The following is a 72,089-nucleotide window of genomic DNA, read 5'->3' as shown; positions in this document are numbered from 1 at the left end:
AATGTCTAGAAGTTAAATGTCCAATGTTTTACAGAAAGAAGACAATTCCTAGCCCAACACAAAGCCCTTGGCAAATTTAGGAGTTTGCTTAGGATCCCTGGCTCCACTTTTGTAGGAAGCATTTGCACAGACCAAAATTATTATGAAAATACTGCTTTAGGCAAGGCAAGAATCTGGTTGACCTTTTGGCCAGTTCTTGAACTGAATGTCTTTTGATGTTAGAAGCAGTATGGCTCATTTAAATGCCAGACACTCCACGCAACTTTTAATCTCCTGATGTGTTCCTTGGGTTGAAAATCTCACTGAGACTAGAAGCTGTTCCTGCAGCACCCCAGGCCCAGCAGTGAGTGTGATACAGATGGAACCTTTCCCCAAATCTTTCCTTCTGCCACTTGCAGCTCATCATCACAGAATAAAGGCAAGCACATCATTTCAGTGGAAAATTGTCTAAACTTTGCTTCATCAGTTTGAACAAAACTTCAAGAGAGATTGAGAGAACCCAGAGATTTATTTTTTATTATTGCAGGAAGCTTGGTCACCATAATTTGTTATACTGATAGCCGTGTTAATTGTTGTGTTTGCTGCACTTTCTTGATCTGGCTGTACTAGAATGGGCAACACTTTAATACAGTTTCTCTTTTTCAGCATTTGTGACAAGGCAAAATGAGGGAGCATTAAAAACACTGCAAATAAATTTACTGTTATAAAATGGAAGACTTCCAAGATTTATTCAGACTTATCATCATCAAGATTTAATAATCAAAAAAGATTTATTTAACATTCATATAATAACACAAGACAAAACCAAAGCAGGAGAATTTGGAATGTCTTCAGTCAATATTCATATATTTAAAAAGTCTTAATATCTATTATCAGGTCTCTATAACTTCACTGTCTGCCATTAAGCTCAAGAGGGGCAGAAGTCTTTTCAGTAATATATCAAAAAAGGCTTTGATAGAATCGTTTAGGATCTCAAGCCTTAAAACAGATGGTGGCTGCAAAGAGAATACACAAGGGTTGAGCACTGAGCTATGGCTGTTTGGAGTCCGGGACTGTTCCCACACCTTTCATTAATAAAAATCTCACCTACCTCACTGCAGATAAGACTGGATAACCAGTCAGGTTCACAGTGCATTTAAATTATCCTACACTTACTGAATTCAGCTTGCACCCACTACATTTGATTCATTGGAAATTTTTACCATAGGAGGAGGTTTACATTTACATGCCAGCTGCTTAGAAAACCCGCAAACACATAGGCATTTTGAGAGCAGGAGGTTTTTCACATGATTTTGGATGCCAATTATCTTGCATGACCAGCAGTGACTTCAAAACTCCATGTGAGGAAGCAGAGCTATTCAAAGCTTTCTTAGAAAAGCTCTACCTTGGAATTCCTGCCAATCCTCAGGTTCTGGGCTATAAAACCTCATACAGACAGTATAGCCACATTAAAAGTTCAGTTATAGCCTTAGCTGGTGCAAAAGTTCCAGCACAATATGCTTTTGACAGGCCAAAGACAAATGATGCTCTTCAAGATTGTTGAAGGCAAATGGTTCTTCTCTTTTCCTTTACACCAGTGGCCAGGACGCATCCCTGTTGGAACAGCACTGCAGGACAAGAAAGGTTGGTGATGGTATTTGTACTAATACATAGATATATATAATATATATACATACATATGTATACATGCACAAATGCTGCCATCTCTGTAATATGTGGCAATTTTAAGTGCTTGCTTTGCTGGGGGGAGAGGGGTTACCCCCAGTGCAAAAGTACTCCTAATCTTTAGAGAATATATAACGGCTGATTAACTTTATGGACTGCATTGGTTAATGGATGATTTTGCTGCCAAATATTTTAAATCTCAGATTGCTGGCTCAGAAGCCTGTGTTGAAACACAGCTCGCTTGTGCCGATTGTTTACTGGGTTTTGTTTGTTTGCTTGTTATAACTTTTGGCATAACTTTTAGCTATTCAGTTTCATCAAGAGAAAAAAAAAGTACAGCAAAGCACAAACTTTGCACTTCAATTGTAACTGTGTTTTTCAGAGACAAGGAAAAGTTAGGCCAGCCAACCACTAACAGCAAACACTTGCTTTAAATTAATAAAGAATAAATAACATGTAGAAGTGGAGATGGTGAATAGAATCATTGCTACAAGAAAGTGTCAGTAACAGTACTCTCCAAGAGCCAGGGCATCGCTGTGCCTTTGGCACACCCCTCTTCTGATAAGCACAGTGCTGAGAACCTGCAGTCACCTTGAGATGCCCTTCTCCAGGAAGTTAATACTAGTTAATGCCATATCTTAAGTGATCTAGAAGCTTTGATAGCGGAAGGGTGAACACAAGAAATTACTTGCACAGCATCATGAGTATGACCAGCCATGAGAAAAAGGGATTATATTGGGAGTGGTGTTTTTTATGCTCACGTACCTGTGTAGGCTTTGAGAACTGCACTGAGAGTTGCTCACCACCAATGACTGTCAGTGTCCAAAGACTTCACCAGGAGCCCAGCCCAGAGACTAGGGGCAGCTTCACAGGGGCAAAATTGTGCGCTGGCACTTATGAGTACTGGGATCCAATCAGAACAGGAATCTCACACACTCTCAACCTGCTGGTGCTGTCTTCTCTGCTGTTCCAGAAAGCTGTCCAACATCTTCACATCTCCTTTTTTCACCATTTCCTTTTGCATCATTACACCATCACTTCTGATTCTCTCTAGTTTTCTCCTTGGTGCGTACGCTCAGCAGCCTGAGTGGGTTGGCTGGCCTTTACATTTCTCAAACAATCATTTTTAATAAGGGAAAAAATTATCTCCCCTATGCATATCTTATTTTTCCATTACAAGGGTGGTGTTTGCATTTTGTAATCATTTTTAGCACGTTTTTATCATTTAGCACATATAGGTTAGCCAGAAGTTATGAGGGTAAAACCTGTGGCCAAATTCTGCAGTTGCATGAGAGTAAACTCAGAATGAAGCCAAACTGATAGGTACAGAAGACAGAGCAAACGCTGATGAACCTGCAAAGTAAGTTCAGAGGAAATTATTTTTCTGAATTTTGTATATTTAAGATACATGCCAGAAAGTATTGTGATAATTATTTGCATCTTATTGACATACATGTTTGAAATGAAGCTTGCAGGAACAATATCCAGCTCTAATGGGATAGTGAAAGAAAACTCAACAATTTTTTATTTATGTGGCTGTTGCTTTATTCCCATAGGCAAACACCATTTAGATAGCTGCTGCTGGCTGATGGGTCCTGTACCATTAGATATCCCATCCTCCTGATGGGATGCTAGAGGCGTTCTAGCCTGGCAGTTCCCAGCCCTACTGCTTTTCATAGCTACAAAAATTCTCTACAAGCTGTTCTCCAAGATACTGCCCACGCACACAGTGAAAGAAAACTATCCTTCAGCATTTATAGAAGCGTATTGTTTGACAGGACTACATTTACATTTCTACAAAGGTTGTCAATCCAGTGCTTATGGCTCAGAATGGAAAATTTCTCCCAGAGAGACTTTATTTAACAACTGACTTCTAGATGCAGAGAGTGAGCAGCACACTGTAGGGAGAGGTTATAAACTTTGTTTTAAACCAACTAGCAATCAGTTCTAGCTTCAGCAGTTTTATTACTTTTTATTAAATGCAGTAGAGATTGTCTGTTATTGGAAAGTGCTAAACAGAATGAAAAAGCTTTTCGACAAGACCTGTTACACATATTTTATCATGTATCTTCTATTCAGAGCAATTTCACCACTGCAGACTAAACAGAGACTTATGTTAAGATTTGACAGATTTGTTTAGGAGTTTCTGTTCTCTAACAGACTCCAAATAATTTATTAGTTTTGCACAACTTAAGACAGAAGATTCTGAATTCCTTCCATAGCAGTGACTTTGTATTATTACTTTTTAGATGGTAAGATACCTAAAAGACAAATATGAACAGAAAAACCAAAGGTATTTTCTGAATTAGAGTCCTGTCCTTTGGTGTTAAAAGTAACACTTTATAGAATCACTTTAATAAATGTCTTGAGATCCAGCTTAAAAGCAGCTAAATTTTTTGCCCCTACTTAATCCTGCTGGAGACACATTACAGACTATCCTCACAATTAGGAATCTGTAAATTTATGTCTAATTGTATCCATTATTAACTACTTAACATTTTTCTTGAAGCAACGTTGCCCTTCCCTTTAAAAAAAGGTATTTTTCTCTGATGTGTTCCTCATGAAGTCCCTTATCACTTGATAAATAAGGATGCAGTCATTGTGGATTGTTCAGAAATTACATGTATCCATAGAAATTATAGCCATTCAACAGAAATTCTATCTGTTCAATGATTAAGTAAGTACACTACATTTAAACAGTTTTATCTTTTCTCAGGTCTTCTGTCATTTTGTTTTGCCATGATACCTCGTCTCCTCTTTCCTACTTTCCCAGACATGCTATTTTTCCTCTGAACCTGTTCCAATCTAAATTCATCTTCTAGAAAGTGGGCAGAGAGGATCATACACATTATTTCTGGTAAGGTGCATTACGGCCTTGTACAACCGCACAAATAGCTCCCTGGCGTGAGCAGGAGTCTCTCCCTCGACCCTCCCGGGACATGCATTCACCTTTCCCAGGCCACATGGCCAGGGCAGCTCCCAGCCAGTCTCAGGCCTCCCCCTCGGTCATTCCCAACCAGCACACTTCAGTACAGTGCCTTTTGCTACTGAATTTCATCTCATTCCTATGGCTCATCCTCAAAGCTACTGCACTCAGGCCTAATATTCTGATCCTCCTCGTATTCAAAGACAGTAAAAAATGGATAAAGACAGCTCATATTGTAAAATCAAGCAGGCTGCAGGTTATGGATTGCATCATATTTGGAATAAACCACACATGGTTATAAAGACTTTGGCAAACATTCTGTATATTCAAGAACAGTATTAAAAATTGAGTGGGTTATTTCATCAAAAACTTTTTTTCAGTGTAAATATGAATTGATTTTTGTCTTCTCCTTTGAAAGTTTAGAGTTCATGCATTTATTCCAGTCCATCGGCTTTATACGATTCCTTAGGCAACCAGCTAACACCAGATTATTTCAGTGTCTCCACATGACACAGGCCTTTCAGCCTTGACCTTGCACATAGAGATGGCCAGAGAAAGAAGAGGTATAGGTACAGTGCAGTAGTTCAACAACCTGTTTTGGAGACTGGGACTATGATTCAGTTATACTTGGTTAGAGATTTTGGCTTACAGAGCCCCATAAAACTTTCAAGACTGCCCGTATTCCCACAGAGTTACACTACAGTTATAAACATGAGCAACCTAGAAAAGAAAGTGAATTTATTTCTTATGATACACTCTGGCAATCTAGATGACATTCACAAGCAGGAGAGCACAATAACTAAAGGCTGTCTTTTCTGCCACTAAGAACATTTCTCATGTTTTCTGGTTCTGAATTGTTCACTGCAGCTAGTAGAAATCAAAACACCTATCCAAAATAATTGTCATAACGTATCATTATGGGAATAATCCTATATTGCCTATATATACTGAAATATCATACCTCAAGCCTACTGCAATGTGTAGGTAGCATAAAAATAGTATAAAAATAATACCAAGCCTCATTCCATCTCATTTGAACAAATTACTTTCTATCACAGTTAAAAATGGCTTAGCTTTTTATGAAGTTTAGTGAAAAATTAACACACATAGACCCCCACCCCCTCAAGCAAACACTCTGCAGGCTATGCTTATGGAAAATCATTCTCACGGTAATCAGCTGTACATGCTGACAAACTTGTTCTTTTCTGGTTGCCTAGCTGTCTACCAACCTCCTCTGGCTCCCTGCCATGACCTCTGTGAAAGGGCTGCTATAACAGTAGCAAGTATTTTCCCAGAAAGCCTTATTAACTGTTCTGTAGGTTTCTAGATTTTAAACAGCAACTCGTTGTACTGTAATTATTGTAAGAATGTTTTAAACGAAGATGTTTGGTTTCATCTCTTAAGCAGAGATGACAAAATTCAAGGCCAAGAAACCTAACTGGACAAAGCAGGTCAGCATTGCATGTTATGCCATTGTAGCAAACCCTGTAAAACCAAGTCAAGAGTTCAAATAAATCGGTTCTGGCCTTCTTAAAATCCACAGAAATATCCTATCAGCTGAAAAGTGGTAGATCTGAAGATTATATATATATATATATATATATATATATATATATAAAAACATGTGATGGTAGGCTTCCATGACATCTACAAAAAAAAGTTATACATCTTCTAAAATTTATCTGTGATAGAGAAGTATAGAAAGAAAATTGATTAAAGGAACTTAATTTCTCTACTTCAAGTTACAGCACACAGAATCAGTATTTATTCAAAGATGGTTTGTTTTATGAGGCAGGCTGCCGTGGATGTTCTCCAAGTTTAATGTCGCCTCCCTCCGGATCAGCTGCTGGGTTCTCGTATGTGTTTACAAGGTATCTGGGCACCAAATCGGTATGGGGCTTTAGGCACTGCTGTGCTACGCATACAACAATACTTTTGTTAGAAAAAGAAACAAGAAAAAAATTAGATTAGTTCTCATAGGACAACTTCTTCTCTTTCAAGTTTAGTTGATGAACATGAGCAAAGCAGATAGCCACAGAAAGCACTGATGTCATTTGTATGTGCTATCTTACATACCATGGGAACAGTCCTTAATTGCAAGTAATAATAGGGTAGCCAGGAAAGTGCCAATTAAAATAACTTGGCTGTTTGTGCTAAATTCTAGATATTCCTGAGGTCTTAAGAAAATTTGGTTATCTTTACTTACCAGAATGCAATCAAACCCAAAGATTTACTTTTAGACTTACTTACCTCTGAGATAAAACAACTGGTCAGAGTGCAGATTTTCTTGTTGATGCATAAGCAACAGTCAATGGAATGCACACAGAGTTTTGAAAAACAAAAAAAGAGATGGTTTTCAACACCTTTTCAAGCCAGTCTGCAGCATGTTCAATTTAATTTTGTTTATGGTTGTTAAAGCTCCTACAGCATACATTTGTCAAGCTTCTAGATTTGATAAGCATATTCTCTTTTTCCTGTGAAAACAATATAGTTCACCATACCAGTGGCTATAGTTGATGTGGAGCTGATACAAGTAAACTCCCTGAACACAAAAATCAGGCTGATCAAGACATGCACGTTCTCAGTCTTGCTTTATGAGGTGGAGCCATATGCCTTCAAGAACACTGATGCATAAAGACTGCTCTTTCCCCACCCACCCACCTACCCCTAGGTATTTGCATCAGCTAGCAAAACCACGCAGAAGCAAGACAAAGAAGTACTAAGGCACCAGAGACGGTCTGATGCAACTGAGAAGCCCCAGGTCTGGACCCATCTGCCAGATGAAGGATGACCTTTGATGGGATCTCACTCTGGCCTCCTGGAAGGCAGCAGCAGTAGAACAGGACTGGTGGGACACGGCCAGCCCTGACACACCACAGGGCTGCAGCAGTAAGGATCTGGTAGTGTGAGCGCCAGCACAACCCCAACAAGAACCAAGGTGTGGTTTATGCCTGTTCCCTAGGATTGTAAAATGCCAGATACAGAAGTAAAAGGAAAAAAACCAAACCAACAATGCCCAAAAAACCCCAAACCCAACCCAAACAAACAAAAAAACCCTGTACATGAATGTTACCAAGTTTTCCATCAGGATCCAAACTGCAATTGTTGCCGAGTTGCACTATGTATTTGCAAGCTGTTCATTGAGTTATTGGGAGTAAACTATTGACCTCAAGCCAGCTCTTAGCGGGCAAGTATGCACATCATACTTAGTGCTTACAGTAAAAAGGGTGGATTTTGAAAGCATCTGCCTGTGCTCCCCTCCGCTCAGTAAGGACAAGGCTTCCTGGTCAGAACCATGCTGATCAGGGTGCAAGGTCAGTCACGCTCCAAACAAGAACTGACGTTTCAAAGCCAGAGCAAGAATTCTGTTGTTAAGGAAATGTGCTCTAACAACGGATTTGTGGATTGCAGTAAGGAAAGAACATGTTTTTCTTTTTTCTTTTTTTAACTGGTGAAGGTCTTGAGCTTTACGGTGGCTGATTAACTGCTGAAGGGAGATTTCATTGCATTGAATTTAAAAACTGTCAGGAAACAAAGTAAGGAATAAATATTCCTTTTAATACCCATGGAAAAATCAAAAAAACCTTATTTACTCCACTCATAGTTATTGCTGGGTGTAAAACTCAGAAGTCGCACCTCTGCTGAGGTATAAACCAAGACAATAAAAAGAGTGTTTCATCAAATGCTGCGCTATACAATTTTGAAGACAAGCTTTGATGCATGGCTAGATGCTAGCTGGGCTGGGGAAAGAAAAATGTTTTCCTCTTATTTGCAGAGCAGCTACAGTACAGTTCCACAGTTACTGCAGGTAATGATGAACAAGTAAGTATTAAGAGGAGAGAGAGGATGCGCCAAGTTCCAGTATGTTGTTTGGTCCATCTACTCCACAGTCCTGAAAAGGAGAGTGATACAGGCCAATGCTTCAGGCCACAAAGGAATTGTAGAGGAGCTCTTGACAAGAGCAAGATCTCTCCATAACTGATTTTAAAGTTAAAATAAAATTGCTTGTATCTTACCCTCACATATTGAAAGTATGATTCATCCAAAGAAAAATCAGTTTTACCCTTTGCTGAGCAAAATGGAAGGGCACAAATTACTTTCCTTCAAGTAAACAGTCTGAGGTCAAAAATGAGGCCTAGAAAAGACATGGCAAAACAGCAAGACATGCTTAACAGCCACTACAAGGAGAGAAGAAGTTCTAGCTGGCACCCAAGGAGCATTTGTGCAAGAAATGAAAGAACTTATTGTCCCCACGGCATTGGTTCTCAGGCTCTAGCCTGCCCACCCTCGTGGCAAGGATGCTCTGCCGCATGGCCAGCCACAAAAGGAGAGGATTCTTCCTACTGACACTCCACTTCCACATCCATACAGAATCAGCAGAGGCTTTCCTGACTAATTAAAATAAAACATAATCGTCAATGTTTGCAACTTCTGTTGCTAATTCATGTCCTTCTGTAATTGAAAGAATATAAATTCAATATAGAAAAAAAACCAACCCACCACAGCCTTCAGATCCTCTTTTTTTCCAGACTGTTACCTGCCTGAAACAGATAATGCAAAATCTCTGTGAGAAAGGAAATGCAGTGACTGAACCTGAAATGAGCTGCAACTTAACAGATGATTCAGTTACCTCCAGACCGGGCTGGGATTCCTAAATGTTTAAAGGTTCAGTACACAGAGAGTAAAAGTGAGTGAACCTTTTACCAGTAAAATAACAAATACATTATTTGCATCAATTCAGTAACGATGCAAACCCAGTCCTCTTCAATGAGGTCTCTGTTCAGAAAAACAACGAGGTTTACTTAAAAAAAAAAAAGAACTTGTGCCTTCACAGCTCAAACCCCATGCCCAACCACAAAGACAGTTCCTCTTTCTGGTTACCACAAGTGGTTTTGCAGTAAGTGGACTGGTGTTTTCTACAGGCCCAACCAAAAACGGTGGGCAACGAGCCTTTCCCCCTTTTTGTTCATTCTTGGCCTTCCCCGTTGACATACCCCTCCCATGCGGCGACAGTAATCATGCACTTTCACTCCTTATCTCCCCCAGCCATGCTTATGTGGTCGCTGCAGCGAGGTTTGCACTTGTCCCAGGCTGCTCCACTTGTCACTAAGAATAACATGAGATGGAAGAGAGAGAGTACGGAATTTTTTTCTATGGAGAGCTGTGTTCCCCTTAAAGCCTGCCTGTTCTTTGGTGGAATCAACTGTCTCTTCACCTTACGGAAAATAAGAAAACCAAACTGTGACCTAAATTCAGCATTGGGACAAAAATCAAGATTTAAGAAATGTTGTGACAGTAGAAAAAAAAAAAAAATCCTTGCAGAACTAACTTCTTGCATTTAGATATTTCAGACTTTGATAAAACCTTTAAAATATAATTTGTAGCACTAGAAAAAATCACTTTTAAGTTTAAAGTTTTCTTCATCTTTTTACTCCATTTTTAATTACTGAATGCTATTTCTGAAATTGTAAGATTATTTAAATTCTGAAACTCAAAAGTATGAAAGTACAAAAAACTACGTCACAGGTCCACATTTAAAGACAAAATTCAGGCATACATTTTTCCTGTCAAAGATAAGTCTGACAAGGATAATAAAACCTGTTTATTAAATAAGTATTTATAATATAAACCTTTAAAATCATTACACTTGCTTATATTGATACACATTATGTCACTTCCAATGTATTTCATTACTTTGGCGCTATGAGCTGATATCCTGAAATGGAAAAATACCAACGAGGAGGAGCTTCCCCTAAAGCTTACAGACACCAGCAGTGGGCTAAGACAGCTTGAACGCCAAGGACTACAGTCAGAAATCCAGAGGAAAGCCTCAGATAAACAATGACAGCAATTTCACGAAAAGGTCAGAAAGAACACTTCAATTTCTTCAAAGTGTAGACAGGTAATTCTAGCTGGTAGCTTTCCTTAAGAGAACTTTGCTTGAAATTGAATGTTTTATGCAGGAATGCAGGTCTTTGCTGATATTACTGCAAACATAAATGTCAAAGGCAAAAACCCTATTTTTCAGTGTGTTCCTCAGACTTATCACAATGCTGATATCTCCATTTCCCCTCAGGACTCGCTGCTTTGGCGTCATACAAAAACAAAACCAGCTTTTGCATAATTAATGAAACACAGGCTCTGAAAAAAGTTGCTTTTTATTCCCTTTCCTGCCTACCCCTATTAAAGAAAGCAAAAAAATTCCTAATAGACCCTGAAGGTTAAAGGGCCCTTATGAATAGCTACCAGCCAGCTCATGTGAGAACAGTAAGAAGCAAAACTTACCACCTGTAGCACCCAGAACTCTCTTTGAATGGCAACATCTACACAGCGAATTACAAACCATGAAAGTTAACAGCAACGAGAAAAAAAAATATCAAGGAATGTAAGTGTTCAGCAAGGTGAGGAGAGTACCAGCATGTACTGTATTCTTAGCTATTTACATTGTGACCACCAACAGGGGTATGTAAATTTCCTTGAAATGCCTTTGGCTATAAAATAATTGCTTTATGAAATAAATTAAAAAACAAAATACCAAGGGTGTTGTAAAATCCTTCCATGTGTTTTATCTTTTTACATGCATTTTCAATGAGCAACATACTACCAATACTCTTTAGCTAAAGTATTTCCCCTTCCACTAAAATATATACATACTTACACAAGAAAGGAATGAAAATCAAAGAATCTAGGATTGCTGAAAAGTACTCTGGAAGCATTGGTTCATACCTTTACAGCAAAGGCCCAAGACACTTCTGTGAGATCTGCAGATTGAGGAGTCCTATATATGCATGTATTTTAAATTCAGTTTATGCTGTAAACTCGGGATTCTCAACCATATTGTCCCTTCCTAACACTTTTGGACAACTACAGGCTCTTAAGTACAGTGAAAACGGCCTATAAGCAGAGCAGAAGGGCTTGCCATCTGTTCCTGCCTGATCTTTTGGAAGACACGAAGCCAGTACAGCTTCGTACAAAGACTTGTGTTCACAGGTTTTCCTCCTGTGCTTCTTCAGTTCTTTCCTACAATACAAAGTAAATCACCATGGGGGGACTGCTTTAGCATCTTCCAGATGGACAATGAATTTATCAGAAGATGCGATGCTAACACATTCTTCACCTCAAAACGCCGAGAAAACTAGCAAGGTGCTCACTTGACATCTGATTTTCACCTTTGCACGCAGGAAGCATGAACATTTATTTTGTGCAACGGAAAGCCAGGCTGGGCATAAGGCTGCTGCGCTCTGCATCTTCAGGCTTCGGAAGGTCTTCAACTCCACCCCCGCTAGCGGCTGTCACGCGGGGCGAAGCAGGGGGAAGCGAGATCTGGCCGACAACGGCTGTTGACGGTACCCACTTCTCCTCAGGGGCTGGCCGCGGGGAGCCCGAAGCGCCCCCCGCTATCTGCAGGTGTCACCCCGCCCGGGGCAGCCCGCGGCGTGCAGCGCCATGGCGGACAGCCCCGCGCCCGCCCCCCGCACCGCGCCGGGCGTGACGCAGCCGGGCGGCGACCCCCCGCAGCGTCCCGCCTGCCCTTACAAAAGGCGAACACGCGTTTGCGTTACAAATCACGCCAGGTTTCACTGGAAGCCAAAGGGCTTCCGACACGCCGCGGCTGCCCCGGCCCCGCGGGAGGCCCGGCCCGGCCGCCCTGCGCGCTCGCTCGATGACGGGCTTCGGCTCAGGCCGCGGGGCGTTTAACGGGTGTCGCGACCTCCCGCGCGGCCGGTGACCCCCCGCACTGCCCCGGCCCCCCCTCGCCGCGGCCCTACCACCCCTCTGCCCCGCGGCACCACTGGCCGCATCCTCCTCACGCCCGGCCCCAGCGGCTCCCACGGCCTCCGGGGCAGCGCCGCGCCAGTCCCCGCCGTGCGGCCGCGTGCCGCCGGGCCCCATCCGGGGAAGGCGGGGGCGGCGGCGACCGCGCTTTCCTCTTCTTCCTCCTCCTCCTGCCCTGCTCCTCGCTTCCGCCCAGCAACGGCCAGGTCGGCCTGGCAGGTATTGCGGGGGAGGCGCCGGCGCTCACCAACGGACCGCCCAGGCGCGGCGGGGCCGGAGCGGAAGGCGGCGCCCCCCCCCCCCCGCACGGCGCATGGTCGCGGCGGCCGCGCGCTCGCCGGCCTCCCCTCTGGTTGCCGCGCGCTGTGGTCTCGCCCGCCCCCGCTGCCATGTTGGATCGTGCGGCCGCCGAAGCCGGGCCGGAGTTGGAAGTTTAGCGCCTCTCGGAGGGGCGGGCGCGATCGGCCGCCGGCGCGGAGCGGCACCGGCGCGGCTGCTCCCGTCCCCGGGCCGCCGGCAGCTGGCCGAGGTCCCGCCGTCCCTCACCGCTTCCCTCCTTCCCCGGCCCCGAGAGGGAGGCTCCGCGATGCGGCTGCTGTGAGGCCGCGGCGGCAGCGGAGGAGGAGGGGGCCGCGGGCGCCAACGGTCGCAGGGCAGCGAGGGCAGCGCCGGGCCGGCCCCGGCCATGAGCGGCAACCCGCAGCAGCAGCCCCCGCAGCCGCGGCGGGTCACCAATGTGGGCTCCCTGCTGCTCACCCCGCAGGAGAACGAGAGCCTCTTCAGCTTCCTCGGCAAGAAATGCGTGGTGAGTCCCGGCCCGCGGCGGCGGGGAGGGCAGGGGGCGGCTCGCGGCGCTCCCGGGCCGGAGACCCCCGGGCCCGTCCCCACCCCGGGCGCGGAGGGCCGGGGCAGGCGGGGGGCGTGTGAGGACAGGCCGGCCGGGGCGCCGGGAAGTTGAGGGCTGCGGAAGTTTCAGCCGGCCCGGCCCGCTCCGCTGCCCCGTCCCGACGCCCGGGAGGGGGGCGGCGTCCGCAGGCCTCGCTCCCTGCCCGCCTCGGCCGCAGCGCTCGGGGCGGTGGGAGCGGAGCGGAGGTGCCGGGGCAATGAATGGCGGCGGCCGCGGCCCGCAGCGGTGGTGGCGGGGTCCCTGGGCCGGCGCGGCCCGACCCGGCGGGGCTGCCAGCCCCGAGCGCTGGGCCCGGCCTCGCCCCTCCGCCGCGCCGGCTGCGGCTGGAGCCGCGCTGGCCGTGCCGGCTCCGAGACCGCCTCGGGCTCCGGTGCGGGCTCCGTCCTTCCGCGCTCCCCTGTCCGTCGGCACCGAGCTCCCGGGGGGCGGCTGGTGGGGCTCAGCCCTGCCGTGCAACTGGGGGGCTCTGCAGGGGGAACTGCCCAGCAAGGGAGCAGCCGCGGAGCTCGGTGGCAAAAGTTCTGGTTGCTCGACGAGGCTGGGATAAGGCTCAGGTGCACCTGCGGCACAACAAAGCGATATTGACGGAAGTTGTAGGAAGGCTTCTATCAGTGTTAGGCCTGCCTTGGATTTAGTCTGTACTTTTTCTTGCCTAAACAACAGCTTAATGTACTCAAATGCAACCTAAATATTGCATCTTTTCCTGTTTATATGTGCCTGTGTGTATAAATGTATATAAAAGGGAAACGTAGTGGTTAAACCAAAAAGCCTCATAGTACATATGTTACCAAGTATAACAGCAAGTTCTTAATTTTCAGAATACCTTCTGTTATGTTAATATAAAACTGTACTAAAACTGTGCTTGTCTGTATTAAGAACTACTTGAAGGCTTCAAAAGTTAACCACTTCCTTTAGAAAAGAAACAGCTTTTAGAAAAATAGGATTTTTTTGATGAAAATAAGAGACGAAAAGTGCATATTTTCTTTTTTTAAAATTACTGTTTGGAAGCCATTGAAAATCATGTTACCAGGCTGTCTTCTGATGTTTTGCATCCAGTGCCTAGCATACTAGTGTTAGGCACTGTCCATCTTGCTGTAACACTGTGAAGAGTATTTAATGAACTTTAATTTGTGGTTTAAAGCAGGATATCCATGCAGTCATAATAGTTCCACATACCTCTTTGGACTTTGAAATGGTATTGTTGATCAAACTGACTGTTGCAAGGAAAGCGTAAGGCGCAGTAACTTAACAGGAAGTAGGTGATACTTACATTGAGGTAGGTTAAGAAAGATGCTGTCGGAGTAACCAAGTTGAATGATTCAGAAGGTGTGACCATAAAGGATGTTTTCTGAAAAGTAATAGATGTGTGTAAAATGGCTTCAATTAATTGAACTATTTTCAGGCACACATTTCACATGTTTAGCTCCTTTGGAAAAAAAAAAACCCAAACCCAAAACACTTCTCTAAATTTAAAAAATAGTGTATGAATTTGTGTAAGTTGATTTCCAGTTTGTTTTTCTACAATGTGGGTTTTCTTGTCAAGTGAACACACTTTTTGGTTTTGTTACGCTCAGCTGTAACACTCACCTACTCAAGTTCTCAACTTTTCTGCATAAATAGCATGTTTAAAGCAGACTTTGGAGGTAAATGTCTATGTAGTGTCTGGGTGTCGTGCGATTTGTGGCAGTCTGACAGCTTCATAGATGTAACTTGCTTTGTATTTTTCTTGAAACTACGCAGCCTTGTGGTTTACACTGAATCTTGGATGACTTTCCAATTGTAGCCTATTCTCTTCCCCTTTTCCCTCAGCCCTATATGCTCTCTAGCTTAAGCACAGTCTCATCTTACTGTAGTTGAGGGTCTCTCCTCAATTGTGAGGACTTGAGCATTGAAGCTCTGGAGATATTTTTTGGCTTACTGTGCCATGAGCCAAAAATGGTGACAATTCAGAAAGTAATGATTGAACATCTCTGTCCCTTGGTGGGGCAATGTCTATCAGAAGTGGAGTGGGTATCTGGAGATGGAAACCACTTCGGCTGTCTAACTTGAATCCACGATGCCTGTCAGAGCCCAGCAGTACTCTTGATACTGCTGACCTTCTAGCCTGACTCAGTGTTGGCATGCTATGCTGATAAATGCCTTTTTGCTGTAATGTACGTGATATTTGATCTCTTAACATCCGTGTCTGAATTATTCATTAGTGAAACTTCAGACTGTAAATGCTACTTTTTAAGAAAGGAAAATCTTGTGAGTTTCATAGGATGCTAGAAGTTTGCTTTCCCATCAGCTGAATTGTCTGTGCTACTTGGCTGCTGCAGGTGGTGTTTCTGTCAGTGTGGGGCATGGATCTGCTACTGGATGTGATTTGCATCTGCCATGTCGACATAATTTAAGGTTATATTTTACTTGACCTTGTGTTTAGATCACTAGTGAAATGAATACCAGAGGAGCAGTTAAGACATTAAACTATGATCCTAGATACTCTTTTGTAGTAATAAATCATAGTGCTCTTATGGAGGGCATAATGCTGGTATCAGTCCTGAGGGGCTTGGTTAAGCAAGCACGTGGTGCTCTGGACCTGATTTATTTCGACAGTCTTTCCTTTGACTCTGTTTTTGACTGATAACAAGGCAGCTACTTTGAAATAACATTGAGGTTTCAACTGCTCAATTTTCATTCTGCTGAAAAGCAAATGAATTAATAAAGTAGCTTAATTTTGATTGATACTCATAACCTATGAACTCTGATACTGACATAATTTCAGTGGCATCTTAAGTAACGATGACTGGTAAACACAAAAATGACCTGGGCGTGGGGGAAGTGGTGAAGAGCCATTGCTGTGCACGTGTTGCTGAGACTGATACCATTTTCTGGACTATGCTGATACTTTGGGAATCTCACTGACTAGTAGGCAAATGTACATACAGAAGTTTACTGCCTTTGGGGGTTTTATTTCTTCCTTTTATTTTTTCCCCTAACTTGCTGAGCTGTAAAATACTTATCTGAATCTACAAGCAGTTAAAATACCTTTGGCTGTGACAGATCAGGCTTTCAAAACCAAGCTAATGGCTAACAGTTAAGGCTGCAACTATAGTTAATTTGGTTGAAATATAAATCCAAATGTAGAACCACTTGCAGTAGGCATCCAGCATAAGGTAGCATAAGGTGTAAAATTTACTGTCTGTAGAAATTTTTCAATAACTAGTTTTTATCATAATGTAGAAATAAAAGCTTATGTAAACTTATGATGAAATGAGCTATGAGATTATTTTTGTGCGTATTAATGAAATATATTTCTGGTTATGCCAAACTTGGATGGTTTTGCTTAAGTCTGCTTCATTATAAACCAGTCACTTTAATTATGTCCAAAGTTATAAAAATGAGTTTTGTAAGTGAAAGCAAATGCCAGGTGTCTCATTAATAATTTTTAACAAAGAAGATACTTTAATAATTTGCATTGTTAATATTGGTCAGTAATGGTACTGATGGAAAAACTAGCTTATTCTGTAGAAATAATTTTGTGTGAGGGGCCTTAGGAAAGAAAACATGAGAAGTATGTGCTTGATAACATTAGAAGCAGGCAGTGGAGTATGGATATTTTACACTGCTTAGAAGTAGGACTCAACACTTGGATAAGGTGTAACAAGTATGGCTAGGAACAGGTTGTTATTGTTAAGATCTTGCCGTGGTTGATATGGTAAACAGGAACTAGTAAAGAATGCAGAAAGAGAAGTGACATAGTAATAAAACAAGAAAACTGTTTTGGCTGCTTTTAAAGTGCATGTGACCAGTGTAAGATTGTATGTCAGAGCCAAAAGACAAACTACAGCAATAGTTGAGATGAAACAAAATAAAAATCTGAATGGCAGTTATCGCTCCTAACTTATAAAAAATTAAGGTTTTATCAAGAAAGGACTTCATGCCGTTTTTGTAAACACAAGTAATAAGACTTGAAGATGGACTACAGGTCTGAGTAATGGGCAACTTCATGTGGCTGAGAAGTGTTGGGACTCTTCAGTTTGAATTTATGCTGCAGGCTCTATATCCCAAAAAGGTTGAGATTGTAGTTTGGAAAGGAGTTCCCACTTGAACAGATACAAAGAATTGAATCATCAGTTCAGTGGTCATCTCATCTTTGCATGTGTTTTTAAATGAGATGCAGGAGGAGAAGAGAAAGTGTATAAAGGATAGGGTCTTGTGGAATATTGAGTTATGCCTGTATTTCTTTTGAGGTCTGTCCTGTTCTATGTGAAAAGACATGCAACATCTTCAAATGTCTCACTAGTTTCCACAGGAGTCACTTCCCTAAACAACTTGTCAGTAATAATCTTCTCTTCTTGAGACAGTTACATTGGTTTTTGACAGTTCCTCTGAACCAAGCCTGTGCCTAAAATGCTGTTTTTCACAGAAACGGATCCGATCAGATTCTTCAGAGCCAGTGGCTTAGCCATCATACTCGGTTAGGGGTCCTCAAACTTTTTAACCAGGGGGCCGGCGCGTGGATGAAGCGGCAGGCAGCCATCTGTGGCTGCTTGGTTTCCCCCCCAACCACCGGCGGGGGGGTCTGTAAATACCGGGGGCCGGATTGAGGACCCTGGGGGGCCGTATCTGGCCCGCGGGCCGTAGTTTGAGGACCCCTGCTCAAAGTGCCTCCGTGTATTTACAGTAGGGTTACTTATCATGAAGTGTTTCTCATGCTTGTTTTCCTCACAGCTTGCTACTAAGCTAAGGTGGTGAGCTGTGCTGTAAACATTCTGTACCCGTGGCTGAGAAATGTTTTGAGATCACATGTGAATGCTCTGTGAGGCATTGCATCTTGTAGCTGTATGTATTTGAGACAAGGCTCAATTCACCAAGTTGTGGGGTTTGGTTCAAGAGTGAGAGACAGAATTTTAGATGTTAAAATACCATTACTGTCAGTAGACATCACTGGTTGTTACCTAAATCTCCTATTCAACTTACTTTAAAAGCTCCCAATTATCAGCTGAGTTTCTGTCTTTGCTTCAGTGACTGTAGTGGTTACATCTCTCCTGACCATGCTTGTAGCTCGTACGTTATACAGGTCAATTTGTGTCTTGACATGCAAGGTGAGTTCTACTACAAATTTCAGTTACTGTGTATCTCCCTCATGAAGTGTTATGTTATTGCTAAACAGAAGGTGTTCTAGTAATACAGGCCTGGAAAAAGTACCTCTAATCTATTAACGCTTCAGTGCTCTTATATTCTCTTCTGAGCTACTTCATAGATTTTTCTTCTTTGCTTTGGAGGTGGTCAAGTGCTGAAAGTCTCTTAGCATCTCCATGGTTAATCGGCTGGTCAAGTATACCACACATGCTCCTGATAACATGCTGTGGAATCTTACAGCATACAGATGCAACAGAATGAAAAAAATTTGTACACCCAAGCTGTTGTGTTGTAACTTACCAGCTCTTCACAGCTAAGAACCAAGAGGAGAAATTTAGAAGAGTGCAAAGTTTTAATGTGGGATTCAGATGAACAGTCATGTTTTGACTACGAGATTTCCACCAGGATGTCCAGATACCACTTGTTAGGAGAATATTTAAGGAAGGGGTAGTTTCTTGTTAGAAGATAAAGACTGAGTTTACTGTTTCATGCAAATATGCAAATGGAAAGACTCTACTTTATTCTTCTTTTAATGAATTGATGTGATTTCTGTGCAATATCTGATTATAAATACTGATTTGAATATGTTATCACTAGAATGTTTCCTCTGTGCATATTTCTTCTGGTGCTCTCAAGGGTTTAGTATAAGCCAGATTTGTAGCAAGTAGAATGTATAAGATCATGCTTATTCCATGAACTTTCAGGGTAAAAAAGTGATAATGGAGAATGTTCTAACTTCAGATCTTGCATCTCTTTCTTTTTTTTTTTTTTTTTTTTTTTTTCCCGGAGTAGTGCTAGTAGTTCTGCCTGAAAAAAAATCCCTGTCTTTTCTGTAGAGCTTCTTACGATCCTTATTACTCTAATGTTAGTGTCTCTGTAGTGCTGAAATTAGGAACCTGTTTACTGCTATCAGTGGTAAGTAGTGGCTGCAGGTGCCAGCAATGGCAGCAGTTGCCACTGGCAGCTCCTAGCTCAGTGCTGGAATAGGTAGAGTGAAGCATTCAAGTGGTTTGTACATGATGAGTGAGTGTCATGTAGGAACTTTGCAGTATTTTATTGACCAACATGACAGAAAGCTTAGGCTTGATTCTTTCATTGACCTTTTATAGGCAGAGCTGTCTGCAGTGGAGATGGGGTTTGGTGAGTTTTTAAGTGCTTAGTTTGTCAGAGAAAGTTTGCAGTTCACGTACAGCAGTGTGGTAAGATTTATGGTGTCCTCTCTTCCAGTGAGTGTGTTTCATAGGCTCGTCTCTTGAGGAATCTTTGTAGTACAGAAATAAAACTTAGCATAGTGCAGGAGACTTATGGTTTTATGACCTAATGCCTAGATAATAAAATATAGGAAGTAACAAAAATGTGTCATGGGCACTAGACAGAGTTGCTTATTGGTAAGTTAGGGTACATTTTCCTCAGAGAAGGTTGGCATTATGTGTTACTTGGGTGCAGAGGGATTTTTTTTTTATTATTATTAGCCAGTTTGTTTTCCTTGTAACAATAAATCATGCAAAGTGGATTTAGTGTTTTAAACAGCCCATTCTACCAGGACATGACTTGGATGCTGTGCAAGATAGTTTTGTTTCTCAGGGTATTTGCTTGGGTACGCTGGCACACTTAACTTCTGTGGCTTCTAGACATGTTGTTTATGCCTGGATAATCATTAAAGTAGGCACAGTAGGTGTGCAGTTACCTTCAGGGACAGTTGCAGTTAAATTTGAAGAGCCTAAAGTTTGCTGTGATCTTCATGACAGGAGCAGTGTACTAGAAGGGCCAAATGGAAGAAGATGAGATGTAATCCAAACAAATCATAGGGATGCTTTCTTAGAAAGCTGCTCGCTTGCTTAATTCTTAAAGATCAGTAGTGTATTTTCTGCTACCCATGAGTTAAAGCTAGCCAGTTTTCCTGACACCTCTTCGTGTTTATGCAGTGAATGACACATTAGGCATTTCAAATTAGAATGCCTGTGTTAAGAATATATGATTCTGGAAGAAGTTCATTAAATGAATTACTCAGTTCCTGTAGACTTAATGTTCTGTGGAGAAGATCATGTTGCAGAGCTCCACGACATATTGGCAGATTGCAGTTCACCTTAGGTGCTTGCTTTCATACTTGCATCTCACTTGGTGAGATTGTTTTCCCTGTACTGTTTGTTTGGCTATCCTTAAAATCATCGCTAAGGCAGCTTTTTTTTCTTTTTAAGTTTTCTGAGAAACAGTGTTAATGCATTTTCCAGTTCTCCAGTGTGTCTAGCTTAAAGCTGAAAGATCACATTAATGCTTGCTAATCAAGGTGTTTCCATTTCTGTAAGATGGTTTCACACACCATTTTCCCCTTCAGAACTTTGTGTAAAGCTGAATTCCCCTGCATTCATCTCATTTCCCTTCGAAGCGAATGTGTCATTTTGCCTTTATCTTCCCTTGTTAATTAGCCACTACACAGCATCACAGTGGTGTAGTTATATGGGAACATATTCTGTGCTCACTGAGTATATTTTGTTTGCAGGCGTACTGTGCCTGCAATTTGAGAAACACCAACCTAATGAAAGAAAACGTGGCTCTCTCCTCTTTGAAAAGCTAAGAAAATACTAGTTATTTGAACTCCTAATTATGGAAAGATAATTCTTGCCTCTAAGATTGCAAAGGCTTTAAAAAAAATGTATTTACTTCAAAGTGTTATCGATGATGGTTCTCCCAAAAGTTAGCAAGCATTTGTTGAGATTGTTTACAAGGAAGGTTGTGTTAAAATATGGATTCCTAAATAACATTCTCTGAGTATTAAATAACAAGGCCTAGTACTTGTCTTGCTGTCTAGGCTGAAGAACAAGAAGAATATTTGAATACAGGAATTTGGCACTAAATTGTAAATACTTTCTCCCCTCTCAAGATGACAGCAAAGAGATTTGTTTGTCTGTGACTTGCGGATAAGGAAAGAAATTAGTATTAATTTGTTGTATTAGTATCTTTCTGTGTTAGGGATAAAGAAAAGAGATCTTTTACAACCTTCTTAGTACATTTTTGTTACAGAAGCAGTAATTTATTGACTTAAAAAGAATTTTAGTTTCTGTGTTGAAAATAAAGCTTTAATATTTTTATACAGCAGATTATGGTGAAGTTGGTAATGATATTTTAGGAATTGATTTAACCACTCTTTCTTTTATAAGCCACATCCTGCTGATTTGCTTTAAAGTCCTGCACAGTGACCTCTGTCCTCAGAATTTTGTGTCTCAGCTTTCTTCAGGGACTTGTTGCACTCTTACTATTGCACACACACTTTTTTTTTAAACAAGTTTTCTGTCCCAGCAAAAGGGTTTCTTCCCCTTATTTCCTCTTCCAGCCTTGTACCTCTGGTGCTTCCAGGATCTTAATTTCTCCCTTCAGCCCCTGCATTCATGATCTGCACGAACATCTCCATGTAGAAGTGTCTCTCTTCCTCACTGTTCTTCCCTCCACTTCCTTCTTCTCAGTTCCAGAAGTGCTTTGTTCTTGCTGATGAGCTTTGTGTCTCAGCAGACATGATAGTCCTACCCATACTCAGTACTGGGGTAGACATGGCTGATATTCTTCTAACTCAGCAAAGCACTGCATGAGGAAAGAGATAAGGAGAGGAGACAGTCTCTGTGCCAGCCAGATGTTTGCTACTGCTTACACAGAGTGCACTTCAGCCTGAGATAAGGCCATTAGAGATTTCTCTTCCCATTTCATCTTCACTGACTCAAAATTACCATTAATGTTGCTATAGAAAAAGAGAACTTCAGGTAGATGAGAGGGGGAAGCAAAACCCAGAGTATGATATTCCTCAGGCTTCTTGCACTGCTCCACCCTCCACTGCTGCTCCTCCAGGGAGGACCAGACTCTCCAGTTTGTAAGCTGCTATATTAAGAAGCTGTGTACTGGAAGATACGGCTTCAGCAACTCTACAGGCTCAAATTTGAAACCACAGAATTGCTTAGTCCAGCTTTGAGTGAACTGTAAGTTATTTCCTGCTCCTTTAACCATGTGATGGCTCTCTCTCGGTACAGCTAAGATGTGGTCATTCTTTGTAAGTAGACGTTTTCTTCCTTTACTCTCCCTTAGTCAGCCAAAGCAAATAGAAACATCACTTGGCTTACGATACTAAATATACACAAAGTCATCCAAATAAGCTCGTCTCTGTAAAACTGCTTGATTTTTGTGGTTAACTCAAATGAGGAAGAAAATTATGAACATCCTGTAGTGGTATGTGTTCTGTGCAATACCACAGGCAAAAGCTTCCCCTTGCATTTGCAAAGAAGGAAGCAGTAGTTTCTAATACATAAAATGCAGGGCTTTATTTGCCTTTAGTCTGTAGTTAAGAGTATCTCAGGTATGAAATTCTTTTTATAACTAGGTACAAAGAATTATTAGCATTTGTATTTTCAGTAACCTGGCAATGAACAATTTAAAAAAAAAAACAAACAACCAGGTTTGGGACTTAATTTTGTGCAATTTTATATCAACCGTTACTTTCTAGCCATACAGTAGGTGTTGTCATTTTGACCTTTCATAAATAGTGTTGGTCTCTCTAAGTGTTATACTGCACTGTTAGCACTGTTCCCAGTTTGTGTAGCTGGAACTTTAAATTTCAAACTACGCAAGGTTTTAAAGTGTCATTGCAACAGAAAATGCTGGTTGCACTAGATCTCTAGAACTCAGTAAAGATTCAACCACTTATCTAATTAAAAAAAATAAATCAGTTTTGTCTTTGAAAATTTGTCCATATCATATTCGGATGCAAATATTTATATACTTGAGAGACTGTTACTATATCTGTATTTCTGCACAGGGCATGCCCTTCCTTGCCTTGGTCTACAAGATGCCACACACCTAGTGCATTATGCTTTTATTTGATAGGACAAATGGAGGTAAATTTGATGCTAAATGTTTCTCTAAGAGATGTAGATCTTTCTTACTCTGCAGTTTTCACTTTACCGTTGTCTGTCACTTAGGAGGTCTGTCTTTCAGTGCTTCAGTTCTTCAATGAAACTTTTCCTTAACAGTCTCTTTGAACATCTCTGGCCTTTGTTGCCTGTAAACAACAAATCCTGTCTGTTCCTCTGCCCTCTGTTCATATTCATAGAAGTTTGGGTTTGGGTTGGAGGTCTGTCTAGGTCCAACCCCCCTGCCATGAGCAGGGACACCTTCCGCTAGACCAGGTTGCTCAAAGCCCCATCCGGCCTGGCCTTGAACACTGCCAGGGATGGGGCAGCCACAGCTTCTCTGGGCAACGTGTTCCAGTGCCTCACCACCCTTGTAGTGAAGATTTTCTTCGTAATATCTGATCTAAATCTACTCTCCTTCAGTTTAAAGCCATTCCCCTTGTCCTGTCACCACATGCCCTTGCCAAAAGTCCCTCTCCAGCTTTCTTGTAGGCCCCCTTTAGGTACTGGAAGGCTGCTGTAAGGTCTACCTGCTGCCTTCCCTTCAGGCTGAACAATCTCAACTCTCTCAGCCTGTCTTCATAGGAGAGGTGCTCCAGCCCTCTGGTCATCTTCACGGCCCTCCTGTGGGCTCACTCCAACAGGTCCCTGTCCTTCTTCTGTTGGGGGCCCCACAGCTGAACGCAGTACTCCAGGTGGGGTCTCACAAGAGCTGAGTAGAGGGAGAGAATCGCCTTCTTTGACCTGCTGGCCATGCTCCTTTTGATGCAGCCCAGGATAAGGTTGGTTTTCTGGGCTGCAAAAGCACATGCTGGCTTACGTTTAGCTTTTTGTTCACCAGCACCCCACATCCTTCTTGTCAGGGCTGTTCTCAATCCATTTTCTGCCCAGCCTCTATTGATACTGGGGGCTGCCCTGATCCAGGTGCAGGACCTTTCACTTGGCCTTGAACTTCAGAAGGTTTGCATGGGCCTGTCTCTCAAGCCTTTCAAGGCCCTTCTGGATGGCATCCCTTCCCTCCAGCGTGACAATCACACCACTCAACTTGGTGTCCTCAGCAAACTTGCTGAGGGTATGTATACTCAATCCCAGTGTCCATGTCACTGACAAAGATGTTGAACAGCACTGGTCCTGGTATGGACCCCTGAGGAACACCCCTTGTCACCGGTCTCCACTGGGACGGACACTGAGCTGTTGACCACAACTCTCTGAGTGCAACCATCCAGCCAGTTCCTTACCCACCAAGTGGTCCATCTGTCTAATCAATGTCTCTTTACTTTGGAAACAAGGACTCTGTGCGGGATGGTGTCAGATGCTTTGCACTAGTCCAGGTAGATGACATCAGTCACTTCCCTGATCAGTCAGTGCTGTAACCCTGTCATAGAAGGCCACCAAATTTGTCAGGAATGACTTGCTCTTAGTTGAAGCCATGTTGGCTGCCACCAGTCACCACCTTATTTCCCATGTGCCGTAGCATAGTTCCCAGGAGGATCTGCTCCATGATCTTGCCAGGCACCGAGGTGAGACTGACTGGACTGTAGTTCCCTGGGTCTTCCTTATTTCCCTTTTTAGAAATGGTGATTACGTTTCCCCTTTTCTTGTCAGTGGAAACTTCACTGAACTGCCACAACTTGTCAGATGTGCTGGACGGTAGCTTAGCCATCTGCCTGTTCCCTTAGAACTTATGGGTGCATCTTATCAGGTCCCATGGACTTGTGCACCTTCAGGTTCCTTGGATAGTCTTGAACCTGATCTTCTCCTCCAGTGGGTGGCTCTTCATTCTCTAGGTGCTGCCTTTGCCTTCTGTGAATTGGGCAGTATGGCTGGAGCACTTGCCAGTGAAGACTGATGCAGAAAAGTCATTTGAGTCCCTCAGCTTTCTCCATATCCCAGGTAACCAGGTCTCCCATTTCCTTCCGGAGAGGGCCCACATTTTCCCTAGTCTTCCTTTTATTACCCACAGACCTGTAGAAGCTTTACTTGTTGCTGTTGATGTCCCTAACCATATTTAATTCTTTCAGGGCTTTAGCTTTCATAACTTGATCACCGGCTGCTCAGACAATTCCTCTATATTCCTCCCAGGCCACCGGTCCTTGATTCCACCTGCTGTAGGCTTCCTTTTTGCGTTTGAGTTTGTCCAGGAGCTCCTTGTCCACCCATGCAGGCCTCCTGGCGTTTTTGCCTGCCTTCCTCTTTGTTGGGATGCATCACTCCTGAGCTTGGAGGAGGTGATCCTTGAATATCAACCAGTTTTCTTGGACGTCTCTTTTCTCCAGGGCTTTATCTCATGGTACTCTACAGAGCAAGTCCCTGAAGAGGCCAAAGTCTGCACTCCTGAAGCCCATGGTAGTGATCTTGCTGTGCACCCTCCTTGCTGCCCTAAGGATCTTGGAACTCCATCATTTTGTGGTCACTGCAGCCAAGGCTACTCTTAAGCTTCACATTCCCCACCAGCCCCTCCATATTGGTGAGGACAAGGTCCAGCATGGCACCTCTCCTTGTTAGCTTCTCTGTCACTTGGAAGTTATCTTCAGCACATTCCAGGAACCTCCTGGATTGCCCATGGCCTGCTGTGTTGTCCCTCCAACCGATATCAAGGTGTCTGCAGTCCCCAATGAGGTGGTCTTGTGAATGTGAGGCTGCTCCTATCTGTCTATAAAGGGAATAATCTGCTCAGTCTTCCAGGTCAGACAGCCTGTAGCAGACCCCCACTGTAATGTCACCTGTCCCTGCCCTGCCTTTAATCCTGACCCATAAGCTCTTGGTCAGCTCCTCATCTGTCCCCAGGAAGAGTTCCATGCACTCCAGCTGGCTGCTGACATACAGGGCAACGCTCCTTTTTCACTGCCTGTTCTTCCTAAAGGGCTTGTGTCCTTCCATTCCAGCACCCCAGTCATTGGAGCTATCCCACAATGTCTCTGTGATTCCAGTCAAATCGTAGCCTGCCAGGCGTGTGCGCATCTCTAACTCCTGTTTATTTCCCCATACTGTGTGCATTTGCACGTATTGTTTAGATGTGTGTTGCTTATTGAACAAGTGTTCCTGCTGCTGCTTCAGGCTTCACACTGTGTAACCAAGGGGTCCATCCCTCACACCGACCATACCTGTTTGGACCATACCTTTCTGAACCTGTTAGTTCTGGTTATCAGGGACAATATGTGAAATGCCCACCCAGGGTACATTGTAGCTCAGTGGCAGAAGGATGCATCTTGTCCTTCCTTTCACCCCTGGTCTGTCAGCCAGCTGTGCTAACGTATTGATGCTAACAGACTGAAGTAGGACAGTAGAATGAACTCAGGCATTTTTCTGTGACTGCCCATGGTGTTTAGTTTGTTGCATACATACTGGTACAGATACAGGTAGTGCTAGCTTAGTGCTCACTCAAGTCAATGAGCATCGTTTTGGGAACAGAATGGTGTAAACACAGTTCCTAACAGATGGTATGGGTAGGGCCATCCTTACCCTGTTTGTGTTGTGTTGGAACGAGAGTTCCTTGGTGCAGATGTGCATTCTGCTGTAACGCTTCCCATCAGATCCAGAAGGTACCCCTGGTCCTAGTTACTAATATTTGCACAACTAATGAAAGCCACCAGGAGACAAAGGCAACTGTAATGCTGGGGATGGGGAGATGGGAGTGAGTTACCTGTTCAAGCATTGTCAGTAGCATGTGCATCACAGAGTTAACAGTCAGCTCTGCTGCTGTTCTCATAACTGTCCTCTTTAACTTCTAGACAGAGCCAAAACTGGTTTTCCTGCCAGCAACAAAATTCAATCTTGTTTCTCTGCTCCTACAAATTGTTTTTGGAAACCTGAGAAAATGCAGGTGACTAGAAGTTTCCAGCAGAAGAAAGTGTACCTGTGCACATAACCTACTGCAGTGGACAAATTATCAAGTGCATCTGATACTGATATTGTGAACACAGGATCAGGAACCTTATGAGTTTATTCTCTGATTTCAGGAGAAAAAAAAAATGCTATTTTGCCTTATGGTAAGGAGATCTGGCTAACTAGTAGCTGTGCTTCTGTAGACTGCATTAGGTACAGCAGGAGTGACCTTAAGGGCAGCTGCATTTTACTTACTGTACTTCTTGATTATAGAGCACTGACCTACCAAGCAAATGAAGTCCTGTCTAGAGCTTTCTTTTCTGACTAATATGTAAATAGTAAAGGTTCTGTGCATCTTCAGAGACTTCAGGGATGTGCTGAGGTATCTTGGAATTTTCCTTGCAGCTGCATTTTGGAGCATTTTAGCAGTTTTCTGTCAGTTCAGACACAACAATTTGTTTCCCACTTGAGCTCCAGAGACAGTTCTAGGACATGAAGTAGCATAATTAATAGTAGTTTAATCATCACATATTCTATCTGTTCTGGTGTCTCACCTTAATCATTGTTTCTGTCTGGGAGTAAAGGTATGAGCTCAGGAGCTTTTTCAGTTCGGTCTTCTACATCTACTAGATCTACTTAATAGTGTTTAGATGCCTGGGTTCTGTAGACACTTAACTGAAGTTTTTATTTTTTTTTTTTTCCTCTAGTGGCCTGTGACGATCTCTTACCCCTCAAACCATATGTTTTATTTTTCCAATGAGTGCTTTTATAAGTCAGCACTGGCAGGATCTGGGCCCCTGGTGAGGACTTGATGCTGTACAAGCAGTTCTCCCACAACAGAGAGCTTTTGCTTCAGAGCAGAAAGGAGGTGTAACAATCTATCATGGATTTAGAAGCTGAGTGCTTTTAGTCTTAATTTCAGGGTGGTGACTTGCATGTCAATTCTGGCTGCGATAATTGCTCCAGCAATGGAATGACTCACTGTCAATATCCGTATCACTGGAAATAACTCCTCCAAGGTCACTGTGTACAGACAATATTGCTGTGATGCTAGTCTGAATTAGCAAAGGGTATTACATAATTGGCTTATTCCAAATAAACAAACCAGATGTAAATAGGGATGTCTCCCATGCATAGTTGAGGCTGTTCTTTCACTTCACCTGCTTTGGGCGCTTCAAGTGCAGCATGGTGCCTTGCTTTCTCAGTAACCTGGTCCTCAAGTGAGGTGACTGACATGTCACTGCCTCTGGGATTTCTCAGAGGGCTGTAGTGTTTGTCGCAGAACTGAATCTTTTACATGGGGATTGGCAGATTTAGAGATCTTTGTTCCATACCAGCTGATACAAAACTCTCAAGTTTTTTTTTGTATTTTATTGCATACCACATAATGGATGGCAGGAGCCTTCTTCTGAAAGTGCACTTTTGAGGAACAGATGTTCTACAGGACACTTTCGTCGGTGAAGTTGGCTAGCCTTTCAATTTATTTGGGAAGTCTGCTTCACTTCTGTAAATAGTCCATGTGTCCAGGAATGGATTCTGGACCACCGAAAAATCAAGATTCCACCCCCCACCCCCCCCACCCCCCGCATTCCTGAAGGTCTGGCTGTGTTACTGCCACACCCTTATTGGCATCTTCCTGTAGGAAGATCATCAGTGTTTGTACCAGTGTTGAAGTTCCTGGCAAGCGATTTAATTCCCAGATCTTTTGAGGGCCCAGTTATACAGACTTTATTCTCATGTTCATAAAATCTACCATACTGAACCTCTAATACATTGCTATTATGTAGGTCCCACTCCTGTGATTATTTCTTCTAGGAGACTGGAAGAGATACCCTATTTCTGTACTCATATAAAGTCTTTTGAGTAGGATGTAGGTTTTTTTGGACTCTATCTTAACTGGGTAACGGGCTTGTTTTCTCTAAACTCTATCCTCCTGGGACTGATACTGTCCTTCATAAACTCAACATCAAGAGCTTTCTGTTACTACGCTCACAGATTGAGGCTGTTCAGGTGCTTAGAGCAATTTGTGTAGTTAGTTGATCACAAAGGAAGGAAATATCCATGCAAAATCTGGAAACACAGTGTCTGCTTTGACAAGGGTACCTTCTTTCAGTCGTTGGGCTTTAAGTTACATCAGTGCACTCCTGCAGGAATATCTCATTTTGAAAGGTGTTACACACCTGAAAAAATTAATCCGTATGTCATTAATAACCTTTTTTTCTGTTTAATGGTTACAACTGGTATTAATGAACATTTTTATTCTGTTAATATGGTGTAACAATATACCTGTTATCTTTATACTGTCATAAAAGCACTCTGATTTATTATTGCATAAGTGGATGTTTTCAGAAAAGTGAGAAACACTTGACCTGATGGTGAGGCTGTTGCCAGTATTCCCAAGCAGCAAGAACCGGTGACGTTCAGCTTGTTAGCCTCACCTCTCCAGAACAGACTCAGAGATTTGCAGAAAAGTAGTTCAGAAACTAAAGCATGTCGTGCTTCAAATCTGATGCTTGATTAGGCTAATGATACTGGATGATTGGACTGCCAGTGCAATACAGATTGATTGTTTCTGGTATTTCATTTTCACTGGGATCAAAAGCAAACCTATCGTAAGATCTCTTTCATTAAAGTTACTATTTTGGCTCAACTTGCTGTATTTCATTAATTCAGACAATACTCAACAAAAAGAGTAAAAGTCAGTTTCATACTTAATGTTTCTTCTAAATGTTGTTTGAAACAAATTTTTCTGCCCAAAAGGTTTTTAAAATATTTTAAACTACTGTGTTCATACTAAAATTATATTTGTGTGACTTTGTGGATTGTAAACTATTGTCTTGATCTGATATTGATTTTCTTTATTTTTGGCTTTTTCTCACGTGAGATCCAGTGCTGTTTCAGTACTATTGTAAGTAGAGTGACATCTTGTTTTATATGACCTGTATGTAAATTCAGGCTGGTACTTTTAACTTTTCATGTAGCATATGTGTTATTGGTGCTGAGCAGTGTTCACAAGTTATGAACGGAACACAGCAGTACTGTAGAGCTAATTTTTTTTTTTTTTTTTTTTTTTTTGTCGGGAAGCTTTTGTTCTGACCCATCCAAATGTATGACTGACTATTCAAGAATAAAAGATTGAGAACAGTATCACTGCCTCTGTTCCTCAGTTCTGCTGATGGTTGCCCCTTGGAACTGCTATATTTGTATGACCAGCTCTACACTGAAGGAAGAAATAAGTATTGTGTGATTTAACTGGAAACTGGTGACTGGACATGGACACTGAAGTATTGAGTGCAGTGGAAAAATATATCCTGCTGCCTGCTTTCTACAACATTTTAGTTGTACAAATAAACACTTTAACTGTAAATGAGTAGGTTATTTGCAGTGTTTGATGTTCTGGTTGTGCCCAGCAGAGCAGGCAGTCTTGTGATAAGTAGCATTCTGGCACCTTGAGAAGTTAGAGGAAGGATTTTGACTTTAGGGCAGGAGCTTTCCAATTCAGCCCTTTGCATTTATTTGCCAGTAGTGGGTAGTAAGTTCAGAAAGGAAATTGTCAACCGAGTTTTATATCAGAGTTTTAAAATTGTTCTTCATCTGAACTTTGTTTTTTGAAGTCCTAGCTTGTATCCATTTCTTTTTTCCCCTTGAAAACTTGAGTATTTCAAACTCATCAATTCCTTTTCTTAAGCTTTTTTTTGTTTTTGTTAGTAAACTACACTCAAATATTACCTTGTACTGTTAATTTAGATAATCCGTGGGGAGAGTGTAACAGAAACACAAACTGTACAGGGGAGATTTTCTTACGTAGTAGAAGTCAAGGGTTTGTAATACCTGGCCTGAGAACTTAAACACCAATCTTGAGCTGCAGAGCTCCTGCTATAGGATATCACTGAGGGCAAGCTCTTAATGCAGTTTCTGAGATGCATAAGTAGTAGTGCCAGATGCTAAACCAGGGGTCCTCAAACTACGGCCCGCGGGCTGGATACGGCCCCCCAGGGTCCCCAGTCCAGCCCCCGGTATTTACAGACCCCCCCGCCGGGGGTTGGGGGGGGAACCAAGCAGCCGCAGATGGCTGCCTGCCGCTTCATCTGTGCGCCGGCCCCCTGGTTAAAAAGTTTGAGGACCCCTGGCCTAAACTAAAACATCCATGGCATTTTTTATTATGTAGCCTCAATCCTTAATAAAATAACTTAGATGGAGTGATGATTGCCCTTATTGAAGGGCTGTATCAGGACTAGGATAGAATGCCTAGTTTTCAAAACTACTTTTGTCAGGTGATTATCTGATTCCTCTGGTATTGCCAACATCAGAATTTGCTTAGGTTTGTGTTTTTTTTGGTGCATGATCTCATGATTTTCTCAATCCTTAGGTACTAAGACTTTAGGGGGTTTTGTTGCTCAGGGGTCGGGGTTATTATGGAAGAGACCACTGAGAAATGACAGGTAGGTGGGAAATTACTTATGTGTCATAAAAATAATTTTCCTTTTGCCCTTGTTCTGGTTCATATACCTTGTGCTGTGTATTCTTCCATCTTAAGAATCAAGTGTTAAATACGCTGTGGAAAAAGTGATGTTGACTTACAAAAGCATTAGTAAGTTTGTTACGGAAAATTTACAGCTGTGGTTTGCCTAACAGAAATAGGAGACTTACGTTGCAAATCTCAGGCGTAAGCTCAAACCACTGTCCTGCAGCACTGCTTCCATAATGCTGAAGTTTGTTTACACACAGGTGAATTTCAGTGGCTTTTGGCCTCCATTGTGCATTGGTAAATGCAGTGCTCTGGACCTACAAACAAGGAGCCCATGCAGGTAGTGGCAATTGTTGTGAATGTCACTTTCCTCAAGGGGCATCCCTCATAGCAGAAAATATCTCCATTTCCTTATCTAAAACAGTCAACAGTGACCAGGCCTATTGGGTATTAATTAATGTTTTTGCACTGGGAAGAAAACTAACACTAGTGATGTAGTAATTAAGCTGTCTTAACCTTTGCTATTAGCAGAGAAGATAATGTAGACATACACACAGACACCCCACCCCCAAAATAACAGATTTCTGTCTGTGGCAGTACAATCCTTTTTTTCACTTTTTTTTCTTCATCAGTAATTCTCAAGGCACTCTACAGAGGTAGATATCTGTATCTCCATGCTATAGATGAGGAAACTGAGGCATGGGGAAGAAATACATGCAAACATGCAACAGACTGTTGCTAGAACTAAATGACAAATAGCAGTCTTGCAAGTATTCAGCTGATGCTTTCATTGTTAGGTACACTGAAAGAGCTTTTTGCATTGTATCCCTGGCATGAGCTTTGAATGTGGCCAGGGATCATATAACCACTACATCTTCATGCTATTTTTCCTCATAGTATGGCTGCTTTTTAAGACTTATAACTGGGAGTAACTTTGTTCATAGTAGACTTAGTTGTTAGTATAAAAAAATAATTCTTATATACAGTTATGAGTTTCCTTATATGGCTTGAATTATCATAACTGTTCTGTTGAAACATGAACTGCTGCAGGAGGAATTAAAATGTTTTGAGTTGTGGCACAGTGAAAGTGTGAGGGGGGTCACATCTCTAAGTACCTTTATGTAAGTGGATTGAGTCTGCTTTACAGGACAGGACACAAGTTGTGTGCATGATTGTGAGACCAGTTGCTGGCTACTGTTCAAAGAGGTTTTACTTTTAATAGCCTTTTCTCAAATTTGTTAATGTTTTGAAGAGGGTTCTTTGTTTTATGTTGGCATGAAGTTACTGTTTTCTTATAAAAGAATTTTTTCTTTTAAAACAATTGAAGCTGTTTTATTTCAGTGTTTTCTAAGTATCTGAATTCAAAATTCCTTATTTTCTGTCCTCAAGTGTGATCTTATGAAGATCATAAAGTTCACCTAAGGCTAACCTCTGCAAAGCAAATATTTTTATCTATGTATGTATTGATTTTTTATTTAATATGGACCTGAGAGTGCCAGTAGATGCTAAATGGCATTTTCAAGGGCTCATTAATGAGTGTTCCAGAGCTGGGATAATTCGGGAATTCCTGAGGCTTATGCTTAATGTCCTTTCTTTAATCAATCTAACTGTTGTTTTGAAGATTTTTATTGGTGAATGTGGCGATACATATATCATGAAGCAGGTCTAGAAAGAACTATGATGGATCTAACTCTTGGAAGAAAAAAAAAAAAAGGGAAACAAAACCCCCAAAACATGGATAAGGGTCTGAATTCTAAAATATTTTCTCAAACCACTGTCATATGTTCAGAGTGGGTCAGAGGGTCAGCTTATAAGAGCTGCATTAAATATGGAACTAGTATGTGGCATCTGGAAAAACATTATTGCATAGAAAATGGAGTGGTTGGTGAAGGCTGAAGGAAGAGGACTTCAGTGCATGATGGCAGTGGGTTGCCAGAAGAAGACAAGACAATGCTGAATCGAAGGAGCTGGTTTCCCTTACAGCTGAATAGGCAGTGGAACTGGACAACAGATTCAACCTCAAATTTTATCCCATGGGTTGCTGTAAAACTAATGATTCTTGCCTTGAATCTGTATGGCTTGAAACACCAATCTGTAATTCCTGTGTCTAACCATGAAACATAGTTTTAAGAATCAGTTAATCTACATATCTGTACAGTACTTTATTTGTGTAAGGATCATCCTAGTCTTGGGGAGTCTTGATTAATTTAAAATGGCTCAAAATTGAAAGTTAGGCTTTAACATTTCATCTAAAAATTCCCTGAGCTTTGAAAAGGAAGTCTTTATCCTGAGTGTCTTGGGAGGCTGGTGGGAGTGAAATGGCAAGACAGACTGTCCTTCTGTAGTGGGAATTTTTGCTCCATGGCAGCAGGACAATGACAAATCTGTGGATGGCCTGTGCAAGTAACTGTGTAACTTTAACAACAGAACAAATAACTGCGTTTTGTCATGTGTCTGCTGCTTTCTGGACAGCCAAGATTTCAGCAGCGTTAAGCGGTGAGATGCAGCCGAGCGAGCTACTCATGATGCTGCGTAGGTAAACAGGAAGTGGCAGTGCTCAGCTTGCTCATCGATGGAAACCGCAGGTTGTGTATGTCATTTGGTAAATGATCTGCTTAACTGAGATAGCTTGGAATATTACAATCTGGAGCATCCTTGTGGCTATGGTTATGTCATATCTCTGGAAGACTGAAGTCTTGCATGTGTTGGCTGGACTGAGGTTGTAAGAGTTAAAAATACCTTTTTTCTGTGTCTGATAAAAAAACATGTCTCTTTTAATTAATCGTGTGCTGTTGGATTTGGGTTTATATGCTATGCTGTTTACCCACATCCTGTTGGTCTTCTGTGATCTATAGTTGAGCAATGAGTGTTTGAAAAGAAGTTGGCCAGCTCTAGCTGAACTGGAGGGCTCTGGGAGGTACTGGAAATATAAATGAACTTGTATCTGAAGACACCTAGAAAAATATGAGAGACGACTGCAGATTTAAGTCTGGACAAGCACTTTTATAGTTAGATTTCTTAAACGGCTATCCCTTTTTTTTGTTACAATGTCACTTGGTGATCACTGGTATATTCTCCACATAAGTAAACGGTCTTCAGTGAAGGTATTGCCACTGATTTGTGTACAGATCAGAACAAGGCTGGGAATCTGTTCTTGGGTATGAACTTTTTTAATTGGTTCTGGTCTCTTGATCCCTTAAATGTTTTGGGCTATATGTTATGTGGAACTGTCTTTTAACATAGATTAAGATCTTTGTTTCAGAAATTACTGGCTTTTTAGCTGTTTCAGAAAAACTTCCTCTCTTCCTTCTTGCCTTCAAATAATAAAAAGACAGTATCTCTTATGCAGTGGCTTTATTTTTCACATAGCCTGTCTTTGAGTATAGGTAGAAAACCCCAGTAACTTCTTAGCATCTATGCATAGTGCTTTTTAAAATCGGTAGGTCATCATGAGAAATAAAAAAACTAAAAGCAAGCTTTAAGCTTAAAATTGAACACTGTTAGCGATTGTAGCAAATAATTTCACAAGCAGTAGAACTAGTAAGGCGTCAGTGTCTTCAGTTGAGTAATTTTTCAGTTGGTACCAAGTAAAGCTTTTCTCATGTGATTGGGTATTTACAGAAGGCTCTTATCAGTTCTGTCAAATCTTGCTTTAGTTTTCCTGTCTGTGGAGCAATCGGTCTGTCTTCTCAAAATAATGTCCTGTAAATGGCATTAAAATTAGAAGATTGTTTCCAGCTGCTTAACTTTTTGAAATCTGTCAGAAAACTTTTGAAGTTCTGTATTTCTTATTTCTGTGTTTAAAATTTCTAGTTTAAAATCCTGTCTGTAGCATCCGAATGTAATTTTTTTGCAATACACAATTGTCTTTAAAGATAAGATTATTAGTAATTTGTTAAATATATCTTTAACAGCTGTAATAGCTTTAAATATTGAAGTAATCACAGTTTACCCAAACTGCAAATAAAGAAGTGTCCAGATCCCCAGTGGATAAACACTGTCACATGTTGGACTCATTTGTGAAGATTCTGGAGGCAAGCTGGTACAAAGACATAAATTATAAGCCAGTCTGAGAGTTGCAAAATCTAACTTAGTAAAATCTAATTTCATAGTCAAAATATTGTGGAGTTCTTGAAAAGTATTTCTGTCTCCAGAAAAGTGTATGTGTACTGTCAAGACAGTATCATCACACACTTTTTTCTTGTAGAAGATGAAGTAACCATAAATAGCGTGACCCACTGTTCTTAAAGGGAAAAAGGTTAAAAAGGTAGTTGGATGCATCTATTGTACTTCTGTCGTCTGGAGCCATAATCCTTGTGGTCCTTCAGATGAAGGTGTCGGCAGGAAGTGAAAGCAGTCTGCCTTTAATGGCACTAGTCTTTTCTCCCTCCTTGTACTGTTTCTTCCTACCTCTGTCCCTTCCCATTCAAACCTGCAAACGTAAGTACGTACAAACTGACACTTGTGAATACTTAGAGACCATGAAAATCTGATGAAAGTGTGGATTTGTGTTCATATTTTTTTCCGTTATGCCTGAATTGCATCTAAACCATCACACCCAGCATTGCTTAGGGCTGAATTATACTGTCCAGGGCTAATAAATATTGTAGGATTCTGAACCTGATTAAACTCAAGTTTTCTAACTTTCTGTGAAAGTGCTAGGAAATATTTTTTGTCTACTGTAGCAAATGCCTGAGCCACTTATAATGTGGAAATTGTTAGGGAAGCATACTTGCATGTTGTTTGTGTGGCCTAATTAGCGATAATCTGAATAGTGGCAGGCTTACTCAGTTCATTTAAAAGCACCGTTGGAGGAGGCTGCAGTGCATGCCTTCTGTAGGATTGCGTGGTGAGAACATTTACCCTGGAAGTGGGTTATCAGCCCTTCCTAGTAGGAAGGGAACACACTGTTCCCACATGGCAGGAGACATTGTCAATGCCAAGAAAATAGCTACATTTTCTCTAGAAACAGGACCGCTGTGCAGAAGGGAAATGAAACCACCAGAAAGAGCAGGCACCGACCAGTTTAGGCTACCAAAGGCCTTCCTTTGAGAAGGGGAGGAGGTTCCAGTGCCTGGTTCCTGCAGCAGGTTTTGTTTATGTTTCTGTATTAAGGGTGATGAGATAAAATGCATAACTGTGTCGAGCACTACAGAAATGTTTTTGGAAGTGCCATATATTTATGATACTGAAGATAAAGTAATTGCAGAACAACAGGAAGGTCTTATCACTAACTCAAATTTGTTTGCTTTGAATAACAATTTATTGAAATATTGACACTTAAATGTGTAATTTCTTAAACAAGCTTTTTTGAGATACACAGATTTCAAGCAATATTTCTGCGTGATTGGTCAGTGTGACATTTTGGTGGTTTGGGTTTTTTTTGTGCAGAATACTTGTAATCTAGAGAAAGAAATGTCATCTGCTGAGTTATAATTGCCTAATTTTCTATGGATTAGTCTTGATTTCTTACAGAGTGAGCTATCCTGCATTCTCACTTGTGCCTCTTGTCTTTCTCATTCATGAGTCTTAGTGAGTTTCCGTACCTTCTTCCATGACTCAGAGAATGCTAGTCTGTTACTTGGTACTGAAGCATCTTGTGGTCAAGATTAAGAGTTACACCTCACCAAGCATTTTCCACAGTGAAGTGGTACTTGATGTTAGCATGTGTCAGTTCCTGAACCCTGCTGTCTGAGAGAGACTATTACTTACCACTGGTTTAATGTCAATGAATAGTAACAGCCCTTTATTCTTGAATAGTCACCCTGGAAGCAAACTGTGCGCTGTCTTCCTGGTCTTGTATCAAAGAAGAAATGAGTGACCTAGGAGGACCCAGCATCACCTGATCAGGCTTCAGTATCCTGATTTAGCCATTATAAGGATTTCCACCATAGTAGGTCTTAAAAAATGCCTGCCAAGGTACCTTCTCAACAGCTGTAGTATTGATCAGGACAACTTTTCCAGATATCTACTGTAAGGCAAAGAAAACAGAAACACTGATATCTGTTCTTCCAGGGTTTGGATTGCACACAACTATTCACCATACCTTTTTTCCACAGAAATCTTAAAGTAGCTAATTGTGTTCAGTATGACTTTCAGGCTGAAAGTCTTCGGACTGACTTTGTGAAGAAGCTACAGGCATTGTATCAGCATGTTTTGATTTATTTTTTTTTCCCCCAAGAGGTTACTCTGCTTGGAAACAACTGCTACTACTTGTATCCTTACATTACAGGGCAGGGTCCCCCCCCCCCAGTTTTATTTGTAAGGTACTTCCGTGGGCTGGGAAGGGTAACTAAGAAAAGCAGACCTGTTGTGTGATTAAATTATGTACGTATGCAGGGTTTTGCACCTTTATTGGAAAAACTGTGACTCTTGGGAAAGACTGACAACCACTGCTAGTGTGTCTTCAGTAGTGCTGTCAGCATGTGACACATACCAATACTGAACCATTAGAAGAACTCATTAAACTTAGTTGCTTTTTTACAAGCATTAAAATAGAAATGATTAAGCACTGCAACAGGTTCCCCAGAGGTGATTTGCAGCCTTTAAACTTAACTGGACAGGACTTTGAGCAACTTGAACTCTAGGCTTTTAATTACCTTTGCTGTGAGCAGGAGGTTAGACTGGAAGACTTACAGAGGTCGCGCCCAGCCAAAGTCATTTTACGAGTCTTTGATCTTTGCACCACTAGCAGCTGTCAGCTGTACGTGAACACCGCAAAAAACCGTCCCAATGGGTCTTAAAATGCTTTCTGTTCAGGCGTATACTGAAATGGCTGAACATCATCTTACAGCCTTAATCTTGCTGCTGCTCTTTGTTGTGACTTTTGGCCCACTATTTTTTAATGTCTCTGTTGGCTTGGTTTACTATTTTTGAAAAAATGAGTTACGGGAAATCATTAACTTGACAGGCTACTGCAGCGAGTGTTCACACCAGAAGCTGATCAAAGTATACAGCTATGCACTGCCCAGTTAGAAGCTATCAGTGGCTGCTGTGCTCACGTTCTGCAAATGTGCGATCACTCATTGTGGCTGTCTTCTGTACACAGAAGGGGTTTTCGTGAGCCTTTTGCTCATACCACGTATCTTGCAGTATGTATGTCCAAGGATGAGACCAGCACTGCCAGTGAGGCAGCCAGTGTACAGGTGACACCAGACTTACTGCTACATAGCTTACCAGTTTGAGGGGTGTGACAAGTCCCTGGAATGAATGGCATGTCCTCCAGCCAGAGGCTGACTGTGGAAAAAATGAAGGGGACGGAGGAGGGTTGATTCTTGTCTCCATGGCCCATCAGTTTTTGGTAGGCTACCTTATTCCTTTCCCTGATGTACTTTTTCCAAATACATAGCTATGTAAAAAGGACAAGATCTTCACCAAAATTATTAAGCAAAGCAGTAGTGCCAGCTTCAAAATCCTCCTCCTGAAAATCCAGTAATAACTTTAGGTATTAAGTAAAAAATCAACTTACTATACCTCAAAAAAATAAACCACCACCCCACCTTGTATTTTTTCCTTTATTGTCCTTTTAATTAAAAAAATGATAGTGGTGTAACAGTGGAATTTGTAATTATATTTTCTAACTTGTGAAAGCCGCATCACAATCTGTCAACACTAGGAATTTGCACAATGCTAATGAATAAGTTAAAATGTAGTTGAATAAGCTTGGTGTGCCTCAAAACAACACCTACTTTATAGATCAGTGAAATTGCTCTCTAACTTGTAGATTAAGCTCTACTCGTAGATTATCCAAGTGTACATTAAGTCTGTTATGGTTATGCAGAATGAGGACACACTTCTTGTGCAGTATTCTTCTCTCTACTCATGGGGGTGGTACTGGTTCAAGGGTTTTTTTTTTTTTTATGTGCAGTCATCGAGTTATGACAGTTACTGGTTTACCCAGATAATCCAGTTGGTACTTCTGCTGCTAGATATGATAGGAAGCAATGCATAGGGAGCCCTTTCTTGACACAGATCACTGTCTTCTATACCTTGAATTTAAGTTGAATAATTTCTTTCAAGACCCCATTTCTGTGGGTAGTCTTGTTGGGGGAGGTTAGTGGAGCTGGACTTGTTCTGGAGAGTTGAGAAGGCTTGAACAAAATCTGGCCAGTTGTGCCCAAAATTAAATCTTTGCCTGTTGCAGCATAAGGGGAGAAATGGTATCTCTTTATACTCAGAACTTAATGTCAGCTAATTGTTTTCTTGCTCTCGTGTGGCTAATTCAAGGGTCCTTTTACTTATTTGACAAGTCCTGTTATGATTAAATTATTCATACTACTCTGTAGGTTACAGGGAGAGAAATTTTACTCTACACTCGAGTAGAGCGTTTGAGGAGGCAACTGCAAAGCTTTCTTTTTATCATTCAGTCGCGCTTTTAACTCTTTTCTGTAGATTACCAGGAAGATTAGTAGTTAGTCTGACAAGTTCTGAAGGGGTGTTTGCAAAGAGAACAGAATTGTATCTTGACTTGTGAAAGATGTATCGCAGTTCTTGGGCAAAGGTTATAAAGCTTTCCCAAGGAATAGCTGCCCGTTTCCCTATATTACTTTCACTCTGTTTTAACAAAATAGAAAGGGGTTTTTGGTAATAAATGAATAAAAATTAAAGAAATAGTAATAAAAAATCCCATGAAACATAGGTTGTTATTTTGGTTATTTTAAACCACTTGTGAAAAGTGTGGCATGGGTAATATTGATACTTAATAGGTAATCTTATAATGCAAAAAGACATGCTTGTGTCCTAGATGCAAAATAGTCAACTGTTTTGGCAAGTAGTCAGTGTTGATGAAGGCAAAGTAATGCTTGTAGAGCAGGGGGGGAAAACCTAGTACGGAGCCCGTGACTCAGACTAGGTGTGACCCCTCCAGAAGGGTCTTGGAACGGTAACACGATCTATGAAAGCATCTGCTTAATGTTCCATAGTGAAAAAGGGAGTAAAAGCCTTTAACTTGGAGGGAAAGAAATAGAGAACAAAACAGAGAAGAATATTTTTGTGACCCCGTGTTTCAAAGGCTAACAAACTGGATTCATACAGCCTAAGCCTCATCCCCAATCAAAGAAAGGTGTAGTAGGGCTAGGTAAGATGCGTGTGAGGGTGACAAGACTAAAGTGTCGAACAAAATGTTTTTTCTTGGTACAAGAATGACTGAAAACTAATACCGCTTTCTGAACAGTAGAGAACTTACAGGGCAAAGAAGTGTGACAAATGCTTCTCCGTGCTGCACGTGCTTTTATAGGTAACTATGAAACTGTTAACATAGTCCCCTAGTGTAGGAACAAGGAGGGACAGTCAGCTGAAACTAGCAGGTGGCAAACTTTTAGTAGCTAACTATTCACACAGTCCATAGGTGAACTGTGAAATACAGTCCTGCCCAGTGTTGTGATGGCCAGAAGTTCACAGAGGTCTGAAGAATGATTAGATAAATTCACAAAGGAAAAATCTGATGTGCTGTAAAACAGGTATGCTGGCTCAGTGGAGCTTTGAGCTCCGACCTGCCAGTTGCTGGGGTATACTCCCTTAGCGTAACGGTGTACTCTTGTATTCTTACCCAGGCGTCTGCTGCTGTTGGAGAGTAGGTCTGGAGCCAGATAGCCTCTGGTCTGTCCCATTACAGAGCCTTTAAACTTGATGTCCTTGTGACTTGGCTGCTAAATAAATGTTCTTCAGAGGCTTAAATTTTCATTCCCTCGTAGGACTGTAAGGTAGGACACATATAAACTAGAAAATATGCTGAGGAACACTCCCAGTGACTGAAGCAATCTGGTGTGGAATAATCTCTATCTCTTCCTAAAATCTCTCAATTTGAAAACGGGATGATTTCAAGTTGCCAACTGGGAATGAGCCTAGCTCATGTGAATTTTCAAACCATGCCCAAGAATTTTAAGAGTTTGCTACTTGGCATACGCTGAAGTCATGCCAGAGACCATTTGAACAATTAAGCAATCCAGACAGTTGTGTTCCAGTATCCAGGAGTGTTTCCAGGCACTGTGTAATTTACAGTTCTAGCCCGAGTATTGCATTTCTATCCGGTTTGAAGTACTGAACAGAAAGAAATTTAGTTGCATGGCAGGACTTCTCTGTGTGACTGCCATAGTTACTGGTCTGCCTTTTACAGGCAAAGTCTCTTTGCTGATTTGCGAGCAAGAACAAAAAGTTCATTTGGGTTCTTAAGCTAAATATTGCGCAGAAATTAAAATCTAAGGCATAGAAGTGATTTGGTGTCATTTGAACTTTACTGTGTTACAACCTGGCAGATCATCAAAGTTGCTGCCTGGAACAAGGAACAAAATTAAGAGGTGCTTTGATAAAAGATCAAATCTAGAATTTGTGGGTTTTACCTTAAAAGTAATAGCTACCTTTTTTCTTTTTAGACGATGTCTTCAGCAGTTGTTCAGATATATGCAGCAGATCGTAATGCCATGTGGTCAAAGAAATGCTGTGGTGTAGCTTGCCTTGTAAAGGACAATCCACAGAGGTCGTATTTTATCAGAATATTTGACATTAAGGTAAGTATCTCTTTTTGGTTTACAGACTCCTTAAGCTTGGTTGTATTCATTCTCTGTTTTGAATTGAATGAGTGTAGGTTGTCATAGCTACAAACTCACAGAAATTCTCAAGTAAATGGTTGCCCGTTTAAGTGGTGCAGTTACAGTGCTTATAGGCAAGTGCAACTTTCTCAGGTATTCTAAATTAAATTATTTCATAGATGTCAGCTTTATGGATGAAATAATTTATCAGCTACAGTTTTCTTACAGCACACAGAAGCTGTCCTCTGCAGATCTGATTAGTCAAACTAATGAAAGTTAGTATAGTGTCACTGATACAGATAGCTATCAAAATTCTATCAAGGTACTGCTTTGGATGGTGTTAACAAAATAGGCGCTGTCTTCTGTAGGAGTGGAAACAATCTTTTTGATTAGTGTGTTGGTGCATGTGAAAACTGCAGGAAAAACAAGTTTTGTTCTCCAAAATATATACATTCATACTGAAGATCTTTGTCTTATATTTAACTCAAGATAGTGGAAGCTAAAAGATTAAACGTCTAAACTGTGGTTTTATATCAGAAATGATATTGAGAAGCATAGGTCCTACTGGGTTTGCTGAGACTCTGGAAAGCTTCCCATTATCTCTGCAGCCAGTAACAGCTCATTATCTGTCAGCATTCAGTGCTTCAGGTCTCTCAGATTTGTTCAGAATTGCCAGCTGGTGCTTGTATTGGACTTTGTGATTTGGTCACTTGACTATTACACTTAGTGAGAAACCTGTTCCTTGGGTGCTGAACTATAATATCTTTGAAATATGTAAAGAAAAAATGGTGAGATTTTTGTTCTCCTTACGTTAACTGTTTTCAGGTCAAGCCTGAGATAATAACAGAAGACTGGAGGTCTCCTTGATTCCTATTACTGTTAATCACTGTATTCCCATCACTGGTCGCCATTACCTCTCCCAGGATCACTGTTGTGATACATTGTATCCATTGTAGATACATTGTAGAATTTGAAGGATGTTTTTTGAAAACATTCAGGAAATTGAACAGAGCATAGGCGACCTGGCAGAATAGTCTTCCACAGCTCTTTCCAAGTTTCCAGTATATTTTGATTTTGATTGAGCTCATTTGTTGAGTGAATAGCAAGGTAGATGCTTAACACCATGCAGCTTCCAACTCTAGATAGGTTCTATTGTGAAAGAAATTAAATTCTGCAATTTGTCTGAGTTCTTAAAAATTGTTTTTTTTCTTTTTTCTTTTCAGGATGGAAAATTATTGTGGGAGCAGGAGCTGTACAATAACTTTGTATATAATAGTCCTAGAGGATATTTTCATACCTTTGCTGGAGATGTGAGTCTCAACATCTTTGAAATACCTGTTTTAAAATGCCTTTTATTTGAACAGTACCTTCTTCAAATATAACCGAGGGGTTTATTTCATTCTGTAAATTATTTATTAAAGTACAATATTACCTGTGTTCCTTGAAGCTTTTAAAGCTTATTTATAAAAGGATTTTTTTTTGTATCTCAACTAGAAAACTTAATCCATAGGACATTTAAAATGCAGTTCTTTTATTTTCAACTCCCTTTAATGAAATTACATTTCAACTTGCAGATTATGTTTATGAAGTACCATATATACTTAAAGCACAAATTTTCCTCTCCCCCCTTTGATTTCAAGCTACAAGATTTTGCTCAAATTTGTTAGCCATGATGTCTAGAAACTTCATTAGTAGACAGACATTCCTAAGATAGAATGTTTCACTGAGACTTGGTTCCAAATTTGCAGTGATGATTTTTCCTGATGATACCTTCAGAAGGTGTAAGAAGACATTTAAGAAAGCCTTTGAAACATTTTCTTAGTCATGGGTGGGGGAATATTAATGTTTTTCAGACATGTCAAGTTGGTCTTAATTTTGCTAATGAAGAAGAAGCTAAACTATTCCGCAAAACAGTAACAGATTTACTTGGACGACGGCAGAGAAAATCTGGTAAATATCAAATTAATCTTAAATTCAGGCTTACTTATATTGTTTTGGGGGGAGGCAGGAAGCTACTTTTATGTTTGAAAGCTACTGGAGGCACTAGTGCTATGTTTATATTTAGAAGTAATTGTGTTATTAAAGCGTGCTGCTTTTCTCTATTGTGCAAAAATAATATTTTTCTGAGAACTTGATGCTCCTTGCTGTAAGCTTCGTTGTAAGATGAGACTCCAAGGTTCTGGTGTTTGAAAATGTAGATCAGGAGGAAGCAGAAATGGTAAGCTGTCAGTGGGAAAACTAGAAATCTTTCGGTAAGCTGTTTTCACATTTGACTAAACTTTCTTTTCACTCTGGGCTGTTTATAACTGATTTGTTTAAATTTAGCCCAAGTGAGTTGTAACAAAGATTTTACCATCTGGTATGTTCAGTAGTTCATGTGAATTAATTTTTGGCGTTGATCCAGCATTTAGTAGAGAAATTATTTTATTCAAAACCAACAGAAGACATAATGTCTATACTATCCTTCGTAGCACAGGACAGTCTGAAGCACAGCATACTTTTGCCGGCTGCAAGATGCCTTGGGAATCATGGTCAGCATTTTAAAGGGAGCTGCAAACCTACACATCTTGTCTTGGTCCTTTTCCAGGGAGCCCATAAACAACTTGCCTGTCTGACAGCCATATGTCCATGAAGGATAAGGTGATATAAAACATAGGCTGGGAACACATGGATGTGCTCAGGCTTGCTGTAAGCTAAGAGTGTGGACTTGTGTTCAGGCTATAGGATGTGGTTTTGCAGTCCAGTCTGGAACTGAATTGCACTAGCAGTGTAGTGTAGACTAATGTAAAGGGAGGAAGCCCTCATTTCAGAGTGCCATCTTTGCAAGTGTTCTTGGGAGCCTACGTGATCTACATGCATTCACTTGGATTTCATTGAGGTATGGTGGTTCAGTTGCAGAGTGCTTGTTCCAGAAACTTAAATAGCTTCTCTAACATTCCCCCTGCTCAGAATTAGAGTAAGTTCATAGGGTTTCATGAGAAGTAGGGTAGTTAAGAAGTGGCATTAACAATGTTTCTCACACTTGTGTAAAAGTAATCTAGCATCAGCTTTCCATAAGACTGCTGGAAGTTTCACTGAAGTTCCTGAAATTCCACTCTTACTATGTGTCTAACACACAGTGCTACGGTGCACAGATATGACCTGGGAGGAAGTGCGTTTGCATTATTTGCCGTAGCAAATTTTGTTTAGTAGTTCAGTCAAACCTCCTGTTCACAGGACAGAGGTTTGCCTCTGCCCTTCCACACAATTTTTTTTTTTTTTACAGGACCACATAAGTTTTTCTTGTTTATTCTTTGAGCTAATATCTCAGTTTGTGTGCAAACTCATGTTGTAGGATGAGCTTACTCCATACATTGTCTTTTAACAAACAGTTCTCCCTCCCCAAACACTTACAACTTGAGGACAACTTTACAATAAAAATTTTTCCAAGTTTTTTTTCTTGTTAAGAGCTGCAAAACTAGAGTTGAAAACTATCATGAGATTCCTTAGTCAAGCCACCAGATGGAGTTCTCTGTATTTGTCATTGACACGACTGTAATTAATTGTGCTTCTAAAATAACAGGCTTTGCATTTGCCCATGTCAAAGCTGATTTGCTGTCAGTATTTATTTATTTATTTATAAATGCTTATATCAAACATACAGTAATTTATACACAGGTTTATATATAACAAATGATATATATACACTACAAAAAAAAGTTTCATATAAATTGTGTGTGTATTTTAATGCACCTTAACTTTCCAAACACAGAGGTAATAGTTGGGTAATTTTGATGCTTTTCTATTTTAATGGGATTTTTACTCCCCTGGCTTCCAAAATATTTCATTTCATAGCAATGACACCTGACATGCTTTCAACCGAGTACTCCATGTGATCACTTAGCAGCCTGTTCTACTACTCAGAGCTTGCTAAGAGACTTTTCCAGGAGTCTTATGGAAAGCTTATGTTGTTGGAAGGTAGCAAGAACAGCAGTTCTGGCTCATGAAACTATGTCTTGGTGCTGAGACTAGTACACAAAATATTGTCTAACAGCTGCAAGAGGAGCCAAGAGTACTCTGTTCTTCCTCACTTGGTATGAAATGCACTCCAGTATACAGACAACTCCTGAGCAAGTGCATCTGGAGTTCCAGAGAGATGAAAGTTGGCTCCAAACAGAGAATGTAGAAGAGCTTGCAAATGTTCAAACATCTAATAGAGAATTGAGTGAGGGAGAAAGGCAGAGAAAGAATTATTGATATGTTTTCTTAATCTTATTAATATCAGGCTGGTATTCATCTAGCTACATTCTGCTGCTTTGTGTGTGTATAAGTCAGTTAGATTCTTAACCTTAGGCTAGGAAGAAATTATTATAATTAGTTGATATCTCTGGTAGATTTACTTAAATAATTTCTCCATTTACTGCTTAAACTGATCCCAAATAGTTCGCCTGGTAAGCAGGGTCAACACAGTGTTTCTTTTCTCAGTGCTCGTCAGTGTAGTGCATTCTCACTTTGGGTATTCTTGCACATAGGTACCGTTAGTTGAGCCGTAAAAGCACAGCAGAGACTCGTAGAACAGACACTTGTTCTTAACTGCCTTTCTGAAGTAGAAGGCAGCTTGTCCAATTTTTATGGACTCTTTGTAGCTCATGGGTGAGAGCTCTGTTAGCACTCTCTGACGCTGCCTTTTTTTTTTCATACAGTTCAAGCTGGATACTTAATATGGAGAGCTTGCACTTTTTTTTTTTTTTTTTTGATTTGTGTCTTTGGTCACAGCTTTTAGATTTGCTGCCTGGGAGACAAGTGCATCTCTGCAGTGCTCAGATTGCATTGGATTCAAGCCTCAGCAGAGAGCATTCTTGTTTCCAGGAATACTTACACAATCAAGCTGTGGCTTTGGGACTTAGGCAGCTGGTGAAGTTGATCTGTCTTAGATCATTAGGCATCTCCATCTTCAAAAAAGGAGAAATCCACCGCCCTCCAGTCAGGTCATCTGCACTTCAGAACAGGACTTCATATTTTCTAGTCGGCAGTGGAAACCACAGAAAAACAGATCTGGTTATCTTTGGACCACAAATTAATCTTATATACCCAGCAAAAATTACAGGAAGTGTTTGCTTTGCTTTCCACTATCTTTTCTCTTGAACTCTTTCTTCTGAATAAAACTGTAATGGATTCCCATGATTTGGCACAAGGCTACTTAACACTTCCTATGAGTACCTCCTGCTTTTGCCGGCTTCCCATCCTGTGCCAAATGACTTGCAATCGGTTCTGCATTCTCCTTTGCTGTCTCCAAGTTGTTGAATAAAACGCTAATAATGTTCCAGAAGTTGAGTTTGGATTTGTTTTTTGGTTTTGTTTGGTTGTTTTTTTGGCAGCACAACATCAGTGGTTTCTTAAACTGAATATTCTTAGGAAGAGAAAGCAGTATTTGGCCAAAAAGTCTTTTTTTTTTTTTTCTCCCCCCCCCCCGACCTGATACCTTTTGCTGAGGCACCCTTGCAGAGGTTCTCTACCTCTGTGCCTAAACCTACCCTGCCGTGAGCAAAGAGGCAACTGTCTGTCTTTAGAAGAAGCACTTGATTCTCTAGGGGTTTTGGTCACCTTCCTCTGAAGGTTTGATGACCTTGACAGGTTCTTTATTCCTGCCTGAAGATCAGCTGACTGATACGGGGCCGACTTGCCTTGCACACTTAGGAATGTTGACCTTTTAAAATATTGCTAGGACAAAGTCAACACTAGTCGTGGAGGCACCTTCTTCCTTCCCCTTATGTTTTTGTATCTGGAAAAATATAGTAAGATAGTGTTTTTTTCTGGGACTTGCTGAAAAGTGCAATCTCTTGTTACAAGTTTTTATTACAAAGCTCTTAGGAGTCACTGTTAGGGTTTCAGATACTCCAGACTTGAAAGGGAGGGATGGACAGCCTTATAGAGCCGTGCCGTGATGTTTGGTGTGATGACAAACTGCTTGCCCATATGGGTACTGCTAAATCCAAAATTCCTAAGAGTGTGTGTGTAGGTAGGCAAATAGTGTAACTGTACTGGGGGTTTTGAAGGATGGTTGCAGGATAGGTAAATGTTATTTGTGGTGGTTAAGAATTAATAGTGAGGGAGGTCTCCTTTAAAGGAGAATTTACTATTCTAGGCTGAGAATACTGAGGTGTGAAATGTTTACAGCTATTTAAATCATCAAGCCACATTCTTCATCATCTGTGAAACAGTTTGGTGTTCTGAATAGTATCAGATTAGTACTAAGGAGATTCCAGTTCTGTTCGATATTGTTCAGTTACCTGTTGGATAAGGTAGGTCAAGTGTCTGTCCCCTCTGTGTCCTATTTTCTTTGCATAAACCAAAAAATAATTCTAATACGTTTTAGGTTCTGTGAGAGAACAATACCGTATAAGAAGTGCTAATTATATTTCAAGTAAAAATGAAGGAGCAGTCTCATTCAGTGGAAATCGGCATAATGCTTCAAAAATACTGCTTTGGTACATTGTACCAAAACAGCTGCTTTTTGAATATTTGATCTTACATTGGGGTCAAAATGGCTGAAACCAACTCAGTAGCTATTTCCTTATGCTCCTACTAGGTTTGCTCACTTGATACCAGTGCTAAGACTGGGGGTTTATCGTTCTGTAATACTTTTCTCAAATGCACGACAAATAGGCTTTAAGGATATTAATAGATTCTTGAGTTCAAGGTTATTGAAAGCTTTACTAGAAACTAAAATTTAGAATTAATTTTTCCTGTGATACCTATGAATAAATAGAGCTTTTTCTTTTTCAACAGAAAAAAGACGAGACCCGCCAAATGGTAAGTTTTTTGCATGAATCACTGCATTTTATTTTTACCTACTGCTGTCATTTACTGTTTATGTATAACTGTGTTTTGGACTTGTTCAAGATAGTCACGTGGTGGCAAAAGCAGTAAACTTACTCTGGAGCTTAGTGTATTTGTTTTATGTCTGTTCTTTGGTATTTGCTTAGTTGTAGCTTGAAAGATTTGTGGCTTAGCTGGCATTTGTAAAGAATGTTTTTGGAGGAGAATGTTTTGTTGCAAATAGGACAGAAACCCTTCAGCTTAAACTGAGAAGAAAACTTTGTACCTTGCGTTTACTTGTTGCTTGGTCTTCAGATTATGTGTGTATGGATGGGATCACTATACAGAACCGTGCTGAAAATAAAAGTTAGCCCATTTGTATAAAGGCAGGCATAATGATGACAGATTTCATAAAACACTCAAAATGTTAATTTCAGTGTATCTGGCTAACTGTGTAACATAGCCTTTTGTTCATATGTCATGTTTGTCAATATCAAACTTTTTTTTGCATGAAGGATTATTTGAATCTGCCTCTCAGGAATACTGGCATGAAGAGACAGGTTTCGAAGGAGAGTTTATTAAATTGATGGAAGGAGTCACAAATATGTATCAGTTCAATAAAAATTGTTTTTTTACCTTCTATTCTAAGATCAAATGGAAAATGCACATCAGTGAATATCAAGTTTGGAATCCTTGTCGTTCTGAATTCACAGTGATAGTAAAAAGTGATTTTTCCTGGATACTTGCGTGGGTGATCCAGATCAAAGTTCATATCGATGTATCTGTTAGTTTGCTGCTTGAGCAAGGGAATAGTCAACTGATTGTCTGAGGTCCCCTTATGGCCTGAGGTGGTAGTTTTAAATACTAACCAAGACATCCAAGCCTCTTGGTAAGCCACCAAAATAGGTAACCCTTAACTAATCCTGAATTATGAGAGCTACTGGTATCTTTTATATCCAAATGAAGTCTCCCATACGTGGAATACTTCTCAAAAACTTACTCTTGTCTTTTTCATAAGCATTAAGTTTTGAGGAAGTTCAGGCACTCATCAGTTTAAACCAGACATCTTTAGTATTGATTCCTTCAACTGGGACTGGGTTGTTTAGTTTTAAAACAGTCATAGTAATGCCATCCCTGATCACCTTACCGGCTTTTCTGAGCTTTCAGAAGGTTCTGACTGTTCTGCCTCCTGCGTGATATTTGCTTCTGCTCACTTAAACAGCACATCCTTGATAGCAATGTCTGCAGAGCTGGTGGGAATTAAAACGGTAGTGGTGACTGGGTAGTGCCACCTACCACAAAAAATTTAGCCTTTGTCTTTACTGTTAGTGTTAACAACAGTTACACAAATAATTTGTCTAGTTTGCCATCTGTGATTGGAATAAGATTTAAGAAAAGTAAGCCTGTAAAAACTTCTGTGCTTAAAATAGTCTCCGTAATTCATCCTGTAAGACCTCAGGCAACACTTTTTTGAGGAATACTCACCTACTAAACTTGCAGTCACTGGTCCTATGCCTTTATCCTGAATAGTCTGTGGAAGACATAGGTTTATTCCCAATATTTCAGGTTCATAATCATTAGTCAAAGCTCTGAGCATCTCTGCTCTTCAGTAAACTGTTTCCCTGAGACATCCACATACTCTTTCACAAGGTGTCCGTTTTCCTTTTTTGGTTCTGTCAAATTCTCTAATGCCTGGCTGCTCTGCTGGCAAAGAGTTAAGTGTGGTCGTGGCCTCTGTAGTCACAGGTGAGACATGGTTGATACAGGTTATAGCCTCAGGTGGTTATACTTTATACAGTCTCTGCGTTTCAGTATTTGGAATTCAGACTAGAGCACATAAATACTATCAGCATGTAACTGGGAAAAAAATACAAACTGTTGTAGGATCAGCTAGTTCTTGTTTTACTCTCTATATGCAGTGAAATTGTATTTGGGGTAAAAAGAAAAAGGCACACCTGCTTTTTTGTACCGGGTATCAATGTATAATTACCTTTATAACTGAAAAACAAGAACAATCACATTTCTGGACTCGCATGATCCATGCTTGAAATACTGCAGGGAATTTTATTTTAGTGGGGCTTGTTTGTCTGGATTTTCTGCATACATTGACACTGCATGGAAAAAGCACTCTGTCTTTTCATGTGACGTTTTCAATGGTACGGATTTAAGATTATTTTTTTTTTTTTGTAGAATTGCAGGATTAAAATCAAATTGGCATTAACAGTTATGTAAAATGTATTAGTCTGTAATTTCCTGGGATTTATGTTCTACTCATTTGTAATAGCTAGGTCTCTTTATGCAATAAAAAAGAGTTATCGTGGTTGAACTGACTGCTTAGCAAAGTTCTGGGTGAAACAAGGATTTGTCAGAGAATTAGGCTGTGAGGGAATCTTTAAGAACCATGTGGCAGAATTTTGTTTCAGCTGTTAACTGTAACATTGCATTAATTGTGGGGCTGTCTGTTGCCTGGGACAGATGCCTAGAGAGGTTCTAAATGAAATACAGATAATTTTGTAGAATTAACATTTCAAAATGTTCTGTACTACGTTTTCTGGAGCCCCTTCTGAAGATGTCACAGATATTGATAACAGTGGATGCTTAAGGCCACTGTACTGTCAGGTACTTCCTAAGGATGAGCTCTATATGCCTCTCTCATCTTCATTTATTGAGCTGTCTACACCTGATGGGGAAGGTGCTTGTTTTATGATGGGAAAAATTTTACTGGATATAAATATGGCAGTTCTAGAAGAATACAATTCTATCCATGGTTCTTTCATCCCTCGTGGACTTCAAAGGTCTAAACCTGATGGTAAGAAAAATTTTCATCTTTAAGAGTTTACTGTGATCTCTTACATGAATATTATTATTACCAAAGAATCAGGTTATCGTTTCTTAACTTGAGCTAGCTGAATAAAATGTCAATTTGCAAATGGCTGCTGCTTTACATGGTTAAACCCATGTATGGTTAGTTCAAGATTTTACATGCAAAAAGGTGCCGTTTCAAAGACTTAAAAATTGTGAGAAGGCTATCACAAACTTCCTAGCATTGCAAAGGTGTGTGTTTCTTTGTGAATGTCAGGACAGCTCTTGAAACTACAAATATCAATATAATAGGTGAAAATAGAGACAACAGAGGAAATATATAGGTGATTAAAGTGAACATGAACTCCTACAGTTTATGTTTTATGTCTAATGAAATTAAGATTGATTTTCAATTCATACTGAAGATTTTACTTAACTCCACTGGTTAAGTTTTGGGTTGATAATATGTGGTGATTAATGATCAGCAATGAATTTATTGCCAAATCTAAGTGGAACTTTACCAATGCAAATTGTTTCACATAGTCATGTGTGGTCGACTTGTGCTTTGATATTCTCAAAGCACAGTTGTGTAGACAATAACACTTCTAGATCAAAGCATTTCTGCTTAGCAGAAAACACTTCAGAACTTCTTCCTGCAGTTTCAGTGCAGTTTCAGATCTTGTCTTTCAAGACTTCTACAGAAACGTAGGAGTTGTCATATATTTTAGATGAGTTTTGTCTAGTCCTCTGTCATGTTTCTGTTCTTGTTTCTTGTTCTGGCTAGTACTAGGTGCTTCGCGTGACACATTAAACTGTAAATGTCAGCTATGTTACCCATTGTGTTGTCTGCTGCTTCTTTCCGAGTTGGACTTTGGCAGAAACCTAAGGCTTGTTGGTCCTTTCAGAATGCTTAGAGAACTTTAAATTAGCCATAAAAAATGCAGTTATGGGAAAAAAGTGTCAAAATAAGGTTCAGATTTTTCAGTCTAATTAGAATTTTTTATCATCCACCCAGTTAAGATTGGATGTGTCTTATTTTAATTGATTTGCTAACCATTGGGTAGTAACTCACAGGCAAGTAGAGGATGTTTTCAAATTATTTCTGGCCAAACTGGTCTTAAATCGACTGTTTTATTTCATTCTTCCAAAACTGAAATTACTTACCGTTTTTGCAGGTTTCTTTGAAAATATGCATGTGTGTGTACATACATACAGAGATATAGATATATATGAAAAATGCATAAACTGCCTCTTAGTTTTTACATACTACTATCACTTGGTTATGTCAAGAGTTGTCTTCTGTCAAAGCTGAAAAACCTGAGTGGAAAACATGCCAAGTATGTTTATTTGCTAGTATTACACAAGTAACATAATAATTAAATGCTAAAATTGGCAGGAGTATTTTAAATAACTGTAGTAATAATTCAGAGTTGTATAATGAAGAATGAGGTTTGAGAATATAATACATAATTTGAGTGTTTAATATGTATTTCTGGTGCCATTTTTACAGTCACTACTCTTCAAGCTCTGTTTCTTATCTGAAACTACAATTATTTTGCAAACCTGTCAAAGAGTTAAGACGTAAGAAATCTTGAATGGTTCCGTAGGTACTGTGCTCTTTTTGAAGACAAGTGTATCCAGAGCGGCCTTTTGAAAATCTTGTGGTGTTCAGGTTCTGTGTGTGATGGCAGAAAGCATTCCCACGTGGGGCTTGTTAAGCAAAGGTTCCCTCTCCTTTGAGTTTACTGTGCTGCCAAGGTCACGGTGCGCTGGGTGTTACTGTTTGTCGCAGTCACTTCTTTGACCTTGTCTGGGATTGTACCTAAGCTGTATCTTTATGTGTCTTATTCCATGTGGTCTTTACACAGGAAAATCTTTAGTTTAAAATCACTTTCTTTGCCAAATTTGCAAAAAAAAAAAAAAAAAAAAATTAAAAAAATTCTAGTTTAGAAAAGTTTTCAGACATTTCTTTGCTCTAGCAAGGTGGGTTTTTTTCTTCAGCAAATACTTCAGTCTGACATATACAGAACCCAGCCAGATGCATGTGGCGTGTAGAGCTATGGTTACAGTACAAGTATTATACCGCTGGGGAAAAAAAAATGGTTTGTAGGTTAAATATGACTTTGTTGAAACATAGTAGTAAAAATCCTGTACTTTACCTTCACAGGCCCAAATCTACCAATGGCAACTGTTGATATCAAAAACCCAGAAATTACAACTAACAGGTTTTATACTCCACAAGTTAACAATATTTCATATACCAAAGAAAAGAAGAAAGGAAAAACTAAAAAGAGAAGATTGACAAAGGCAGATATTGGAACACCATCTAATTTCCAGTAAGGACTTTTTTTGAGTTTGGGTTTTGGTGGGTGGGTGTGGTATTTTGCTGTCAATTACACTTGCAGATGTTCAAGACTTGAATGTGTGAATGTTGCTTGTAACCTGAACTGCAGTGAATGCAAGCTGGAATGCTGTGGGGTTTAAAATCACGGTGGTTTATGCACCGGTGAGGAGTTTACTGCAACTGTAAACAAAAAATAACTTCCTATCCTAAAACAGCTTAGAAAACCATTTAGCTGCACAGAGATAACCTTATTGAAGTAGTCAGCCCAGTGCAGACTCATATTCAGCTGCAGTGGTCAACTCATTGTTATTCTTACAGCTGTGCCTGCTTAGCTGTGCTTTGTCATGCAAAATACACGTGCGGGTCCAGACTTGGCATAAAAGCAGAAATGACATAACCATATTTTAATCTCTGGCTGCCTGTTCACAAACTTATTCCAGTATGTGGGTTAGTACCTGTATTTTGTCATGGAAGTACAGCATGCATGTATACACTTCTTTGGAATGGGTTGGGTTTTTTCTAAAATTGTTTCTTGAGTATCTTTAATCCTTTGGAATAGTTATAATGTATCATCGTAAGCTTCAGTTTCATGAAACTTTGTTTTGGTCACTTTACTGAATGAATTTGTTTTCCTGAACTATACTTTAATATTTTAATCTTCTGTGTTTTAAAATAAGCCTACGTTTTGTTAAAGCAACAGGAATTTATACAGCTTGAGTTAGTTACAGGAAAGATCAGTTTCCGTGAAGCAGTAGAAAACCAGTGTGAGGTTTACATACCAAGTGAATGTCTTGTTCTTTTGAACCATTATTTTACATCACATCCACTGACATGCTTTGCTGGAATAAAACTCCCTAAAAGTATTGGCATTACCAGTTAAAATAATGTTACTGCAGTGTTTTGAGAGAGTGCTCTGTAGAATGGGATAGTGGACAGAAAGGAGAGAAGGTGAAAATGGTTCCCTAACCAGACTGTGTTTAGACAATTCAGACATCAGCCATGTTCTTCCTGATCTGAGTATCAGTGAAGTGCTGCATCTGTTAGTGTCACTGAAACCAAAAAATCAGAAAAGAAGGAAGAGTAAAACAGAGAAAATTGTAGCTGGTCACTGTTGTAGCTCTACTGATACGGAGTAAAGTATATGTGGGTAAAATCGCAAATAATGTTTTGCATTAGTGTGTCTTGCTTCTGATCAGAATTTGTGGAAGGGGTTGTGCAATAGCATAGATGGAAAACAACTTCAAGACTTTGTTTATGATGTCTATCAGATTCTGACCTGGAAAAGATAAGAATAAGATGATAAAATATTTAATGAAATTAAAAAAAAAAAAAAGATGTTCTCGTATCATTAAATGTAACACAAAATTGTTAAGTGGTGAACCTTTACAAAAGAAGATTGGAAGCGTTTTGTTCGGCATAAGGTCTAGTTAAGTTTCCTGTAGAGTGCAGTTATGTGTCATCTTACTGTGTAAGATGTTAATTACTGGTTTTGTATGAGCATATGGGAACTGGTGTTTGGTATTTTTAGGCAAATATGCTAGTAGTATAACTTGTGTATAACTTGAGCTGTGATACTGGTGAAGACCAACACTGTCACTGGTTTTATACCTGATCAGTTGCAATCAGTAGGTAAAATTTTTAAATGCCTCTGTTAGGCAGATGTGGACTTCTAGTGTTCTGAGCAAAAATTTTGAATTCTGCTTCACAGTAATATAACTTACTGCTGTATACTTTCTTTTAAGTAACCTAAGAGTTAATTTTTTAAATGCCTCTGTTAGATGTGTACTTCTATTTTCTGAGAAAAAAAAAGTTCTACTTCACAGTAATATAATGTACTGCTGTATACATTCTTTTAAGTAACATAAGAGTTGCTTACTTGGTAAGTATTCATTTGCATTGGAAAGACCTCTGAAAATAGATGTGTTGCAGTCAATGTGTAGACATAGCTTATTTTACTCTGAGGGATGAAAAATAAATGAGAAATAAGGCTAACACTACTCCGTATAAACTTTAATATCAATGAATTGCACTAAGCTCTGAATGCTTAGTATACTCACAACCTCTTAAAAGAGCATCCTGAGTTGCACATATAAGCAGCAATAGGTGGGTGAGATTGTATTGGCTGTCAGACTGTCAATTTACATATGCCTGTTAATACACTAAATCAGATATGAGACTTTTAGGAAATGCATGTCTAATTTATATGAAGCAAGCTGTAGCTTAACATCCAGAATTCTGTAATCGATAAATCATCCCATATTTTGGTAGTGAAAGGTATTTAAATACTTAGGCAAAACAGGGGGCTTTCCTTTTTTGCCTTTTTGGTGGCATCACATTTTTACCACATCTTTTTTTTTTTTTACCACATTTTTAAATTTTAAACCACATCTTTTACTTTTCTTCTTGCTCCTCAAACTAAGTTGTTAATACCAAGACCAAAACTGATCATTGAGCTGCTGTATTCTCATTAAGAAAAGGTGTGCTGTTGATACTAACAGAATCGGGCAAGAATACAAGGCCTGTTGTGCTAGGCACTGTATAAGGGCAGCAAAACAGTCCTTGTAATTTCACAGGCTTTGCCTGAACAGTGTTGGGTACTAACAGCTCACCTGGTATTTTTAAAACTCTGAGTTGGACTTGCTGAAGACCGTGTTAAATCTCTAGAACTGGCCATTGGAAAAAAAGAAGCTGAAAACATGAAATGCTGGTGACATTATAGTTCTGCTTCTATAGCCAACAGTAGTTGCATGAAGTAGCTTGGAGGGGCATGAACTCTTCCACTTTTTTAGCTGATTACAGCATCGCATCAAATAATACTTTAGTAGCTACTAGAAGCCTAGGAAGATAGCAACTGAAAACAGACCTGACTTCTCTTTGAAGGAGCTGAATAGGAGAAGGGTGATGAGAGAACAAATAGTGATGGCAGGGATGAGGAGGAGGTTTTCCAGCTGCGTGACACTGAAGACCTTGGCAGTAGCTTGAAGTACAGTTACTATATAAAGGCTAAACTCCTCCCTTGATCGCTGTGCTGTTCTTCCATCACCATCCACGTGTGCCACAGGGTGGCATGGAGCCGTCATGTTGTGCCACGGTGCATAAACTAAGGGGGGAAATGACTTCTCCACGTGGCCTTTTTGACACAAGACAAAAAGTAGGAGTAAAGGAAGCTTAACTAGTCTGAAGTGGGGCACTGAGGAGTCAGAATTCCTTAGCGTCTTAATGAGACTGGAGGTAGGAGCTGGCAGTAATCTCCAGTTATCTTGATGTCCCGTTATTTTAGTTAAGAGGTCCTTTCTATACTGATTAAATGGACTTTTCTGCTTTTTTAGACACATTGGACATGTTGGTTGGGATCCAAACACAGGTTTCGATGTAAGTAATTTAATAAGTTATTCAAGACACTGAATGTTTAAAAGCTTTAGAGGTTTTTAAATGTAAGTTGTGAAGATTGGCATTAAATAAAAAGTTAACTGTATACCAAAAGTTATAAATTGTGATTTTATAATACGGTGCAAACAGAGATGTTGGAGTGGAATGGAATAGGAGGCATCTGGGACTGAGAGGGAAAGATGCAAAACTTAAGTTTTTGTGCAAGGTACTTACCTCTCCTAGAACAGTCCTTTTTGACTGAAAAGTCAACCTAGACACATGTACTTGGCTTTGCTATTCCTTTTAACTTATATGGTCTGTGGTTTTTTTCCAATACAAGTGGTATGTTTGATTTTATTTTTTTTAAATCTAGTAAAAAATGCTACTTAAAACGAATGTATCTGACTTGCAGGTGAACAACTTAGACCCAGAACTGAAAAACCTGTTTGATATGTGTGGAATTTCAGAGGCTCAACTAAAAGACAAAGAAACTTCAAAGGTCATATATGATTTCATTGAAAAAACAGGAGGTGTGGAAGCTGTTAAAAATGAACTGCGCAGACAAGGTGGGATTCCTTTTTATTTCCGCACAAAAATTAGCAGGGCCATTTTTACCTTAAGGATTAGAGTAGAAGGTGTTGATGATGAGCAGTTTTCTCTCATCTCTGGTCTTCATGTCACTGCAGTTGCACTGGATTTCATAATGTTTCTGTACACCATACGCTATGTAAAAATGTTCATGCATGACTCATGAGAATACTTATTCCCTAAAGAATAAGGATCTTGTCTGTGTCAGTTAACTAACTTCCAGTAACAGTCTGACTGCAAAGCTATGCAGTATGTTTGATATAGATTTTTTCAGAGACTGTATGTCGCATATTTACTTATGATCTCAGTCTTATAAATAAATAAAAATCCTAGAAGCCGTATTGCTGTTGTCAGTTGTAGTAGTAGGACGTGACTGATGTATTTATGGTCCCCGTGCACCCCGGCAGCCCTGTGTAATGAGCCTTGCAACAGCTAGGGTCCTGCAAATTTTATATGAATTTTTAAGGGGTTGGTTTGGTTTTTTTTCTAATTTAAAGTAAAAAGTGCTGGTTTTGAGCAGGCTGCTGCTGCAAGGAAGTTCTTAAATAAACCATTTTCTGTCTAACCTTTAAATGTGATCTCAGATGATGTATTATCTAGCTGAACATAGCAAGTCGGTCTGAAAATTACACTGCCAATGTCCAGCTTTCAAAAATCTGTGTAAAACACTTCTCAAGAGGGGTAGCGTATAAATGGCATTGACATTATTGCAGGTTGAAGCTAGTGAATAAACTGTTCAATAAACTGAAGAGATACAGATTCAGGGAACAATGACTTGTCACATTTATTCCTTAGGTCCCCCACGGTGGAATGGTATGTATTTGAGCTGCCATCTAAGCATATGCTTCAAAGTATTCGTGTTGCTGTGTGATTTCTTTCCTAGATGAGAAATGCCATCTTTAGTTCACATCTTTGACAGCAATACTACAAGTTATAGTCAAACTTCTTAGTTAAATTCCAATCAAAAATTCAGTTGTGATTTTTTTTTTCTCAGTAAGAAATCTGTCAGTTTCTTTATAATCTTAACTCTGTTTAAATGTTTCCAGAGTTGTTGATTCCAGACTGCTGGCCATAAAACTAGATTGAGAAGACTTAAAACACTTTAAAAACGCCTATTTTTCTATTAGAAATGTGATAACTTCATGTTATGGCCACTTGCATGTATGCAATTGAAAGAAAAGCTGCCTCATATTTAACATGCATGATAATAATCTACCTCTGTGCTTTTTGATAGAGGTAGATAAAATACTCCAGTACTTCAGTGGGTTTATCCACAATTCTGTTATCTGATGTGTAGGCTTGACTGCTGTTTGAAGTGTTCTTTCTCAACCAAAACATGTTTTTCTGTGTTTATTGCAAGAATTTCTGTGCTGACATATTCACCCTGCTAGGATGCTGACTAGAGTTGCAGACATATTATTCTGCTCAGATAGAAGTTACTTTCCTGCTTTTTCTGCCCTTTTCCTTATTTTGGTGCTGTTGGTTGGGTTTTTTTTATTGCCAGTACCATTAATAGAAGATTTTACAAACGTTTTTTGTTAATGGCAATGTTCATATTAATGTTCATACTAATGTGCATTTATAAAAAACCTAAATTATTTTCTTGCTTTGCTTGTACCGTCTGTTTGGAGGGGGAAGGGAGAAAGGATGAGGTAGCGGTGGTCCCTCCATGCTCTTCCTTGCTCACTTCAGTTTAGTGCAGACAAGCCTTATAAAAACTCCCAAACTCTATTTCCACAGATTGGATATGACATACCTCTCTAGATATTACGAAAATAAACCACTTCCCCTGCAGAGCTGTGTTCAAAATCTACAGACACTACAGACTCTGGAGCATGACCATGTTGGGTATCTTTTCAGTAATACAGAAAAACTAACTGTAGTGCTCTCAGAGTAAGTTATATTTGAAAATATTAGCCTCCGATGGCCGAGAAGGAAACTACAGTTCTGTCGGCCAAAAAGTGGTAGGATTTTTTTAAAAATCAAGAATGTTGGCAGTATGTCTCTTGGAAAATATATAAAGTTTGAGAGGAGATTCTCCCCATACTGTTATTTTGGAGGTATGGAAAAAAACAGAGCAGTTCGTGGAACTTAAGAACGTAACATGTAATTTTAGGAGGGGTATGTTTCTCTAAGATAAGCAGGGAAGGAGGCACCAAGGCACTCGTGTCTCCTACTTCCTCAAAATCCCTTTTTTTTTTTTTTTTTAGGGATGTCCCTCCCTATACCAGTGCAGGTAGCCTGCTTTCTCAGCATGTAAGAGGAAGGAGATAATAGAAGAGCTAAAGAAATACCTTCTTGAGTGTAATACCCTTTTTGTTATCAAAGCACATGAAATAAAATGTGAATTTTCTTAGTTGTATGACAGCACCTGGATTATTAAGTACCTGTGTGCAACAACCACTCGCCCTAAAGTACCATAGGCCATTAGATGCTTCATGGAAGAGGAAATTAAATGGTGCTATTTAAAATGCCATTAGCAGAGCAAGTACATTTCAAGGCTACTTAATATAGAAGTGATCCTGTGCACTGAGGTAGCCCTGCCGTTGTTTCCTTTCTACAGTTGCTGCCATAAAGATGTTGTTGGGACTGATTTTCAGTGAAAGGGACTGAGTCAATTTACACTGTGTCGTAATGCATTAGTAGTTTTTTCTTCATTGCTAGATGTTACTTCAAAAAATAGTCTCTGTAATTCCTTCATAAAATAATGGATAGATTATAAAGTGGAAATGTTATATTTCACTCTAAGTGTATTTAATAAAACTTCTTTCTCTTGCTTTGTGTCCTAGAATTTTAGAGGATTCTTTTAATATTTTTTTCTTCTGCATTTTGTCGTGAGAAATTGAAACACTGGCTTAAGATACACTTGGATTATGAAGAAAATTACTGCCATAGGACCAAACCAAGATCAATGACCAAGCTTGTTTTGCAACTTCAATTAGTCTTTTTTATGCATTGCAGTTGCTTCCCACAGCGTTGATTATTTTACAAAATACACAACAGACATAGGGGCTATATTCAGCTTGGTTTGCAATTCATATAAGCATAATCCAGAATTGGTGAAATTTGCACTGGCACAGAGATCCTTGCAAAAGGGAAAGCAAAACATTTTTCTTTCTCTGCTAATGTCTGCAAGAGTTACGGGTATTGAGTAGCCTATAATTGTAGATTGTTTTGTTTCATTTCAGCTCCACCGCCACCACCACCGTGCAGAGGAGGACCCCCTCCACCTCCACCACCCCCTCCCCATAGCTCAGGCCCTCCTCCTCCCCCTGCTAGGGGCCGAGGGGCACCACCTCCACCTCCTTCTAGAGCTCCCACAGCAGCACCTCCACCCCCACCCCCATCTAGACCTGGTGCATCAGTGCCCCCACCTCCTCCAAACAGGATGTATCCTCCTCCACCACCAGTGCATTCATCATCTGCACCTTCCGGCCCTCCTCCTCCGCCACCACCACCGGCAAGTGGGTCGTCTGTTCCTCCACCCCCTCCTCCTCCTCCACCCCCTCCTGGTCCTCCTCCACCACCAGGCCTTCCTTCAGAGGTTGATCACCAGCTTCCAGTTCCTGTAGGAAACAAAGCAGCACTCTTGGATCAAATCAGAGAAGGAGCTCAGTTAAAGAAGGTCGAACAGAACAGTCGACCGGTATCCTGCTCAGGAAGAGATGCACTGTTAGACCAGATACGACAGGGTATACAGCTGAAATCCGTGAGTAAAAAGCTCTTTCTCATCTAGGGCCTCTAGGGACTTGCAAATGGCTGCATCATGGCAGCGTGAACAGTAAATTGTGGCTCTATTTTGGGCTGGTTCATAACTTCTGGAGATTTTGAAGTGATGTGTTAAACAGTAGTACTGAGAAAAAGCTTAGAACATATACTTGCTGTAGATGAGTATTGGTGCATAAAGTCATCCTTGTTTCAAACGAATTTCTCACTTACCAGTAGAACTTAAAGAATAAATCCTACTGTGGCAATACCACAGTATCATGGCTCTAAAAAACTTTTGCAAGAACTATGAAAAATTGCTGGTCTCTTGAATACTTCAGTAAAATCATCTAAACAGCTGCAGGGGATGAGTTCAGCAGTAATGGTAGTGGAAGGCAAACACTTGTCACAGTTTGCTGAAACCAGGACAATACTAAATTTCTTCTGGCCCCCCATCTTAAAATGGGCCTGTGCTCTGCAAATGTTGAGGCTTGTAAGAAGGTTGCTGTGGCTGTGTCTGAAAAAGTGCAGCCTGTGAGTGGTGCCTCTGCTGTTCCTGCTGCAGTTCAGACTATTATATTTTTCTTGATGTCACTGAATATCTTAAATTTTGCCTGAATTTTGCCTGTAGGTACCTTTTTTCTTTTTCTTTCTTTTTTTTTTTTTTTTTCTTCTTGCTCTCCTGCACTTGAGGCAGTGTAAAAAGCGTAAGGGCATGTTAATATTTATTTGCCATTACAGGTATGCAGTATCAAAGTCTACTACTTTCAGAAGGGATTACCAGCCCAAAGCAGAGCTGGTTAACAAATGCAAACAAGAAAAAGTATTTTGTGGTATATAACAAGGATAAAATAAATAATGATTATTCAGCCACACAAGTCATGCCTGTACAACCGTATTAAGAAGCTTTCAATCTAGCTGAGCACCCACTTCATGTCATAGCTGAAATATTTAATCATGAGTATGAAGTAACTACAGTTGTGTTATATGGCAAAAGAGAAAAGCTGGACTTTTTTCATAAATAAAAACTTAGCTTGAGTTAAAGAAACAAACTACAGATTCACAGTTCCTTCTGGCTGAAAATAAACTTGTTAATCTTATAAGGAAGCTTGTGTTGAAATGCACAGGTTCCATTTTGCTAATTGCATCTTTCACATGTATCCTTATTCCAAGGTATCTGATGGTCAAGAGAGTGCACCACCTACACCTGCGCCCACCTCAGGAATTGTGGGTGCATTAATGGAAGTTATGCAGAAAAGGAGCAAAGCCATTCATTCTTCAGGTGAGTCTGAAATTTTTCTGACCTCATGATGTCAGGTTTTCATAAAACGTATGTTTTTTCCAAACAGGAAAAAAGCATGGGTTACAGCTTATAGTCCAATATAGAATGTTCTAGATAGACTTCTAGTGATGGGTTGAATGGTTACAATAGTTACTTCGTGCTACTTTGAATTACTGGTGTAGTTTGCAGTAATACAGAATTAAAAATTATGAATCAAGGTTAATAGCCTTAGAAAGTTTTGTGGCTTTTTGGTGCTTTGTTTTTTTGGTTTTGTTTTTAAAGTGACTTCTCAGACTATCTAGTGGATAAAAATGAAATAAGTTGTCAAAATATTGTGGAAGGAAGGTTTTTAATGCTTTCTGTTTCTAGAAGCCAAAGATTCAGCCTCTTAAAACTGGCTTCCAGTGTGCTTTGGATGCCACCTGCTGGATGATAATCAGATAACTAGTGTTACTTGACTAGTCCCATACTAGTACTGAATCAACTTTTTGCACTTCAGTGCTTGGAAGAAATAAGACTGCAAGAAGATTTGCATTTCTCAAATACCAGCATTGTAATAACTGCAGTTCAGTAACTGCAGTGCAGCTCTTTGGTTACACCCCTTCTGTTAAGGCTTTGTTTCAGAGCTTGCCTTGACACCAACGCTGCACTTGCAGTCTGCAGACCATTTGACTAAGTGCAATATAGTTTGTTGATTTGCTGCCTGGTGTAGTAATCTCCGGTTTTGGTACTTTACATAAACTAAATAGCAGAAGGGTGCTAAATACAACATTTTCCTAGGGAAGAAAATGTGCTTTCCTAACAAATAAGTAGTTTAATTTTAACAGGCTACAGTTTTTAAATTATGATACATGCAAAAAGTGGAATGAGTAAACTTAACGACAAACATTGATGTTGAAGTTGACATGCATTACGCAGCTTAGAATATTCCAGTAACCACAATAATCTTCAGCTCACAGATTTTTTTTTTATCTGCTTGTACAGTAAACAGAAATCCCAGTATGCAGTAAAGCTGGGGAAGCAGTTCTTAAGTTTCAGAAACTAGTCTGTCCTTGAAGTTTTAAACCCAATCTGGAACAAGCTGGCCCCTCTCACATTCTTTAAGAAGGAGTAATAAGTAGTAAATGTTAAATGGGAACTTCTGTTTCTTTTTTCCTCATAGCAGAAGACAAGATACATTTTTTCCTACCAGAGGAAAGGAGTGAGAAAGGAAACAAATTAGATTTAGCTTTCAGCCGGTATCTGTCCACATCTGCCATGTCTAGCTATCTTAAAATAGAGCATTACCAAATGTGTTGTAGTGACCTCCTTGCACTGATTGTTCTGTTTTCAGAAAGTTGTGGGAGTGATCAATAACACTTTCTTCATGTTAATTTGGTGCATGCAAGTGACTTGCTTTTTTTGTCTTACAGATGAAGATGAGGATGAAGATGATGAAGAAGACTTTGAGGATGATGACGAATGGGATGATTGATCATATATTATTATATATATATTTTTTAAGGTGAATGATATACTAAACACTACTTTCTGTCTATGGATTCTGTAAAATTATCATGTAAATGTTCTACCAATTTGCTGTATATTTTTGTTGCCTTTTGCTTTTTTATTAATCTGTGCAATACCTCATTTAATCTGTAAAGGTTTGTCATAATCCTCTGCAAAGCTACTCCCTGTTAATGTGTGCAAGTTTACACCTGGATGATCATGTACATGTGAATACTTTCCATTCCATCAATAAGGGAGTTTAAATGTAATATGTGAGACTGACAAAAACCTTAATGTAATTTAGTTATAATGCAAGAAGGAAAACACTATTTTCATACCCTACTTTTTCTGTATCTAAATTTTCTTATTAAAACCTAGTATAGCACTATGTTCTTTAAGTGATGCAGCTCTTAGTTTATTTAGCCCCTTCATTTCAAATGCAATGCTACATGAATGTTGAGGCTGGTTTATACTCTTGCATGGTTTCAAATACATCACAACATTGCAGTTCAAGTCTTAGCAGTATGCTTTACGTAAAACAAAATCACTGCAGAAATGCACAGCTAGTTGTGAAGATTACCTTGCTCTAACTGTAGCAATACTGACTGCTATTGAACAGCAGTAGTAATTACACCTTTCAATTAGGGAGCTCTCTATGTGAAGTTCAACAGGGTGGCTTTACACTGTAATAGTGATAAAGACATCTTTGATGCAGACGAGTTCAGTCTTTTCTTTTTTTCTTTTTTCTTTTTTTTTTTTCCCCAGCTCTTACTTTCAGAAGGAAGAAGTGTGAATTACTTGGGGGCTGTACTGGAGGCTGGCAATTGCTACAGTTTGATTTATTTTGAAAATCAATTTCATGCGGTTTTCAGGCTGAAGGGCTGCGTTTAATGCTTGCTTCAATAATGTTTAATTACTTTTTAACATTTGTAGGACATTGGTGTACTAATAAAGTAAACATAAGTGGTATTACTTTGCAGTCTTTGCGTTATGGTACACAACAAATGCTGAAACACCAATCCTACATCCATAAAGTTGGAAAGACGTTAACTCAGAATATACACTTTGAATAAGTACTGAACTTTATGGCAATATTCTGTCTTCATATGTTGGCTTTAAGGTCAAGGGTTGTGATGAAGATCAGGAGCCCAGTTCACAAGAATAGTATTTGAGTAAGTGGACAGAAAACGGGATTCTCATTTCACAGCTTGCACGTTTATGTAAGTTGTACTTTGTAGTGCAGTAAATATAGGCATATCTGCCTATTACAAAATACTAATCTATGCTACGTGGGTATTTAATATCTGCAGCATTAATTACTGTACTTACTGTAATTTTCAGGTAGTAAATCTTTTTAAAAACCACATTATCTGACATGGAATGTTTAGTTAAGTCAGTCATATTTGGAGCGTAGTTAATGCCTAGTGTCCTGGGTCTTTTGACTGTAGTCAAGGTATCAAACTAAATTTAAGTTATCAGAATTGTATTGACTGAAACCCAGTGTTGACCTGATCTTGACAGGCTGGACCTGCATGATACGGCTTGGATTTCTAACCCAGTTATAAACTAGTCTTTAGCGAATTAATTTAGTCATATGAGAAGAAAGGAAAGTTGCTGAGAAGTAGTGGGAGACATAAGGTAGTTAAATTATTCAGAGGATGCTAACTTCCTTCCAAGAGTAATTTAAGCACATAACTTGAGGGGAAAAAAACTTCCAAGTGGTCTCACTCTCTTGCGGTAACTTTTGCGTTGCCCCCTGCTGCTATAAACGCTTCCTGCTAGCTTTGCTGCTGTAATGGCTTGAGCATCGGATCAAGTGCAAGTGCAGCCGGGGGTAGCTACGGGCAGTGGAGTTAGGAACTCGTGTATAAGGAAAATATTTGTATGGCTTTCATATAACTTCTGGCACTGCTCCCATATTGCATATAGGGCATTTTAAAATTAAGCAGATGAGGCCTAGAGGTTTTCCTACCATGCTACTTACTAGATATGTTTAGCTGTTATGTTCCCAGAATTGGAATTTCTGTAATATAGTTAATAATTAAGTATCGCAGTTCATTAATCAAACTTCTGTTCCAGGTTGTAGGATCTCTGAAGTTACATTATTGAATAAAACTTTGATTTGTAGATACTGGCCAAAGAAAGCTTTTGGTTTTTCTATTTCTTTTTCTTCACACAAAAAGTACACTCGTGGTGTCCAGGTTAATATTTACTTTCAAGTAGTGTTTGTACATGATAAATTTCAGGCATAAAGACTGCAATGGCAGTTAAGTTACTCATAACTGCATGCTTCAGCATTCTGCCACTTGCACTGTGAGCAGAAGACAGCATTTCATGATACTGGTGCATTGTTGCTAAACATTGTAATGAAGGCCTCTCTTATATATTCCGGTTAAATGACTGTCCAGATAGCCTTAGCAATTAACGAACTAGCATGAGGCTTTTGTATCTCGACACTCTATGTGCATAGACAATATCAGCTAGCCACTTGTACGTATGAAATCCGTAAGAACTTCTCAATCATTCAGTTTTCCATTTATTGAACTGAAATTTTTAGTATGTGAATTTTTGAAATGTACAGTGAATAGGATGTTGCACTGGTGGCAATTCATCATGGAGCATAATAAAATTAATTTGACCCAACTACCGTAAAACTGTGTGGTTTTTAAGTGCTAATTGTGGCACAGCTTTTAAAATGGATCTGCATATTGATTACGCACTTTAAAAGTAACTTTGGTCACCTAGCCAAGTTCACAAAGCAGTAAATAGCCGCTGTCAGATCGCAGTAGTTTTCGTGTCTCTGGAAAGTTGGATTGTGCTAGTGAATAAACACAATGAGTAAGAATGTGACACCCTGTCCTCTTGGCAGGTTTCATGGCTGCTCAGCAGCTTCTCTGGAACAGCTACTGCTGCAGGCAAGTGCAATAATCCAGCAACGTTTCAAGGTCAAACAAACATGGCTTCATTAATAAACACTCAGGGAGCAGTACTAACTAGTTAACGCCTGTCAATGAATGCTCTTAACTTACGAGGTTTTCACAAACCTAAATCTTTGTCTCGCGAGTTGTATTATTTGAGCTCAGGACACTTTCAGACGTTTGCTTTCCTTCTGCAAAGCATCTGAAGAGTCCAGCATTGCAGATTTTTATCTGGCGTACACTTTCTTTTGAAGTTTAGTACTTCTCTGATTTTTAGACCTTAAGTACAAAGCAAAGTTGGAATCATTACTTACAGGATGTGCTGAGGTATATTTCCTCTCCACTTAGTAAACCGAAGTGTAAAACATGCCTTTGAAAGGAGGCTAGTCTTTCAAATTGGGTTGTTTGTCGGGGTTTTTTTGACAGTGGCTACTTTCCCAAGTAAGATGTATGTAAAGAGAAAAGAGGAGGAGAGATCCTTTTGTTTTTAAGACACTTACAACTCCCCTGCAACAGCCTTTATCTAATCATTAGAGGAATTCCTGGTCTAATTAAAGTTCCTGAAGCTTAAGTACAGTGATAAGCAGCTTTATTTATAGAAAAGTGAAAATGGTTTAGGGAAACTTAGAAGATATTAAGCCTCTGTCTCCAAAAGGTGCGGTGTTACCCTCTAGCACTGCAGTAAGGACTCCTGTTGCTATGTATTTGTTTATTGCCTAGAGTTTTCTTGTGAGTAAGAAGACGGGAAGGGTGGGATAATATTAACTAGAACGGGAGCAGTGAAGGTCTAATGCCCGTGTTTAAACTTGCTTGTCAGTGACAGCAGCCTGGCCCTTTTCTCTAAGGTAGTCTTTGAACGTTTGAGAATATTTATGCAGTTGTGGAGGAGACTTCTTTTTTATTCACCAAACTGCTGTGGCACATCTGCTATTTTGTGCCTGAAAAAAATAAATCATTAGTTGTTTGAACTCAGATCTAAAAGGAATGCAGATACATGTTGACAAGTAGAATCATTGCATCAATGTCCAAATATAAATGAGTTGTTTTCTGACATTTTATTTCATGCTGAATTTTACAGTTTTTGCAGGAGTAACCTGCTAGAATGAGCTAGAATAGTAATTTATTAGCTATCCAAATTTTTCTCTAATGTAGTTTTGTGTAATACCTGCAGGACTTACTGATCTATAAACAGCTTAATACACACTTGAAACTGTGAAGCTTGATATTTTACATTTAACGTGGTTTTCATCTATTAGTACTGGCAAACATACTTAAAGGCCTTTTTGCTAGTGCTTTAAAGAGTTTTTGAGTCTCTTTGGTAGGAAGTTTTTGAGCCACACACTTCATGCACGTGATTTTTCCCCTGCCTGAAGCTTTGTTGTCTTCTCTGAGTTTTGTTACTTGAACTGTATGAATTTTAAACTTGTTACTTGAGGATTAGATAAGGGGGTGTAAGAGAAGCTTTAAAAAACAGAACAAGTTCAGAAACCCTCATCACCAGCATTATATTTTTGTATGTGCCAGCCGAGGGACACAATACGATCTAGAGTTTAAAGCTTAAGAAATATGATACACAAAATATTTGCTTAAATGACGTTGGCAAGCATGCAGAATCAGGAGTTGGCCCTTCTGGATGTTGATGCCAAAAAACTAGGCAACTGCCAGAGCACTTGAGCTGGGTTTAGAGCCCTTTGTTGGTAGATGGGGCTTTCTCAGATAATCAGGATACAAGGAACACAGACTGACAAACTGTGAGAAGCTTGCATCCTTGGGTTGGTTTTTTTTTTGTTTTTTGGGGTTTTTTTTTACTAGATGCTGCTATTCTGGTTAGAATAGTCTTTTGGACCAAAACAGTGCTTATTTCATCATCAAGAGAAGTGATCCCCAGCATGTAGTCCTTTGCCAGTGTTATGCCTGTTCAACTGTCAGCAAGGAATCTCTTTGTTTTTTTAATTCAAAATGAAATATAAAAAGCAGTCTAGACCCAGTTAACATAAAAACATGCTTTCTGTGGTTAGTCTCCTGCAGGTAATGTGTGCAAGCATGAAGGCAAGTGGCTAAAGCAGAAATCTCCTAACTAGTAGTAGTATTTTTCAAGGGCCTACATCAAGAATGAAAAGTTTTCACCTGTAGTAGCTTTTAGTACGTAATCCTGCCCTTAGAGAGTATGTTACTGAAATGCACTTGCTGTCCCCAAGACAGGTAAGAAGAGTAGTAGTCCTGGAGACTCTAGTGGCCCCTCTGCTCTCGGTTGTGTTACGCAGTGCTCGCGCCTGCATTTGATACTCTTGGCCACGCTAATAGTGGGTTATCCGGTACAAAACCAAATAAGTTGTTTGTATGAAAGCAGGTGCCAAGAGCACATGACAGGGAACGTCCATGGTATCGCTGTTGGGTTTGTTTTTTAAATGGGGATAATACTGATGAGTTCTCAGCATCCCATCCGGCTCCTGCTAGGTTCTGTGCTGCCCTTTCCATATGTGAGTCGATGTAATCCCTGGATGAAAGCACAGCAGGGTGGTACCTGGGCCTTTTTGTTTCTTCACCATGTCTTTTACCAAACAGAAATAATACGTCTTTAGAAGTATTTCTAGATGAATTTTCCAAAACTTCTGTCTGAATGGCACTGTGGTCTGGAAAGGGAAATGCTGATTTTCTTGGCAGGAGGTCTCCCGGCACACTCTGTAGTCTTAGAATGCCAAGTATTTGGATATGGCACATTACATTGCTAATCTGCTCCTCAGCCAGGCAGCCCATCGCATCTTCTTGTGGAGAAAATAGTTTTTAGAAACCTACTGTGTATTATGAGTTACCTAATTCTAATGCAAGTTATCGGATAAAGCAGAATTCTTACCAGGCTAGGAAAAAAGGAAAGCTACCAACAGAATTTAAAACCTCAGCGAGCAAGATGCCTGGAAAGAAGGCACAGCCCTACTGGGGCTTTTTAGTGGCCAAAATGGAGATAAAGAGTGTTCAGAGACCTTAAAAAGAAAAAAATTCATCTGATTACAAGTCTGCAGAAGGACCAATAGAGTCCAGTAAAGCAAGATAAAGAAAAGAAAAACTGTGAAATCCTGTAGTGTTTAATGGATCCCTTTTGTGCTATAACATCCTCCATGTTTGCTTTACAGGAGCTGGGAAACTCCTGCTAAACTGATGTCCTACTCGGATAACTGAAGTGCCTCTTTCTCGCAGATACATTATCACATCTCAGCCCTTAATACTCTCAGCCATTCTGGTCTTCACTACCAATGTCTTATTCCTGGACAGCTCTCCAAGCCTCATAATAAAAATACAGTTAACACAATTGCTTAACAGATACCTTCAGCAGCCTACAGCATGCAGCTGTTGTGTAACACATGAACCATTTCAAAGTGAACAGAAGTTGTCCTGGTGTGGATTCCTCTGGGGAGAAAATGGGCTTACCTACGTACTTAACTGAGGACTACTCAGAGATATTAAATGACCAACAGAGAAAGCTTTGAGCTGGTTGCTCTAATGAGCGGTGAGAGATGGGTGGCTGGTCAAGGGATAGCTGTAATCCAAGATGCGGTCTTCAAGGAGTCGACCCAACATAGATCACATAGAAAACAAAAAAAGCTGGAATCTTTCTTTGCTGCTGGGCGCGTTTCCTGGTTCATCATGTATGCTGGCTCTCTAGGTTATGTACCTCAGAAAATCACGCAGACCTTGGCCAGCAGCTGGTCAGGATGATCATCATCGTTCTGCTATTTCATGTGAGGAATCTGCCTCCTCAATCAAGCTGCCCATCCAGCCTAGAGATGATACCTGCATTTGGAATGAATTTAATGCAGCATTCCTCGCACCTCACACCACGGATGCTAGCTAAGTTACCTTCAGCTAGATTGTAATGCAGAGGATTTAGTGAGACCCCTGCATTCTGCCAACCAGAAATGGATTGTTGCACTGTTACCTGTAGACATAAGGCATCTCTGTTGCCTGGAGGGCTGTAGCTGCCATCCCCTGATTGAAATCAAATGCTGTGGTAGCTGAAGTTGCTGGTTGCATTCATTGTGGTTTTGCTGCCAGAACAGCCTTTCTGTTGGTCCTGAAATCCTCCGGAAGAGTGATACAGTGTGAGATCATTACAGATCTTTGTGGTTCCTGACTTCCCAATAAAACGAGACTATATGCTTCCTTATGTCCTTCCCTATTTTTAGCACAAAGCTTCTTACCTTCGACTCATTCTTCAGATGTTCTCTCTCTGCCTAGGTAGAACCAGTGCCTTCTGGAAGACAGTAGAAAGTCCAAGTATCTGAACATTTGCTATCTTACCCATTCTTTGCCATAAAACTCGTTCAGGTTGTTAGCAGGAGGGCAGAGCCCTGGATGAAGCTGCTGCTGTGGGTGACAAGCACCTCGTCTAACTGGAAGCAGATTATCTCCTTGTGTTCTTTTGGAGGAGACTCCGAAGAGTGGTGGCCATCAACAAGACTGTCTGCAGGGAGTAGTTCAGCAGCACATTCAGAAAGCTACGGTGGACTTCACTGGGGTCTTGTCCCCATGCAGCAGGCCCTGTGGCTCAGCGTTCAAGAGATTTAGCTGTGTTCAGTCTCAGAAACAGGAGATGCGTTAGTGGGAAATCAGGATGGGATGCGTCGCAAAGCAGGCTCCTGCATCTGTCCAACTCAGTATCTCCACTGGCTGTAATGAGAGTGTAGGCAT

The 72,089-nt window shown here is 40.2% G+C and overlaps 1 protein-coding gene across 5 annotated transcripts; it reads left to right on the top strand.

Moving 5' to 3' along the window:
• The first annotated feature begins 12,710 nt into the window (after positions 1-12,710).
• Positions 12,711-70,876, top strand: WASL (WASP like actin nucleation promoting factor). 5 transcript variants are annotated; one of them, XM_055710792.1, is made up of 12 exons: positions 12,711-13,172; positions 41,954-42,088; positions 43,333-43,419; positions 43,963-44,059; positions 48,878-48,901; positions 53,877-54,045; positions 57,383-57,425; positions 57,835-57,988; positions 61,199-61,719; positions 62,889-62,997; positions 64,410-64,501; positions 70,535-70,876. In XM_055710792.1, exons 1-11 carry the CDS (start codon positions 13,053-13,055, stop codon positions 64,469-64,471), a joined length of 1,521 nt encoding a protein of 506 aa, XP_055566767.1. In that variant the 5' UTR covers positions 12,711-13,052; the 3' UTR covers positions 64,472-64,501; positions 70,535-70,876. The 5 variants fall into 5 exon arrangements, with proteins under 5 accessions (XP_055566767.1, XP_055566766.1, XP_055566765.1 ...); XM_055710791.1 differs by lacking the exon at positions 70,535-70,876 and adding an exon at positions 65,251-67,128; XM_055710790.1 differs by lacking the exon at positions 70,535-70,876 and having other exon boundaries at positions 64,410-67,128.
• The last annotated feature ends 1,213 nt before the right edge of the window (positions 70,877-72,089 follow it).

This window comes from Falco cherrug, chromosome 5, assembly GCF_023634085.1.
Source record: "Falco cherrug isolate bFalChe1 chromosome 5, bFalChe1.pri, whole genome shotgun sequence".
Lineage (NCBI taxonomy): Eukaryota > Metazoa > Chordata > Aves > Falconiformes > Falconidae > Falco > Falco cherrug.
This window is presented reverse-complemented; position numbering and strand designations above follow the sequence as displayed.

Coding starts and splice junctions, on each gene's coding strand:
- WASL (XM_055710792.1), top strand. CDS start 13,053: ATGAGCGGCAACCCGCAGCAGCAGCCCCCGCAGCCGCGGCGGGTCACC. Junction 13,173..41,953: donor TCCTCGGCAAGAAATGCGTG/GTGAGTCCCGGC, acceptor TTTTCTTTTTAG/ACGATGTCTTCAGCAGTTGT. Junction 57,426..57,834: donor ATCCAAACACAGGTTTCGAT/GTAAGTAATTTA, acceptor TCTGACTTGCAG/GTGAACAACTTAGACCCAGA.